At 39.5% G+C, this 72,089-nt stretch overlaps 3 protein-coding genes and 1 long non-coding RNA gene across 6 annotated transcripts; all 4 read right to left on the reverse strand.

Annotated features, from left to right (window-relative positions):
• Window positions 1-19,547: 19,547 nt before the first annotated feature.
• On the reverse strand, window positions 19,548-21,350 carry LOC137106435 (cyclin-dependent kinase inhibitor 1B-like). Its single transcript, XM_067489663.1, has 3 exons — window positions 20,668-21,350; window positions 20,047-20,210; window positions 19,548-19,687 (listed from the first exon to the last, which is right to left on the reverse strand). The coding sequence occupies exons 1-2, from the start codon at window positions 21,203-21,205 to the stop codon at window positions 20,059-20,061; spliced, it is 690 nt and encodes a 229-aa protein (XP_067345764.1). The 5' UTR covers window positions 21,206-21,350; the 3' UTR covers window positions 19,548-19,687; window positions 20,047-20,058.
• A 1,306-nt stretch (window positions 21,351-22,656) lies between these two features.
• On the reverse strand, window positions 22,657-24,679 carry cdpf1 (cysteine rich DPF motif domain containing 1). Its single transcript, XM_067489664.1, has 3 exons — window positions 24,539-24,679; window positions 24,195-24,306; window positions 22,657-23,637 (listed from the first exon to the last, which is right to left on the reverse strand). The coding sequence occupies exons 1-3, from the start codon at window positions 24,649-24,651 to the stop codon at window positions 23,509-23,511; spliced, it is 354 nt and encodes a 117-aa protein (XP_067345765.1). The 5' UTR covers window positions 24,652-24,679; the 3' UTR covers window positions 22,657-23,508.
• Window positions 24,680-25,227: 548 nt separating this feature from the next.
• Window positions 25,228-37,893, reverse strand: pparaa (peroxisome proliferator-activated receptor alpha a). Of its 3 annotated transcripts, none has more exons than XM_067489662.1 (9): window positions 37,736-37,893; window positions 34,048-34,150; window positions 33,669-33,899; window positions 32,364-32,518; window positions 28,302-28,440; window positions 27,537-27,736; window positions 27,172-27,441; window positions 26,838-27,066; window positions 25,228-26,744 (listed from the first exon to the last, which is right to left on the reverse strand). In XM_067489662.1, exons 3-9 carry the CDS (start codon window positions 33,850-33,852, stop codon window positions 26,500-26,502), a joined length of 1,422 nt encoding a protein of 473 aa, XP_067345763.1. In that variant the 5' UTR covers window positions 33,853-33,899; window positions 34,048-34,150; window positions 37,736-37,893; the 3' UTR covers window positions 25,228-26,499. The 3 variants fall into 3 exon arrangements, with proteins under 3 accessions (XP_067345763.1, XP_067345762.1, XP_067345761.1); XM_067489661.1 differs by having other exon boundaries at window positions 26,838-27,081; window positions 27,172-27,438; window positions 37,736-37,892; XM_067489660.1 differs by having other exon boundaries at window positions 26,838-27,081; window positions 37,736-37,892.
• A 1,991-nt stretch (window positions 37,894-39,884) lies between these two features.
• On the reverse strand, window positions 39,885-70,588 carry LOC137106437 (uncharacterized). Its single transcript, XR_010911935.1, has 4 exons — window positions 68,523-70,588; window positions 63,748-63,804; window positions 43,859-43,909; window positions 39,885-41,543 (listed from the first exon to the last, which is right to left on the reverse strand). It is a non-coding gene; the product is annotated as an uncharacterized lncRNA (long non-coding RNA).
• Window positions 70,589-72,089: the final 1,501 nt, after the last annotated feature.

The raw sequence follows: 72,089 nt of genomic DNA on the forward strand, positions 1-72,089 counted from the left end.
ATTTCTTATTGCCTAACACTAACCAAACCATTGTTGTCACACAGTTGTAATCCAATACTTTTAACTGTTCAGGACAGAAAATACTAATGGCCCTTTGGAAAGCATTGCAAGAGGTCAACAGACACCTGCTTTACTATGTGTGTGTGTGTGTGTTGGGGGGGGTACTTTTTCAACAAATGGTTCTTGGTTCTGTGGGTTGTATGAGAGGGTAGAGCCAAACAACTTGTTTGAGGACGTATTACTGTATGTTGCTAAAAAGGCTAAAAATTGCCGTTGCCGCCATAACCTATTATAGGCTGAGCTCCTTTGTGCTGTGAGTGGGGGTAGATATGAGTTTCACTATTATATGTATGTGTGTATATATTAATGTGTATGTCTAAGGGTATTAATATGTATGAACATATGTATATATCAATATTGGTATAATTTGGGGTTTGTATAGAGCAGGTACAAAAGGTTTTTATGAGCATTTTGTCTGACACTGACCCACTGTGTCTGAAAATTATGCTGGTTAGTAAACCAAATAAATATGCTGAATAATGCTAAACTGTAGTCACTTGAGTGGCACCTTTTTATTTTACAGCAAGTTATCCATTTAATATATTAAAATATTAATATATACAGTTTTTACTATTACCTCACACTTGATTGTCTTGGATCAAGGAATGACAGGGCAAAAATTAGCTATGATTAAAGTAATGCTCTGCGAATGTGTTCAACATTTCAGACTGAGTTATTAGTTAAGTGTGGTGCTGCATGGCAATAAAGTAACACAGTGATTGCACAATATAATTTTATAATTGTGATTGTTTTGATTATTATAACTACAACAGACAAGCAGTGATAAACGATGTGGATCCATTCATAATAATCTACACAGGAAGGAAGTTAACACCAGATGGGAAGTCATAGCACTCAGGTCAAAGGTAATAGTGAAGCAATAGTCTGCTTTTCTCTGCTAACAACAGGGTTTAATTGTCAATGCAAATCAATCTCAGATCACTAAACTCATTAATATCCTAAATACAGAGTCAGGTAATGTGTGTGTGTTATATCTCAGAGGAACAATTCTGCTCAGGTCAGTGCATATCCCATTTATTTCATGTAATGCAGATTAAATTGTCACCTCTGGACCTTTTCACAAGCTTTGTGAAACAAATGCATTTATACAGTTGCAGTAAACAAACCCAATTAACAATAAATAAGCGTTAGACAATCTCCGACACACACCTGACACCTAGACGCATCTCTCTCACTTATTTCTATGCATCCATTCAATATTACTTGCATAATGTCAAACTCTGAAGCAGTGTTTTTCATTACTGCCTCCCTGCTACAACCTGAAATTCTACAATACATCTTCTAGAAAAATGTGAGGAAAAACAATGGCATGGATTCCAGTCAGGGTTTAAGGCTGGAAAAGCAACAATATCTGCTTGGAAATGTTCCTTGCCGGCAGAGTAGAAAAGGCAACATGCCAACTGTGCTGCACCTGTGTCTCCACCCAGCAGATTTGGAGGGAAATTTTTTGGCTTCAGTTGAGCTGCTGGTCGGACTAGTTTAGTTGTTTGGACTTGTAGTAAAGTCAATACCTGTTATGTTTTTAGGGGATTTTGCTATCACTTTAAGTCTAAAAATTCCAGATTCTTTAATCACAAATTCAACTCAGAGCTAAAAAAATAGCAGAGAAAACAATGCAAAAAAATACTGTCTGAAATCAAAAATGCAAAAACCAAAGTGACAGTGTTCAGTGTTGGCAAAACCCCATTAAGACATTTATATAACATTTGCACATTGAGCTACACTTGTGCAACAACATAGGGTTTTACAAGAAACCATTTCCGTCTGTTTATTCCACAGAGGTTATGTATCATTTCACAATAAATGTGAAATTCAATTTTATAGCCTCCATTTCACCAGCAGCTACACAGTGCAAAGTAGATGTGTGATGGTGAATTCCACACTTTCATGACTAGACTGGCCCTTTAAAGTGCCAGTGCACAGTGTTTGTGTGTGCACGTGTATGTTCATATGTGGTAAAGTTAAGCCCGGCCCCACCCTTGTTATAGTAAAATCACACACATGATTTTACCGCACCCTAAACAAACCCAACTGCTGCAGCAAAACTGCAGCGTCAAAGATGACAATGTGTACTTCATTATCAGCTTTAACATCTTGCTGCACATTTAATCAAGAGCAAGATGACTACCGTTATATTTAAAAACCACTTTGGTAAACCACTTTGCCTTTTTACAGAGTAATGTAATGGCAGATGCCACAATGACTTGGCACGTCATGGATTCACCGAAGGGCTTTTTAAATTGGAAATTAATTTAGGGAGAAGTGAAAAAGACAGAGTGAGTGATAAAGAAAATGGATGGTGCTGTACACAGGGCACATGTGTGGAGTGTATGTCAGAGACAGAGGTGTCTCCATTGTTAATCAGTCATATGTGGCTGCTCAGTATGGAAAATATTCTAGGGTTTGTATATTTTTGGTAAGAAATCAAATACCCTCCCATCTGTAAAACCCACTCTGTAGCGGGTTCTATGAAGAGTGGGATGAATTTGTTAACCATTTCATTTAATTTCCACTTGTAGTTTACAACAATCAGCCACAATATTAATGGAATGTGGTAGTTTTAAAGCTTATACAAGTAATGCAGGTTGTGATTATCAGTTGCATATGGGGCTGTATAGCTGCCACACCACCAGGTGGTATTAATGTTGTGGCTGTTTGTTGTAAAAATCTCTTAGAGTGGTTATGAATCATTGCGAGCACCTTAAATGCCTTTTGTGATGCCATAACCCTCTGTTTCACACAGCTATCTGAGGTTAACTCTTATTCTCAGAAGTGTGAGCCTCAGACATTCATCGTGTGAGAGAAACTGTCAAACAGCAAAAGCAAAGAGGTAAGAAGTGAAGCAGTGACAGAGTAAAAGAGCTCTGCTTCACCCTTGACACTGGAGACTTTCCAAACCACAGTCAAACAAAACAAAACCCTTATTTTCAAGCTCTCCCTCCACATGAGGCTCCACTTGGTCTCTTTAGGCGAACCCTAATTAGATTAGTGCACTTTATTGGCTGCCCAGAAACAGAGAGGACAGCCAGAGAAGTATTGGGAGGAAAAAGAGCGGTAAAGACAGAAGACCATGTCATCACCCTTTGATCTGTGTCACCTGTGCTCCTTGTCCCCTCCAAATGCTTCTCATCCCAAAACATTCACTCGCTTATCCGCTCTCACTTTTGTCCTCAGGGTTCAGTGCGGTGAAAGCCTTGAGCATGCAAACCAGTGCCTGTCTTTCATTTCGCTTTTCCAACAGCAAACGACAGAGGTGGAGGCCAAGACAGACACAGAGAGAAATTACGAGATACGCTGCCGACATTCCTTCTAATTTAATGGCTGCTGTAGTATGTCCTGTTTTGACAAGGAATGAATTTGGGCCCCAAAACTATTCACAATTTCCTATGAGTTATGGCACGTTGGTTGAAACATGTGAACAGTTCAGCTCCAGAATGTTAGGGTGTAAGTTTTGGGGTTGAAACATCATCTAAAGCTCATCGCTCATTAGTTGATTTTCTGACACATGAAATCTCAATTTGTAAAATTATCAGTTTGTCAAACAATCATCAACATCTGGCAAATTACACTCTACCAATGACTAACACATCACAAGCTGATACAAAACAGCCCGGTTTGGGTTTTGGTTATATTGTTAAAGGTGAAAATAAAGTGAATCCATGTTTATTCACTCTTTGTTCATGTGTCGGATGGCAGGTTCCATCTGTTGTTTTTCATTTTTCCTTGTTTGACCCTGAATGAATATTATTGACGGCTCAGCATAAATGCATTGCCTGTGTTCCCATGCCTGTTTTTTGAATTTAACTCAGCTTGAATGCATCCCTATTGTAATCCTGAATAATACAAAGGTCCTGAATAAAAGGTATATTTGGTACATAACAAACAAATTAAAGAACCAATTGATTTAAGGTTCAAGATTAATGCTTTATGAAGTAACCCATGAATCTCTGTAACTGGTAACAACTTTATGAAAACAATGGATCAAATAGCTATGTCTAATGTGAAAGTGGTGGTTGTAGTGACAACCCTAAACAGCTTCCTAAAGCTCCATGTGAAGTTTTAGCATCTTTCAGCTCATTGTTTTGGTTTTTCGAGTCAACACCTTCCCTCATAAATTCATAGTTGAGCATGTTCACCTTAAATAAGCAGCCGTTTTTACTTATAATTGTCCAAAACTCAATGTTTCTGCCAAATTAGATGAAAAAAAAAAACATATTGAAGTATTTAGCAGCTAGATAGAATTGGTGGAGACCAAATACAGAGCTGGAAAACTGGCTGTTGGACTGAAGAGTTGGACTGTTCAAAGTGTGGCCTGAAGTGTAACTATACATGCTAATAGATGCTTAATCAACTTAATACATTGTGTCACTGTTTACACATTGTTTGTGCTTTGGACAGTGGCTACAAAATCAGATTATACATTTATTTTCAGATTTTAAATATTTATTTGTTTGGTTTTCCTGTAGAAATTTCTCATCTTTCTTCTTCCTAAAATTAACTCAACAACAATTATGCCTGTTTCAGACATGAACTCTAGAGAATGTCAGGAGGATCAGGTCCTGACATTGTCTCGAGTTTCCCTCTCAGACATGTAGCCATGTAATTGGTGGTGCTTGGACACTTCGGGCAGGGGGCAGGACATGACGCAAAAACAAAGCTGCGGAAGTGACAGTGTTACTTCCGCTGCTTGGTAATGTGGTCGTATACCACAGAATCTCGTGCTGTTCCTTGTATCTGTTTGTCAATTTCCAGGTCTGCATTTACACACAGAAGTTCACAAATTTCGACGTCCTTCTAGTTCAACATTGTTGTTGGGTTGAATAAACAAGTTCTTCCCACACAGTGTTTTCATTTGCCCGTTTTTGTGGCAGTGCAGGAAACGGACGTCATCAACGCGGCCACTCACTCATGGTTAATTCTTTGGAGTATTACGTCTTCTATTCACAAATGAGCTCGGTTAGAGATAATCCGGACTTAGCACTAGCGAGCTGGCTGGGGTGGGTGTATGTGTGAACACAAACGCCCAAGTATCATCAGGGCGTTTGTGTTCACACATACACCCACCCCAGGGAAAGTCTGGAAAATGTTTGAATTGAAATGAATTACAGTGCATGTCTGAAAGAGGCTTTAGATTCCCTTTTATATCATGTAATACACAACAACCCTCTGACAACAAAAACATTTCAGTTTTACTAATTTGTCTTGCATGATCAAATAAAAAATGTCTCTTTCACTAAACGTACATTCAAGATAACACCTCCAACTATCTCTGCCTTCATCTACATTCTCTACAGCCCAGTGACTGCACCCCTGCTGGGAGGGGGACAAAGAGTTGGACCGCTGACCTCGCACTACTCCGGTTTCTTTGAAGTGCACCAGCAATCCGCCCAGAGGTGGATAGGTTTCTTAACAACACTGGGCATTAGAGAGAGCAGTGATTAAACCACTCCTTTATAGGTTGACCTACATGAGAAAATGGTCTCCCTCTGGGCTAACAGCATAATAAAAAAGGTGCTTTAATGAGAAATGTCCCAAATGACTGAGCATCAGTCACCTACAGGCATTAGTGGTCATGCTGAGTGGACATCTTAAAACAAGAATCTTCCGTTTTTAAGTTGCTAGTTTCCGTAAAATGTTTACGATTACGTATTTAAAAAGTTAAATGATTTCCTGAAAAAATGGAAGCTGTTTTGAAACATTCAAAACAGCTGAATGTGAAACATTCAAAACATGATTTTTTTTTACGTATTATATCTACTTATAGTTCTGACAGGATCCCCACATATATATAGCAAACAGACACCTTTAAAACAACATTTCAAACATGGTCTACCTCCATTCACAGGCACATAGTTAGATTTCTTGATGTGTTATAGCCACCAAGTGTCAATCAAGGGAATAGTGTGAAATCAAGGTTTTTTTTTTTTTGTCCTTTCATCTTATCCCGTGAGTTCAGGGTCACCACAGCGGATCATTGTCCGCATGTTGATTTGGCACTGGATGCCCTTCCTGACACAACCCTCCACAATTTCTACCGGGCTTGGCCTGGAGCCTGGCCTGGTAGAGCTAACACTGCACAGGTGGGGATGGGAATGGGCTGTTGGAGGTTCAGTGTCCTACCCAGAGACACTTTGACATATAGCCGCGACCAGGGGTTGAACCACTGACCCTGTGGTCTGTGGACCACTGCCTTACCAACTGAGCTTCAGCCACCACCACTACATACCCCCTTAAACCTCCCATAAAAGCCATACACTGATGCTACACCCCAAAAAAATCTTAAGTGGAGCAACTACACAAGGGATATTTGCAACCAATTTGGTGTTTCCTTCAGGCAAGTTGTTTTAAGTCACTTAAAAAACACATGCAGCAAGCTTTGGAGCATACATCTACTAAATCCAAGTTACCTACTGCAGCTTTAAGAGCAGCTTAAATTTTGTTGTTTTGCAACAGTAATAAGATTAAGGTTACAAACAAAAACAAAAATGAAAGAATGCAGTGTCCTTTGCAGTGCCAACATGTTAGTGTGAAGAGGAAATGCAGGAAAACATAAAAACAGGAAGAGAAAGCTAAAATATACACAGTTTGGAGACAAACAAACTATGATTGGCTACTAAGTAAATCTCTGCGTGAGCTCTAGTGGTGAAAGTGATCACGGTGGCCGTGTTTTATCAGACTCCATAAGAGTGTGCAAATGCTAGATTGCAGCACAAGGCGCAGAAACTTCAGCACTGGAATACAAGATAGGAGAACTGACACAGATAATGTTAAAATCAAACTCATGGTTTCCTTGCAGTGGTTTCCTTTTGCTTTAACTCTCGTGTTAGGTTTAGAGGCTGCTGCTGCCAAACACACCAGTCCTCCCTCTCTTTCTCTGCTAATGGCAGAATTGTGCGTGAAAGCCAAGACATTCCTGCAGTTATGTGTGCTTCTGCTTGTGTAACTCCTTCTCTCCATTTATCTCCCCCAGTGAAAAGTTGTGGTTTCAGCTTTCTGCTCTCTGTTAGTTTTCCTTCTCTTCCTTCCTTTCCATGCATTTGCAGGCCAGGGAGAGTGCCAGCACTTCGTGCGTACATGTGTGCATGTGTGTGTTTATGGAGCAGCGTGGAGCCCTTGGGATGTGACTCAGTGTGCAATCTAAGACAGCCCCTATCATAATGACCGCTCATTACCTACTATGCACTCCTATAAAGATATATTTATACACCCGAGGACATAACCTCATCGCTCATCTACATAACAATTATGGCTCGGTTTATAGGCCTCTTTGGAGCCATACAGGAAGCGCAAAATTCACTCAGTTGCAGAAATGGCCTGGGTGACAGACAGGTTGGGAAATTAACAACAGCCACCAGTCAAATTGTTGGTTAAATTGCTGCTGTGGCCCGTAAGTTTTTCTACCAATCTCTTTGGCAGATATATAAATCGATCACTCAGTGGTCTTTTTCTGCTCTGTGTAGTTTGCCGGTAAAATAGTGGAAGATTCACCAACACTGTGGCCTGTAGACAAAACAGACTGTAGTCATTTGTACTGTGTTTGTGACAGGTACTGCAGAATGTCGTATACCCTAAGGATTAGGAGTCTGATGCCTAAAACAGTCAGAGTTTCTCCATTAAGAACCACAGTGCTGTCAAAATGTCCCCTAGCACTGAACCCCTGCAACACAATAAACTAGTTAGTCGTTTTTCAAAGTTATAATGTCTCCAGTTAAGATAAAAACGTATCTTTATATTCAGCACAAAAAAAAGAATATTTGAAACAACTTAAGTTCATAATCTAAACTCCTAAACACTTTAAATGCCAGGATTAAATGAACAAGCAGAGATTATGGTCAAAATGTAACCTTAGTTAATATTTTGTCGATGGAACGATCAGTGAGGGACAGTGGTCTGGCAACATATAGTGAGAAAAAGCCTGCAGCTGTCATCACATTTTAAATCAAATGATGGTAATTGATGCAATAAAGCGTGTGCTGACTTTGATACACTAAACAGAGATAAGCCAGACTGGAGTCAGTATGACTTGGACATGACCAATTCCCTCCCCAACCTTAAATGATGAACCACATTCTGTTTTATACCAACTGTTGGACAGACTACAGGCATAAATATACTTAAAGAATTAAATAAATTATTTTTAACAATGTATTACTTTATGTAACTATTGTTGCAGGCGCTGCTAGCAAAACAAATATTACAAAATGATTTTCATTGCATTGATCATGGAATGGGTCGCCAGTTCGAATCCCTGGTCAGCTGCGGCCTTTCTGTGTGGAGTTTGCTCACACAGCCACGCTCAGTGACAAGCATGTGAGGTTAATTGGTGACTCTAAAAGTGTGAAAATGTGTGATGTGTCTGTGTATACCTCTCTGTGTTGGCCCAGAGACAGACCAGGGTGTACCCCACCTCTTGCCCAATGACAGCTGGGATGGGCTTCAGCCCCCTACTGACCTGAAGAGGATAAGCAGATAAAGATAATGGATGGATGATCATGCAATGATAAGCCAGATCATTAAAAAATAATTAACAGCTACACATGGTCGTCTGAGGGATCTGATGGAAGCCAATGTGCAGGATTTTATACAATTAGTTTTCTCTGATTAAAACACTGGACAAAGTTTAACCAAAAAAAGGTAGAATTCAGCAGAATTCTGAAACATCCACCTTTTTCTTTATAGTTGTGGATAAAATTGACTTAAGTTACACTGGCACTGCCATTGCTACTGGTAAGTACCCAACTTAGCTTCTGCAGAAGACACTGTTTAAACCTTGGCAGCTGGAAGTTGAAAGATAAGCAAAGATGTAATAAATTGCAGGATAAGTCAACAGTGTACAGATGTGATACTGTGCTGCAAAATGAATAGTTCAAGGGCACTGAGGAAATCAAGAACACATGGAGAGGTTTGCTAAAATAAAAACTATCAAAAATTTTTTTCAAAATGAGAAATGTTTTATGTACTGTACAAACCCAAGGAAGATTAAGTCACTTATGACACATTTCATATTATTTAAGGGAAATAAAAGTATCGGAGACAAATGTTTACACCTGGACCTTAAACTCTGCATTTGTCCATCTTTCAGCTGATTGCATACAACAGACTAACCTTTGTGCCAGTGCACTCAAAGCAAACCCAGCATAGATTTGCACACATGCCATTCTGAGGTTTAATTACAGTTAATAATCGACCAATATGGGCACATTACAGCTTATCACAGGCTAAATGCATCATCATCAATAAAAAAGGGAAGCCACACTTTTGGATGAGGCCCAAGTCCAAACAGGTGTGTTATTGATTTCACTGTGGATTCGAGTGCGTGTGTGTGTGCATTTTGTGAGCAGGTGGTTAATCTCCAGAGAAGAGATAAGCGCTGCTGCTGAGTGATTTGTCTTCCTGACTAGTGATATAATGTCATGCAATTCTTTAAAAAAGCACTGGTAACTGCAAACTGGGGGAATATATTTGTTGATTATTGGTGAGAAAAAAAAGATAAGTGGCTTTTTTGTACTGAATGTGACATTTGGCTTGTGGTTTAGCAGGAGACAGACATGTTGTTTTCTCTTAGAACTTGCTGTTTCCTCCCCCCCAACCCCCCCTTGCCAAGCGTGGGTGCAGGTTTACCCTTGTTTGATCTGATCGATGCCAAAAGTCTTCGGATGTCCTCTTTGCATGTCTTGCTTGGTTCAAAATGTTATTGTCAAACTACAAACCAGATAAATGATCTGCTTCAAGAGTGAAAGTGTGTGGGAAGTGGTAGCTTTAGGCTTTGTATTTGCCTGTGTCTAAGTGTGTGTGTGTGCATGTGTGTGTGTGTGAAAGCCTATGTCTCTGGTAGATGTGTGGGCTGCTGGTGACCCTGAGACCACAGAAATTTAAAAAAAAAAGAAAAGGGCCTGCAGACATCAGTCTTGCTTTTTCCTTTTACATTTTTTTCTCACACCCCCCTAAAACCATATCTTTAAGTCTGTATCCAGTTTTGGAGTAATACAGCTCTCACCAAATTCATACAACAAACCAATTACCTACATGCATTATAGCATACCCATGGCTGTGCTGGAACTAATATTTTGCAACTTTAATCTATGCCACAACCAAAGTATTGAGCCTCTTTATGTGACACTTGCTCATTATGTGACACATAAAATAAAACCATCAGATGTAGGTGTAGAAAAACACACTTCTTACTCCTACACCTCTTCGTCTGCTGTGGTTAATCACACATTGCATTGAGAAATAAGTCTAAAATACCTATTTTATATTTAGCAAGCCAGTCAGTGAGTAATGCTCATTGCCTCTCACAGCAAAATGGTAATCCAAGTTAGCAGCAGCATGGAGCTGAAGCTGCAAATGTGGATTTTTAACATCTGTAAATCATCTCAATCGGTAAACGGAGACAGCCAGGATAAATGTGGGCAATGGAAGTGAAAGGGATGCGCTTGCCTCTCACTGGACTGGACTGTGCAACTGTGGTTGTGGTTGCACTAGGCAGCTCCAAGGCCTGAGTGTGGGTTGATGTGTAACGTCTCCTCTGAGCTGAAGTTGATGATGAGTATGCTTAGTCCAAAGGTGTACCAAAAATTTCCAAGTGAAGTGGGTCCACTAAGAGTGTTTATTAGCTTTATCATCAATATATCATTTGTAATATGGTTTGGTTTAAAGATAGAGGGTATTTTACCTACTCCTGTGGATAACTGGCCTTATATAGAATATAAGATTCTGAGATATTAACAAAGCAGCTACAATGGAAATATAACAGAAATCTACATAAAAAAGCACTAAACCTCAGGTTTTTATGTCATTTCCTGAGAACAAAGGAGCAGTAGCTTATCTCTGCAGGCCATAAAAGTAGTTTCTCCATGAACCGAATTCTCAAACTATCTAAAACTTTCTCTTCAGCATTCTTTCACTATTACTATCCAATATTCCTCCTACATATAAAGACTAGCAACCCAGTGCAACAAATTCTGAGTCTCACTATTTTTGACTGTCTCTATGTTTTTTTTATAACTATGAGAGCAGTGTGCAAAAACAAAAGTAATACTGTAGTTTCATGAAAGTAAAGTATGTGAATACATCAAACATCCATGTGGATAAGTCCCTGTTTCTGCAGGGGATTAAACCCTACAAACTGCCCAGTTCATGGACAATATGCAGAATAGTTCCAGGTGGTGGCTTGGTTTAGGTCTCAATACTTGCAAAGCTAATGAGATTTTTATCAGTCTCAGATGTACTTTTTATATCTGATGTTAAATTTGTCAGTCAGCCTAGGGTCATGCATTTTTCTCCCCAGTCAAAACACACATGCACGCAAGCACGCACGCACAGACACACACACACTTGTATTAGATACAGAGCAAGTTGGTTTGCCGTCATAAAGAAAACCCATAAAGGGAAAGAGTTATCTGAAAATATGTAAAGTTCCTTAATCTACTAAACAGAGAGAACAACACATGGAGGAAGAAAGAGAGTAAAAAACTAGTGTACTAAGTGGTGTTGCAGGCCCTGAGTGGGTATTTCTTTCAGCCTTGTTTTGCTAATTCATGCTTTTTCAGTCACATGAGTTTTGACATTCAGCCCAGGCAGTGTAATATCCAGCTTCTGCTATCACACTTATACCATCTCAGCAGAAGCTGTGATGACAGTCACATGCTAACTCTGTGCTATACATTTGGTCCAGCAAGACAGAGTAGTAATTATGAAAAATGCTCCAGTCTGCAAAGTCTTTATTTTGTTGACAGAAGCATGTTCCAAAAAAGTGCTAAAGGTTAGACTAGACACAAGCCCATGGCTTTGGTTATGATCTGCTAAAGCTAGCAAAGCACTTTAAAAAATGTTCAGTAGTTAATGGAAATGTTCTTTATTTATTACATTACAAATGAATCAACATATTTTTAATTACTTTTCAAAGTATACTATTGTTTGTACAATACAGTTTCAAACAGAAGGTATTATGATTCATATTATTCATTGGTGAGTTTACTGTCCTCAAACATCAGCCTTTTTATGCCTCTGGCAGAAGTGTTTACTTGCCCTTAAGGATGAACTGATCAAAGGTCATGGTCACTGTGACATCATATTTGCCCCTTTTTGTTAGTTGCATTCTTGTGAACATAATGTCTTGAGCACATTTCAAGTTTGGCACAAGCATCCACCTGGACTAGAGACTTTGGTGGTCAATGGTCAACGTCACTTTGACTTCACGTCCACCCCTGTTTTTGTCAGTGCTACATCTCAGGAATGCCTGGAGCGAATTTCATTACATCTGGCACAAACATCCACCTGCACTCACGGTTGGTCCACCTTTGGTCCAGGCTGAAATAATAGCTCCGAGTTGAATATCTCCACAACAAATACATGGTTTGCCATGAAATTCAGTACAGATGCTCATGTCCCCTTCTGGGTAAGTATAAGCTTACACGCTTGTAAATCCATACTCAGAGAATCAAAGAACAATATTACTCACATGCACAGTGACTGGGGGGGAGGGGGGGTTCTTTCGGTCCAAGATCAAAAAACTAAAGCTTACATTTCTAAACTGATATGTGAACCTCTCTCAAACCACTTGACCTGCAGCACAGGACAGGAATCTCTCTGCCGCTGTCATTTAGAGATTTAGCCCATAACAATTTCGCCATTGAGGAGGGTCGTGACTCCAACTGACTCAATCACAGCTCCAATCACACACGTCAGAAGAGTGAGTGAGCCGCCCTCACCCTGACCTGTGAGTGCTGATACTTCCTGTAGCCACACGTCCGTCCTTAGGTCAGACATTACTCACTGCCAAAATCCCTTGCACGGGGGTCAGCTGTTCACAATTCATCCAGAGCCCGTCCTCATTTGACGGTTGTTTGCTTTTTGCAAACACTCCAGTTAATATGCTTTCGAGATAATACGCTGACACGATCACAGAAGTTATCTTGGCAGCATGATGCAACCCATCAATTGCATCATTAATATTATATCCCAGTGAAATAGATACTGAACTGTATCAGTAACTAGCTATTTCTCACTACGTTGAAAAATAGACTTCAAGTATGGAGGTCAGCGAATGTCATGCTCATGATTGCATAAAATGTTTGCACACACAGTGCAAACACACACGTAGTTTCTAGGATTGACACACACGTGGGAGTAAGATTGTAGCTGGCTGAGCCTCGCGTGCCATCCTTCAGGTGCCTGAACAGTGATGTATATGGAACTAGAGCACAAGTTACCTCAGCACTTGATTGCTGCCTTATTTCTTTACTCCTTAAAGACACACATGTCAACAAACCCTCAGAGCCAGATGAAACAAATCAAAGCCATGTGACCTGAAAAGGGACTGGCAAGGGTCAGACAGTGTAAGTCAGTGTGTTCATTTGTGTGTGTGGGTGTGTAGGGCTTAAAACTCAAGAGAACATTCCCAGTCCTCAGCACGCAAAATAGTTTGCTCCAGTAATATTAATGTATTTATTGTGGAGTAATATGATCTGTCTTGTACTAACTCTAAAATACTGCATTGTTACCAAGCCCCTTTTCTGATATTGTTCAGCAATGAGGATTTTCTCTGATTAATGTGCAGATTATTTTCAAAACCTTTTGAAAAATGTATGTATATTTAACAATATAAATGTGTTTTTTTTTTTTTTATTTGTGGTTGATAAACTACAGGATAAATCTACAAATTGTTTCTGCTTTTACTTCAGTTCACTTGCATCCTCAGGGACTGGAAATAGAGAAATTTCATGTTTTTCACCTTCAACTAGCAAAACACAGGGTGACTGTTGCTATGATTTGTCAGAAGGTTTTGCAATAATCATACATCAATAAGTCTAAAATTGTCATTTTCATAATTAGTATCTGCTGCATTGTTAACAGACACACCTGCTCATAGCTGCTCAAAGACAGTTTGCCGTCGTATAAAGCCATACTTGCACAGATGTCGCCCAATCAACAAACACTGAAATATTTAGGATTACGAGTTCACAGGACCTGGCTGTGGTGTTTTGTGCCACTTAACTGAACGTTAAACCCTATCAGTCTGCACAGAAACCTAGTTTTCTGTTTCTGTGTGTTATTGGAGAACAGGGCAAACTAAACACTCCGGTTCTGTAGCCAGCAGACCTGCCAGCATCTGAGGTCACACTGTCAGGCCGCATGACTCACAAAGCCCAGAGCAAAACCAAAATGTGTAAAAACTTCACATTGGCAGATTAGTTTGTTTACATCCTGCACTGGACGTGATTTGGCTAAGCTGTATTATGACACAGCCAGAGAGCCTTTTCTGCCTTCACTCTTTTCAGCTCTTTTCTTTACTGCCTCTTTCCTTTTTTTTCAATCTTTCCTCCATTCTAACTATATCCACTCTATCTCTCCAACTCTCACCACTGCCAAGGGCACATGACTGTGAGGCAGAGTAAAGAAGACCAAATAGTGCAGTCCAGCACTTGTTAAAAAAAAAGTGAGAGAAAATCAGACAATTAATAACAACACAGAACAGATGGGGGAGTTGTAGTTTCAGAATAAAACAAGACGTATGTTAGGAAAAAACACTCCTTTTCCCCTGTGTGGACTTTGCCAAGTTATGAGCTCATACTTTGCAGGCCTTCTGCTGAATTTCTATTCATAGCATCAGCTCCAAGATGTCAGACTTTTATGACCCATTTCTCCTGTTGTTATCTGCAGCAATAATTACAGGCCTTCTAATTTAATGCTGGGAATATGGAAGTGCTTTCCTGGCTTAGAAAAAGAAGTCACAGTGAACTGGTGCATACAGGAATGGATTAAAGTCTGCACACGTATTGAGAGGCAGAAGACACTGGTAAAAATCATGAGACAGCAGCTTTGTGTGTGTGTGTGTGTGCTTGGGGTTCTCACCAAGCTACAGAATACTGATAAACAAGGTCAGTGTGGGGTAACACACAACATACAGAGAGATGCCCACAGCCTCTATCATCCGTGGGTTTGAGGTCATGCCTGGCACAGCGGTCTGAAATCCTTTAAAGTGGTCATATGTGTTCGGCGTCACAGTCTACTATAAGAGCTACTACTTCACTTCTTGCACCAACTCGAGTTGGTATATTTACCTCTTTACCTCATGTTGAGTGCCCTCTCAGAAGTGTCAATCCATCATCAAATCAGGTTAAATCACTAAATGAACAAATGACCTTAAAAGCAGAGCTAAGGGACACTGCACCATGCTTTCAAAGAGCCACCAAACAAAGCAAGTAATGGCTGCTTTGAAACTACACAAACCCACACAGGTGATTTGAGTTGTAGCTAGTTAGACTGCTCCTCAGGTTGAAGCTGAATTCATCAGATAAGTTTTTCCGCCTCAGTAGGTGCAACGAAGGTTATCTGGAGACAATCCTAAATGATGTTATCAGGCAAAACAAGTAGACGCACCTGTGAGAGGGAACACTGGATCTACAAGGCTTTTAAATACTGAACATCTCTTAAATCCTGGATTAAGATTCTGTAAAGACTCACACTATATCAGATAGTGAGTGCTACGTTTAGCTTACCATTTTTGTGTCTTCATCTCATCACTTGGCTGCATGCTCTGTTGACTGTCAATCAGTTTAACATCTGTTGGCCCAAGTTATTTGCCTTCTCGTCGACCCCAAGCACCAATTGTTACCACCTGAAAGTCCTGGGCCCAATCGGAGCCAAGCTGAACCTTGTGGTCATGTTATGATCTGCTGTAGTTTACATTTAAAACCATGATGTATCACAAACATATTTAGTTCCCTGCATTAATTTAACATCTTCTAGGGAAGATGATGACAACCTTGAACACTCAGCTTTTTGTCGTTGTAAAATCTGCTTTTGCTTTATATGTTACTTTCATTACACTGTAGCTGGAAACCTGAGATGATGGTGAGGAAACTCTGCCCCCCCTCTTCTTGCTTTATAATGCTCTGCCACACTTTAACACGCTCTGCACAGGTAATAGAGGAGGCCAAACACTGTCCATCACATCCTGACTCTAAGGGTGTCTGCATGTATATATGAGATGCCACATAGGTTGTCATGGCATCAGTGTCCGACACCCTGGGTGGATTGATTCTACAGCTAGTGTATTTCATAAACATTGCATATTGTTAGCTTAGTGGTCAAGCCTATTTTCAATAAGTGAAATATTGTAGATTTTATTTAACTAAGCAAGAGAGGGTCATAATTTGTTCATCGCAAGTACACTACATGGCCATATTTTATGCAGACAGCACAGTGTGATGTGCTTTATGACAGCCTTGTGCAAATATTAGAGTTTCATCTGCATACATCTGCACACACTGTCCTTTATTCCAATTGCGTATAGTTTGTGATACAGTAAAGTTGCACTTTGTGTATTACTGTAAAAGGTGTATATAAATATATGGAGATTATACTTTTCATATTTTAAACCCACAATATTTAACTTTTGGTAATGATGTTAGCTGAGCAGGAGACTCAAAATCAGACCAAACAGGGCGTCAAAGCCTGTGACATCTCGTAAATAAATGCAAGCTAGTCTTTTGTGTGTGCGTGACCTCTCCTTCTCTCATTGGTTGGAAGGGTCATCCTTGCTAGAACAGACAGAGAAGAGCACATCTCCATATTGTTGAGTCTGTGTCACAGGTGGGATCAACAGTCCTTCTCAACTTTATGATAAATTATGGATCACTAAAAAACTTTACCATTTAAACTGAAGGCCTATTTTATTAGTACAATCCAAATATTATGTACTTGTACAAAAGCTATTTCAGCTTGTTACAGTCTCTGTAGGAATTGTAGTTCTTAACTTTATTTTCCAAATTTCGGCCATGAATATGATGAGTTAAATATTATTGTGACTGATAGTCATTCAGCCTCAGCATTCAGTAACAGACGAAGAATGCTGACAATGTTGCCTTGTAAAATTATCAGTTGACTGTTGATATCAGGATGAATAACCTGACCATTGCATCAATTGTGAATAATTATTTATCACCAAATTGTAGCATTTATTTGGACAGTTTTTTGTTGAACCAAGAGTTTGTTGTAAAAGAAACTGTCTCCAGATCAGTGGAAACCCAGGTGCTTAATAAAAAGTGACACGGCATCAGTCTTTTAATCAGATCAGTTTAAAAAACTATGATGATTTGTTTCCACTAATTTGATTTGATAAACAAAAATGGGTAAAAATGTTCTCAAGGTGCAAGTTGTAAAATGCAAATATGATGGTTTGCCTTTGTGACGACACATATTTGCTCTACTTAACTTCACCTTGACTTTAGTCTAACAGATATTTGGTTTAAAATTCAGTATTGGCCAAAAAGTAAAGAAGTGAAATGCACACGCTCACAGACATTACGAGGTATTATGGAAAGAAAATAGAATCTCTTTTTCTGTCTCTCTCTCTCTCTCTCTCTCTCTCTCTCTCTCACACACACACACACACACACACACACACACACACACACGCACGCACACAAGCTGTATTTGACTCCAAGCTGGTATCAACGGGAAAGAGTCAGCCAATGACACTAATTGGGTGGTGTGTGTTTTATGAAAAGAACAGCCTGTACTGTCCTGGGCTCCCTCCCACAGCTCTCTGACTGGCTGGCTACTAAGTGGTCTGCTTTTCTTCTCTCCCCTGTGATTGGAGGCAGGGAAAGCCAGTAACTAAAAACTGTTTTTCCCTCTTTTCCTCAGGACATACCCTTGTTGTTTTCAACTTTAGAGACAGAGCTGGACCGAGACGATCCAGCATAGTCACAGAGCCACACTCTGGCGTTGGATTTAGGATGTACTTGTTGGGCTGGATCTTACTCCTACAGAACACATACACATAATCTCATAATATCTAAAATTACTGGTACATTAGCAGCACGAGAGAAGATAGTGTATGCGCTGACAGTTTATGGAAATATTATTAAATTGCTTTGTTGATAAGTAAGCACAGAAACAAGGTCAAAGTTGAATCATGATTTTCAAGCATATAACAATATAATGGCACGACAACCTCACTGTGAAACATGGAGATTCTCCCTCAAGTGATTTATTAGTGTTACCAGTTATGGTAAAGTGAATATGGTCATTCCCCAACCTCTCATTAACCTTCTTTATTGATGTGCCTGTATCTACATAACGTCTTTGTGTGCATTTTTTAATCACTATGATCAACTTGTCAGTTTACATGGGCGGATCATTTTAAATTCAAAGTGTGTATTAAGGGTGGAGCACTTGTGTGCTGTGCAATCAAAATAGTGAGCTCAAGCATTCACTACACCAGCAATGCTTCTTAATCGAATTGATGGCAGATTTAAGAAAAAAAACAAAAAAAAAAACAAAAACACAAGGTACAAAATCAATTATTAGGCTCAGTTTTGCAAAAGTTTATTTATCTTAAAAACAATAATGAAGATAGATATTTACAAAATGCACAAAAAATGTTGCTTTGGAAAGCTATACATACACCCACAAAAAAAAAAAAGCTCAACATAAATAAGTTAGTATAATTTTTTCAGTGTTTAAAAAAAAAAGGCACACAGGTACACTTCAAAGTTTTACACCAAATGAGGCAGTGTAACTTTGTTTTCTGCCTTCACAAAAATGAGAAATTAATTATAGTGCAATTACATGTTCCACATGAATTCCACACACCAACAAATCTTTGATTCACATATTTGCATAATAAGTAGCCCAGTGATTTTAACATATTTTGTCTTTGTTAACCTGCACTACAGCATTTATTACAAGGGTTGGGCTATGTGACCAATAAGCCACCAAAATATTAACTAATTTAAAAATAAAACCTAATTCTTAGGATTATTAGCAAATACTGTTAAAATGTGGTTGGTTATTGCTGTGTTGTTGAACCAGCCTCCCACCTACCCACCCCTCACCCACAGGAAAGAAAGGCACAAACTTTGGCAAAAAAAAAAAAAAGTTAAATAATGAAATAAAAAGGGGGGAAAAGGGGGACGTTATTTGTGTGTAAACTTTATCTGTCATGGCTGTTCCCAGACAGATGGACCCACAACTTACAGTGTGGCCATCTGGGCCTTCAAAAACTATATATATATATATATATATATATATATATATATATATATATATATATATATATATATATATATATATATATATATATATATATATATATATATATATATATAAAAAACACTGGGACAAATAAAGCCATAGAAAATGTGAAATCATTTTCTCCCCACATAACCCTGACTTTTTAAATCTGCATTTACATCAATTACCTGAATAATGACACAATATGACTACTTTACCAAAATAATATTTCTCTCCTGGAAATTGCACTGCAACTTCCAGAGTCAAATTCACACACTTATTTAAAAACATAAAAAAAGGTTTGAAAAGCATATCATGCTTTTTTATGTGCTACATCTTAAACATAGGTAGTAGATTTTTTTTTTAAATGAGCAAAATCCATTTGCACACTGCTACATTGTCTGCTGCTTCTGAGGCAATTTAATTAAAACGAGTGCCAAAACTTGATAGTGTACATATTCAGTGCTTTGTGCAGCCTCTTCTCCTCCTCCCCATTGAAAAAGGCTGCTTCTTATCAATTCGACGTCTGTCAGATGGTGAGAAAAGCTACAGTATTCCACCAGCAACAGGTCTGTGCGCTCTGCGGGACATAAAAGAGGAAACAGGGTGGTGAATGGTGCAACTGGAAAAGCAGTTGTTCATGCCTGATATCCCTCGTGCGCGCGCGCACACACACACACACAGACACACACACGGTGAACAGTCATAGCGTGAAGGATTGCGGAAGATAAAAACAAATACATTCTACGCGAAACACAGAAATGTCTTGACAACTGTTCTGTATTGACGCGTACGTCATCCCCGCGGCCCAAACATACCTGCACTGGCAGCGATATTCAGAGAGATAATTAATACTTTAGCCTCTGGGAACTTGTGTTGTTATGCACTCATTTCTTTAATGCCACTCGTATTACGGGGGTATGTTTTAAGGGTTCTAACCTGGCGCTGTTTTTACTGCACCTCCACGCCGTCCTCTGCACTGCTGGCTCTCTCCTCTTCGACTTGTAGCGCCTGACTTCCTGAACCGTCTGACTTGTTTTCATCGTCGTCGTCGTCGCCATCCGATGGCGACCTTTTGCTCTGACACTCGCTGGAGCAGGAACCTGGCAAACCAAAAAAATAAATAAAATAAAATAAAAAATCACTGAGCATGAAAGGTTGCTGTGAGGAGCCGCGCATCCACCTTTAAACGACACCTGACATAGTGACAGGCTGCTGATGGCGAAAAGGAAGAAAAGTTGGCTTGAAAACCCCACGATACACCGACAGTAATCCGAGGCACGAGAGGAAGGATATGTGTAAAAAGTACAATGTACTAAGAAGAGCAACACGGTCACATTCAACAACTACTCCCGTTAACGCGGCTCTAACGTGCATAGACAAATTGTCATATCGCTCTTGCGCATTTCTGATTGTTTGCAAAGACGTGCTGATCAACCGATCGTAGCCTGCGGCTGAGCCCAGGACTCAGCCTGCGTCTCTGCATTGCGGCACACTGCAGAAACGCACCGCGCAGGGAAAGAAAACGGGGGGCAGCTTTGCTGAGAAAAGGTAACTCACCTAAAACTTCTGAACGTCTTTTCCGTGATCCGCCTTTGTCTGGTTGGCGATCCGACTGTCTTTCATGCCTCTCCGCGGCATCCTGTCGGCTACTTTCGTCGGACAAGTCCACATCTCGCTCTGGCCGCTGGTTCCCGTGCGGCGGTCTGCGATAAAACTCCGGTGCGTCGCCGTCCTCCTGCCATTCGTAGTTGCGCGGAGTGAGCGGTCGTTCGTCCACCGGATCGAAGTTATATCTCTCCGTAAAAGCCTGCACGTCTTCCTGTAACGAAGTCGTGACATATCTCCGTATCTCCTCTCGGTCAGGTGTGCCGAAAAGGTTTCTGCAGACAGGAGGTCGGACGTTGTCTGGCTGCCGCGCATCCACCCTCTCCAATGTCGGACTCGCATTAGAAAGGCGAACATCTGACATTTTGTTGCACACAAGGACAGTAAAATAACACAAATATTCAACCCTTCTCAAACTGCTATTCCGAAGTAGTATTCCGTTCAAATGCAAAGTCACGGGAATGATGCATGCATATTCCGCGCGTAACATCCAAAACGCGTGCGCGCACGAAAAAAATGGAATAAAGTGTCTCCAAAGGCGCAGGGGGATTTAACAGAGCCACTCCTGTCAAGTTCGTAGTAAGGCTGATGAAAACAACAAGTCAAGTTATAACAGCCAACATGGCGTTAGAGGGAGCTATGAGTGAAGAAGAAAAGTTGACATCAATGACTATTTAAACAGGGAAGGCGATTCATTGGTCTGGGCGAGGACCGCCCCTAGAGCTCTCCTAAAAACTCGACAAGTGGCGACGACATAGCACTGCACTGGATTAATGCGTAAATATATCCTAAATAATCCAAATAATTTGTTAGATCCACGTGAAAAGGAAAAGGGAAGGGAGCATGCAGTTAATAAGTAAGTGCACTACTGTGTTTATTTTTAAACCAGCACCGTTTTATCAAGCAGGCATCAGGTTAGACATTAAACCAACACTTAAAAGGTCACAGATTTCATTTGATCTCATTAACTGACATTTGTACCTTTGTGCTCATGCACTGTTAAGATGCTGTAGATTAAAAAAAAAAAATCTGCTAATTGACTTCAGCGTAAAACCTGATAAGAAAATAATGCTGATAGGACTCTCATTGCAGTAGCATTGGCTGAGGTCTCCCTCCAGGCTGGTAATACTATCTCAATAAATCACTCATCAATTCCCTGTATGAGCGCTGACACATATCACTGCTTGATCTGATTTGGTGTCACACAAACATCTTAGGAACACTTGATTCAATCACTGTAAATCTATTTTGTCACAGCTCCAAGCCTATAGGTGGACAATGGCATGCTGGCATGAGGTTTTGTGCAACAAATCTGTCTGCTGGCATCCAGTGACGAAAGCTCTAGAGCAGAAAGCCTTGCGTCATTGTTGGCACGATTCCTATCACTGTCAGATAAGGTGTATGCGTGTGCTTTGAATTTAGAAACAGAGGACACAGAAAGTGGCTCCGCAAAACTCTGCAATACTCCTGCAGTAATTGACTGAAAACACCACTGACAGTAAGCACTTTTTGTGCCCAGAAGATCCTGATGTCCCAGCATAAACTCTGCAGTGTCACTCTGCATTCCTGTGCAGCATGTGCCAGTAAAACGCAGTGGGCCCGCCTTTAAGGCCATGCTGTTTCAATTAACCCTCAAACAGAGGCACACATGTTGAGATGGATAGAGTGAGGCCATGTGTTATATTGATGTTACCGCTGGAATCACACTTAATCCATAATGTGTTTATGCTGCTGCAAAGTGTGCACATTGTACAGAGCGACTCCAGAGCTGAAAACATCAGCTTGATCAAACTGAGAAGACAGCTGGCAAATGAGAAATATTTTACTTAGAAATATTTGCTCTCATTTGTGAAGAAGAGTTGGATGCGGCAACTATAGCAGATTCTATCACTACAACTAAATTTAAATACACATTTATTATGATTAAAAACTAAAAAGGAACATATTAAAGGTCAACGTATATAACTTTTTACAGTTTTTATATTTAAGTCACACACAAAAATGGACTGTTACCGTAAAGAATCATATGTGGTTACAATGGACTTGTCCTTGTCAACAACACATACACATGTCTACAATTAAAGAATATGCTGTATAAATATGACTGCTACCATATGGTACTGAGATGTAGTATGTGCACTCATAAAAAGGTACTTTAAAAAATTGCACAGCAGGAATAATGCATTAAGTACCAAGTGAAATTGTAGGGAAATAGATTTTGTTTAATTGCAAGGACAGTGAAAACAAAAGTCTAGCAACTGGTCTTCGGGAAATAATAAATTAAACATAGCTCTTTTGAGTCTCAGTTATAAAAATGATAGATCTGCAGGAATCTCGGAGTAGTTACTGATTTCAGGTGAACAGGTCAAATGACCACAATGGAGAGGACAGGTCGATATTAGCAATAATTCTAATTCTGTTGATCCATATTTTATTATAGAAAAAGGATGCAACAATACAAAAGGTGCTGTAATTGCCCCAAGCAACACTAGTCACATCTGTTGTTGCTTATATAAAATTCCAAAAACCACATAAACCTAGTTGGCCAATCCTGCTGGCTAACATATTAGCTACAGGCAAGGACTTGTGTTTTTCTGGCAGAATGGTGATTATTTTCCATCAAAATAGCATTGCCCCTGAGTGATACTAATAAAGTACAGAATGCTTTGTTATTTGGCATGCTGTTTTTATAGCCGAGTCCAGTATGGGTTTAATCAAAAGCGCTGATAAGTAAAGTACTTTTTACACATTTGTTTTAGAATGCTGAGCAGGTTACGGTCCTCTTGCCTGGTGTCATGAGACTGCAGCCTTGGAGCTGTGCTTCCTCTTGGCCAGCTCAGCCTGAATCTGATGGGGGAACTGGTCCAAGTGCTTGTTCACACACTGCATGCAGAACCTCTTGGTGTAGAAAAGACTGCAATCCTAACAGTAGGAGAAAAAGGAAAGGAAGACAAGTTCTGCATCAGTTCTACACTTCCGTGATAAGTACCAGACATGACTAGTCAGATTTATTTCAATCTAGGGAAAGGGTTTATTTTCTTACTATCAATTTTTTGAAGGGCATCACAGCTATGAAACAGTGTGTGTGTGTGTTACACGACTACAGATTAATCTGAGGACAACATCAAAATGACAGGTGCAATTTTTTTCCACTTGTGATCTGCAAGATCAGCTCATGCAAAGTTTAAACATGTCACATGAGTACAGCATTATTTACATAAGTAAAATGTTTTCCCCTTTGTTTAACCTTTTTTAAATTGTGTATTTTAGATGCACACAGGACTGTACAAATGAGGGTCTTTATCTGCTGCATGTTGTTCTCTTTACAGTCTTATCATCTCTGGTGTCAGTGCTCCCTGGAGGTGCAGGCCAACATTTGTGCATCCAGCTGGTAATTATGTGATGAATTAAAGCACGCGATTGCATATTTAGTGCGTAGCAGAAACAGTCCGTAGCCATTCAATTGTAATACATCTTACCGATCCAACACAAACACAGGCGCTGCACAGGCTGCACGTAGACCCCAAAACAAGAAACTTTTCCTTGTCGGGGCTGAAAGGATCCTTAGTCACGAAACACTCCTCGAGCAACCTGATGGACCACGGACACACAGACTTAAGTCGAATTGCAACTTCATTCAATCCAAATGGCTCTGGAAACTAGCCAGCTGATTTTCATACAACAAGCCCAACTCATCGGAGGGGCTTTTCTGTCCATGTCGCGAACATAACATGCAGTCACGTAGCAGCTAATATAGTTAGCTTTAGCATACCTGCGCTAGCACCAGATCGCTACATCATCATTTATCTCCATTTCCACTTACACAATAGCTCTGGTGTTTGGTGGTTTCTGACCGTAGTAAATAAAAGGACTACTTAAATCACACAACTGGCAAGTAAAAGTATTTCGTGGGGATTCATTAGTAGTTGGCTCCATCGTTCAGGTCAATGGAGCAGAAAAGGTTTGTTCCTGGTTTTTATATCGTCTGCAGTCACGTCGTATCACGAATCTTTACCGCCACCTACCGGGCCGGGGGAGCAACGACATGCGCGGTGTGTGCTACAATATTTGATTAAAACAATACCGATTTAAAAAACATTATTTCAATTTTTTTTAATTAAAAATGGTAAGACATCTGTGAACATTAAAACAATATTATCATGTGAACGCAGTTACAGTCACATATTTAAATATTATATTAATATAATAAATGTTTTAAATATGAACCTTAGGTGAAACAGGCATATTCCTTGTCAACTAAACCCAAGATAATACATTACGACAGCAGATCTTTTGACATGTCATAAAAGGAAAAGCACAAATGTACCTAATAACATTAATAGGTATCAAAAATATTGGCCCACTTAGGCACATCTGTGTTGTCCCTGCTAGTTTAAAGTTTAAAATGTCTGCAGTGAAAAGGCTTATTGAATAATTAATTTGACAACTCTAAATTAGATGAACGAAGAACACTGACACCTAACAGGTAAATAATTTAGGGCATTGCAAATAGAAGATGTAAATATATTAGTTTATTTGGAATAGCACATAATTATTACAATTTTATTCTACAAATACATTTTTATTCAACATTTTACTGTACAGTTTGACATTTGTTCAAAACTAGGAGATAAAGTCTGAGTACAAAAAAAAGGCAATCAGCTCCTTTTTTGAGGTTTGTGTTAGTGTTACTTTCTGCAGATATGCAAATTCCTTTCACCAGCTTCACCACATTCTTGTATTTTCAAAATAAAACTTAAACCAGCTTAAAACATTGTTTGTGATTAAAACATTCAATGCTAACCTTTACTGTTTTTTAACTGGAAAAACTGTATCTTTATTGCTTTGTATTGGCTTTAACAGTGGGATAGAAAGAATTAAATAAATACATAATAGACAAAATTACAATACTTTCAAATGATGGCTGATTTAATACTATATGAGAACATTCTCTGGTCCGACATTAAGAAGATATATATCCTAATCATCGTTTTAACACACGCTATTATGTATGTTATATGGTGAATGTGTAAGGTGTAAAAAAAAAGAAGAAAAAGAAATACTGTAAGTGGTACAGAAACATTATGGCACTGATGCAGGTGTTTCTTCAACCACTATCCTCAAAATGGTAAAGAGACATTTGGCTGGTATCAGCAACGGCACAAGTGTACAATAAAAAGGACGTGGCGGTGATATTAACCACATTCAAATCATTATTACATTATTCAACACATTATTCTGAATAGCTAAAGTAGTGGGTAGGAGACTTTTAGCCAATGCTGCAAAGCCCCTCTCCAAGTCAAAAGTAAGAAGGTTCAGATTATTCACAGGGATGATTAGCATTAGTGCATGCATGCCTTTGAAAGCCAGGTCCAAATTACTTTAATAAGTGTACTCTCTGTACTCTATTTGCATAGCATACTCCATATTTAGCCTTTGTTCAGTGTATTGTTAAAGCACCAAGAACTCAATCTGACAATAGCAACTCGGTGCTTGTTGTTCAAATTGCTGCGTTAAAAATGTTCTTACACATCTATGATACGAGCTCACAAAATTCCCCATTGTGGCCCCTTCAATGGAAGATCTCGCATCCACTTCAACAGCTCCATTCCCTCTAAAATAAAATTATTTTCATTTTATTCCATTAAAAAGTGTCACCAGGTCACAGCAGTGTGCACCCTAAAAGCTGCACAAGTTACAGTACATTATTATGCATTATAGTTAATGTGTATACTGTAGGAATACCCAGCTTTTTGTATTAACATTTAACCTGTTTATACATCCTCAGTACATGTCCCTGTAGATTTCTTGCAGGAGAGGGTGCAGCGACGTGTCTTCTGTTGTCTTGATTTCCTGGACCAACTGAGCATGCTTGGTGACCAGCTCCCGGAGGTCGGCCAGTTTTTGCAGCAGCCTGGGGAAGAGGAAGGTGTCGTCGGGGTGGTTGGCCAGCAGGTGGAGCCGTAGTGCCTGGATGATGCTTTCCTGCAGCTGCTCTACTAGAGGAGCATCTACCAGGCCTGGACGGTCTGTGTGAGATATGAATCCCTTATATTAAAAAGGTACAACCTTTGAACACTTGCTCAATTACTATCACGTTATCCCTCCATATAATGATATACCTCCACAGCAGATGATGGCAGCAACAAAAAGGGCCAGATCGCTGTCATCCAGCTCCAGAGAGTTGAAGCGAGTGGCAAACTGGAACTTAGGCTCCATCATGTCACTGAACGGCCGCCGGAGGCTTTTGAGGAATTCACGAGTGATGAAGCCTCCACCACGGGCCACCAGAAGGCCGTCTTTGTTCATGCAGGAGGCAAGTAGGGTGAAGAGCGCCTCATAAACGCCGTACTTTAATAGAGTAACCTAAATGTGAGCAAATCAAACGGTGGAAATCACATGACAAACAAAACGTTTTGTTTCTTTACATTCAGGAATCTACAGTCTCAAACCCACCTGATCATTCAGGTCTAGGCTCTGGAAACCTGGCACTGCCTTAGCGAACTCTGTCAGCTCCGTGACTGTCTCCACTGAGGTACTCTGGCAGCAGTGGAACAGTCTGGCTTCAGCCTCCCTCTGCTGAAGCTCCCCACAACCCACAGCCAGAACAACCTCCCCAGTCTGATGGCTGCTCTTGGGCTCCGGAGAGTCCCCGTTTACCATATGGACCGCTAATGTCCTCTCTGCCAGCTGGAATGTCTCCATGTCGTGTATGATGAAAGGCTGCTGGGAAAGATTTGTCGATATTTAAAACAAAGAACAGAAATATGAAGAGAAGATTTCTCAGACTTTTGTCCTTGGCTTTATTTTGTATTGTTTACCGGCTTGCTAGTTTTTCCTGTGAGTATAAGTCGCGCTTTTGCCTTGTTCATGTTGAAGTTCCTCATGTAGGCTTCATGTATCTGCCTGACCAGAACCTTGTTATCGGCCAGCATGGGGCTTTTCAATTCTTTCTCCACCATTTTGCTTTCTGCCTTGAGCTTCAGCTTCTCTGCCTGTGGCATCCGACCAAAACGGATAGCTGGTGTAGAGAGACATTAATCATCAGCAACAGCTTGATGACTTTAGCTATTTTACAATGCCACTACATACAAAGACATCCAACAAACTCCTAACCACACCAGTTTGGTTCTCTTTGCTCTGAGGACAACACGCGGTTTTCCGCTCAGGTTTCTGACACTGTTCTGCCTGCAGTGGGAGGCCATCAAAACAAACCCAGTGACCCTTCAGGAGTCAGTGCAGATGACAGGCTCAATGTGGAGCAATACGGACATTCTATAAAACCCTACAACAGTGTAGAGTATGCAGTACTGGAGCCTGTACTGGAGGTCAATGGACGTGATGATCACAATATATTTGATCATTTTGATCACAGCACCTGCTAAAAATTTCATATACACTTCTATGTGATTAATGTTACTGAGCCATTTTTGTGCTACTATTCCACAATGTTTTACTATTATTCTGTAGTCTGCAGACTGTTAGTCTGTCTTTCTTCTAATTACTCTCTAATTGTCACTGCAGTGGTTATTATTGAAAAGTTACATAGTTTAGCTTTAAACTAATTTGAAGGTTTCAGGACTTACCACTGTGGGACATGCCCGCGGAGAGACATTTGTGGAATCTGCAGTACTGGCACTTGTTGCGGTTCTTCTTTTGGATTTTGCAGTTGCGTTCACACCTATCATATTCCAGCTTCAACCTGATGGTCCTCCTGAAAAATCCCTATTTTAAACAGAATAACACACGCAGACATTAAAATACCATGATTTGAATACACAAACCTAAAAATATAATATTTCATTTATATTAACTTCACAGTCCACAAATACAAACTGAATTGTGTGGGCTGTCTGGACCCTGTTCTACTTGTTGCAAATGTACTTATTATTACTACATTTATGGGCGCTGGGACTTTTAATTACCTTCTTGGAAAGTATTTTTTCTTTACTTAATTCTACGCATTAACTACACGTCACTTTTCAAATGCTACAGTCACGATCAGTCATTTAGAATCTTTTGATAGCACGTGGGTTAGGAGTGAGTGGTCACCATCATTCAGTAAAGCTTTATGTCAAATGGGAACGTTAGAGACAGCTCCTCATAACACTTTACATTTATTCTGAACATTTTAAGCCCTGGCAGGAGTGAGTGTGGTAAACCTGACTTTTCCTAAGGAGAACACTGATTGCATAAGACATCCTGACATGCCTCCAATACACACTGAGATACATGGCATCAGGCCAACACATGCTAACAGATGTCAAGTGTGCCAAAACATATGATTCTTTGACACGAACTCACACACACCTGCATTCATCACTGAAATATCAGTCAAGACATTCCTCAGCCCTCAGTGTCTAGAAGGGAATATTGATTCTCTGGCAAAATATCTGGAGCCACATGTTCATGCAGTACATCAGCCTTGATCTTACATTAGGGTTTGGCTGCAGACATGGTGTCATTAAGGGTTATTATGAGTCACACTTTTTTTGTGACAAGTTTTGTAATATTTTTTTTTTTAACCTAAAAACATTCTTGTTGTCGGGCAGAACTGGGTGTAAACTTCATGAAAACACTGCAGCATATTTTAACATATGTTAGTTATCAAAAAGAAAAAAAAATAGGGCCACACAAGCATGAAAAAAACAGATGTGCAAGTTTACCACATGTATGTGTTTGCATGTCTGTGCAGAAGTGTGCAATGGCTTCAAGACAAACCAGAGGCCCATTCTTTGTTGTGATATATGTACAGTTCTATGCAAAATTTTAGGCACCCCTGACAATGTCCATGATTTTCACTTATAAATATTTGATTCAGCAATTTCATTTTGATCTATCAAATAACTGAAGGACACAGTAATATTTCAGTAGTGAAATGAGGCTTAATGGATTAACAGAAAATGCGCAATATGCATCAAAACGAAATTAGACAGATGCATAAATTTGGGCAGCCTAAGAGAAAAAAACACATCAATATTTAGTAGAGCTTCCTTTAGCAGAAATAACAGCCTCTAGATGCTTCTGTAGTGAGCCTGTAATGAGTGTCTGGATTCTGGATGAATGTATTTTGGACCATTCCTCCTTACAAAACATCTCCAGTTCAGTTAGGTTTGATGGTTGCCGAGCATAGACAGCCCGCTTCAAATCACCCCTCGGATGTGAAATGACATTCAGGTCTGGGGACTGGGATGGACATTCCAGAACATTGTACTTGTTCCTCTGCATAAATGCCCGAGTAGATTTTGAGCAGTGTTTTGGGTCGTTGTCTTGTTGTTGTGCAACTTTGTGACTGATTCCTCAACTTTAACCGGATTCCCAGTACCAGCACTGGCCACACAGCCCCACAGCATGATGGAACCTCGCCCAAATTTTACTGCGGGTAGCAAGTGTTTTTCTTGGATTGCTGTGTTCTTTTGCAGCCATGCATAACGCCCCTTGTTATGACCAAATAACTCAATCTTTGTTTCATCAGTCAACACCACCTTCTTCCAAAATGAAGCTGGCTTGTCCAAATGTGCGTTTGCATACCTCAAGCGACTCCGTTTATGGCGTGTGTGCAGAAAAGGCTTCTTTCACATCACTCTCCCATACAGCTTCTCCTTGTGCAAAGTGCGTTGAATTTTTGAACGATGCACAGTGAAACCATCTGCAGCAAGTTGATGTTGTAGCTCTTTGGAGGCGGTCTGTGGGCTTAATGAGCTCACAGAACCAATTGTGTGCTTCAATAAACCAGTGCTAAGTAGTTACAGATATTCAAATCAACAAAATGACAAGGGTGCCCAAATTTATGCACCTGTCTAATTTTGTTTTGATGCATATTGCGTATTTTCTGTTGATCTAACAAACCTCATTTTACTACTGAAATACTACTGTGTCCTTCAGTTATTTGATAGATCAAAATGAAATTGAGGATCCAAACACCCAAACATTATTAAATGAAAATCATGGACAATGTCACTTTTGCATACAATTGTATATATAACCGTGAGAGGTGAGCAAAGATATGTGTACTCCTCATCCAAGCGTCTTTTAATGATACAAAAAGTTTCAAATTAGGCACCTTTATGGCACATTTTTTCAAACAAACCTAATGTGCAAGTAGAATTACTTCTGCGTTTTAACCTTCTGTTATTAAACGCTTTCTCTCACCGTGCTGACTGTCCTGCTGCTCTGACGCCTCTACATATTTCATAACATCCCAACCAGACCTAAGCCATCACACCACAGGATCACAGCACATTCCATTTGCATTCCCACTGAGGAGCACTCCTCTCTTTAAAGCGAGGTGTTGAAAGTGATATGAACGGTGTGTGTCCGGCTTGGAGACTGTGAGTTGTGACTGCTACACATCACAAGGCAGACTTTTCCATGATGGCTCAATAACGTCAGTCAGAGAATTTAGGAACAGAGGGCTGTCAAACAACAAGTCTCACATGTGCGCTGCCAGTTCAGTGTCATTTGTGTCCTTATTTTAGTAAAGTAGTGGTATTGGGTTGCTGGGTTTGCAAGATGAGCATTATTTGTAGTGATTATGATGAATGAGATGTTGGTCATAAACCAGACTCCCTGCAATGAGCTGGCCAGTTTTTGCAGTGTTCAGCACACACAGATGCGCATTGTGAAACTGACAGGACATTCTGCAAAACTTGGACAGAGAAATGGAAATTGTGAAATGTTAGCCTCCTGCCTCTTGTTGTCCTATACATCCAAATAAAACTGAAGGCACAACGCCAGTTCAGAGGAGTGAAAAACAGTCTCCAAGATTGTCCCCAACCAAAGAAACCACTGCTTCATAGTTGTTGTGGTGCACAACAGTAATTCAAGGCGAAGCTGCTGGTGGAACACTAACGTATGGGAGATCACAGGTTTAAAGTCTGGTTAGTAGCAAAACTGCAGTCAGCTTAGAGGCACGTGAGGCTACAACAAGCTCACATGATTTCAGCAATGTAGAGAGGACCCTTAATGGCTTCAACACAAAAAGACATGCAGCATTCTCAGCTACAATATGTTCACTTTCAACAGTATGTTTTTCTTCGCCGTAAAACCTTAAGAATTTCTGAAATCCAAGCTGTTAACCTTCATTGAGAAAAAAAAACGATATTACAAATACAGTATAGCCAAAATTCTTTTATGATGATTTCACAATGTAGCTGTGTCTAAAGAATCATTTAGTATAAGCATTACAGTGCTCTGTGCCAGCAGAGCCAGCATGTGTAGCTATTTACGTCATTCGGATGGGCTCCGTGCCAAGCAGGCGAGAGGTGACAAGTCAGCCAAGGTCATTATGTCCCCCACCTCACATGACCTGCCTGCGTGTTTCAGAAACTTTCCACTGGCCTCTAAGTCAGGCGCCTCCACATGCTGAACTTTGTATGTGTTTGCGTGCGGCATGTATGTGTATGTGTACACAGTGTATGCTGTGTTTTTCACCCCTTTGATAGCTGCACAGCTACATGCAGGGACCCGACCACAACATTTGTATTTCCAGCACAAATGGCTGTTTGAATGGGCCTGTATCTGTCTTTATGTCTATATCTATGTCTCTGTGTGGCTTTATTTCCTTTCTCATTTTGATATTTGCTGTAGGTTGACACATGTATACAATACATACTCTACAATGGCTGAATGGTGCACACACTTCTCACCTTGCAGCCCTCACATGCATGGACCCCATAGTGAAAGCCCGAAGCCTTGTCGGAGCACACCCGGCACTCCAAGTGGAGTGGGCTGAAGTTCTCCTGAGGGCCCGGTGCTGCTCCACACACCCCTGATGATGGACTCGAGGCCGGGGTCAAGGTGTCTTCACCAGACAACACAGCAAAGGGAAGACAACGATGCGCTATTGCATTAGGCTACTTTTTTGAACATAGGTCTGTTCGAATTTGAGACTTCCAGTTCCACATGATGCATTTAGGACATGACAATAATTTAATAAAATGTTTAATAAAATGTTTGACATTTCAGGAAAGACACTTCAGATAAGCATAATGCTTTCAGCCCTATGTTTCATGTCTTATGAAGCTACAGGTATTGCCAGTGATTGGTTAGCTCAGCTTAGGCGTATTTTATGTAACCAACAGGATGTTGTGTACAGAGTTATGCACTGCAATTACTAAAGTGGTAAATGACCATCTGTATAATATAGATTTGAATTTACTTAATTTATCAAATTTTACAAGCAGAGTATAGTCCATGTAGTTATACTGCTAAGGTGATTTTAATTTTCTGTAAACAACTGCATCTCTCTAACCCTGTTTGTCTCCCGAGCACATGAGCGTCCAAGATGTCTCTCTTTCTGATCAACTCTCCTGGGACATCTCTCCCCACTCTGGCTGTTTGTGCCTAATTTCAGTTGAGATGGATCTGGATCTTTGCCCTGCAGGAATCTTGGCTTCTTCCTGTCTCCCCGCCTCTGTCTTTCTCTCCCTTCTCCAGATGTTTAAAGGATTTGCTTTGGTTCTGCATCTTGTGTGTATCACCTGGACATTGCTCAACATGCTCCCTGATTTGTTTGTGTTTGTATTCTTTGATGTTACCATTTTGATTATCCATACTAATATGGATCCATACTATGTTGCTCTGTTTTATACACACAATGTGTATTGCACACCTGTCTGGATCCCTTCTCTGTTGCTTCCTGAGGTTTCTTCCATTATTTTCCATTAAGCCATTTTGTTGATGTGTCTCAGTATAATTACAAAGGACATGGGTCACGTTTTCCAAATGCTGCTTGGGAATATGGGATAAGATCACAGGATGCACTTTACCGGAGTCTTTGTAGTGCATTCATACCGTAAGTGGTGCACTTAGAACCAAAAGGTCAATGTTGACCAACATTACCTGTCAGGACTTCTATTTGTAGCTTACCCAAATATACATTTATTTAGCTGTCATGATAATATGATATTACACGTGATGGTTCCTTCTCTTTCTACAATTTAAATACTCACCTAGTGCAATGGAGCTCTCTGAGCCTGAACCCGTGCTCTGGTACTCTGGGAAATCAAATCCCAGCGTGTCATCGTCTATGGACTGGGAAATGTCACAAAGATCCTCCATCAGGTCTCCACACAGAGGGCTGTCCATTAGAGAGTCTCCCAGTGGTGATGGAGGACAGTACAGATCCCCTGCCATCGTGGAGATCAGGCCAAAGCTGGCGGTGCAATCCCTCACTCGCCAGACTGAAACAGGAGAATTAGGAAAGAGAGTTAGAATGAGGACAAACTGTGGAAATCCTATGGCAACTATTAAAGTCTGTGTCTGTGAACAGCTCTGGATTTTCTGCTTAGTTTTCTTTTTGGGTGCAAACAGGATGCAAAGAGCAATTACCTGACCACAATCTGAAGCACCACAGCAAAGCATCTGAATGAAAGGTTTCGCTTAGATTTAGTAGATTGATCGGCAGGAATGGCAACTGAATTCATTTAAAGCTCTGCAAGACAATAAGATGTGCATAAAGTGAAGGTTTCTAAAATACTTTCTGAAGCCAGTGTATGTTCTACATTGACAGAGGTCTGTCAGTCACAAAAGACCCGCAACAAGTATTTAATAGGGCTTTAAACTAACAAAAAAAAACAGACAAAAGGCATCTGACACTGACTGCCAAGTTGTTGTTGTTGTTGTCCTTTTGGCTTATCCCGCGAGTTCAGTGTCGCCACAGCGGATCATTGTCCGCATGTTGATTTGGCACAGTTTTTACACCGGATGCCTTTCCTGACGCGACCTCCCCAATATCTACCGGGCTTGGACCGGCACTGCACAGAGACGCTTCGACATACAGCCAGGGACGGGAATCGAACGGGGATCGAACCTGACCCTGTAGTCTGTGGACCACCTTTACCAACGGAGCTACAGCCGCCCTGACACTGACTGCCAAGTATAGGACTATATTGGCTCATTAGCTACTGGAAGTGAGATTTTCCTTTTCTCTTTGGGTTATGTTTTTTTACTTGACGTTTCAGTTTGTGACTTTTGAAAATTGTCCCTGATTATCTCTTGTCCCAGTCACCCAATCAGGACACCCCAACAATGATTCATGAACATTTGTGTTCTTTCTTTTTTTTTTTAACCAAAACTCCACATACTCCTGAACTTCCACAAACCTGAAAGCACAAAGCTTATACTGCTACTGTAACTCCACTAACACCAGAGATAATGTTATTAAATTCCTATTGTGAAGGTGATTGTTTAATAAGTGAACCATCCCCGTATAGTCAACAGTGTGTTCTTTTGACTGCATTATTGACAGGCTAAGTCTCATGTCCAGCCAAAGTACATACACACAAAGCTCTGACTCTGATTTATTGATGCATGCTGACACTCCAGAGATTTTACAAAGTGCACTCATAATACGCTGCGTTTACATTGTATGGAATGTATGGATCTGTTTGCTTACTCTGAACTCTATCTGTTCTGCTGCCACAGTTCCTCTGCCTGTACATCCCGTTTCTGTCTATTTTCAGAGGATCTTTATGCGTCTGTTTGTGTGTGTTCGTGTGTGTGTTGGTGGGGGGGGGGGGGGCGGAGACCCCAGCTGCTCATAGTGGGGTAAAGGACATCTGTTTAAACTATCACACATCACGGCACCGTGGCTAATGCTCGTGTTCTATAATGCGCTCTCCAACTTCCAGTAATTCAGCACAGCAGATGTTATTGTTCCATAGACCGAAGCCTGATTTGTTGGCAGATAAGAACTTCCCGCTACAAAGCAGATTTTGTCAATGACACCTGCCTGTACTAGCAAAAATATTATCTTAGAAACAACAACATAGAATAGAAGCACAAAAGCATGCACATTTACATACTGACTGAATGCCTCTTAGAGGATAGTTAAACACAACCCAATTCCTTGTTAATTTCTTCAGTTAAATAAGTTACTTTGTTTTGACTTTAACATGAGGTTTTCATTTTGTGAATTTCTATCAAAAGGCTAAATAAAATTTTAAAAAAACTTCCAAAGGGGGTGAATACTTTTTAACCTTCCCTCTTCCACCTACACTCATATTATCTACATTAGATGTAATGACATTATTTTACCATCAAGGCAAGAATCTCTACCATATCTCTGATCTAATATACAGAGAGAATTGGCCGTGGGGCCCTTACAGAACTCATGTGAAATCTCAGTTTACACAGCTGTCTACATCTGTAAGCCGAGCATGGAAGAAACATCGACTAATATGTGATTGTGCAACTTAAACTTTCACTGTTGAGAATTCTTTAAAGTGTGCTAATGGTTCAACCTGACAGTTGGGTGAAGTGCTGCCTTTATCAGTCAGCGCAGAAAAAACATGGACCCTGTCAACTCTTAAAAACCATTCAGTGAGGACGTGATTGATCTAAGCATGCTTGTTCTTGTTTATCTAGTCTTTGTGTTGCAGCATTTCAGGGGACAGGTCCTGACAGAATGCCAAAGTTGTTTAAAGGGGAAATATAGTATGTGTGCATTTGTAGCTGCATGGTATTTATCATACATTGCAAATTTTGAAGTTGCTTTCAACTCTCTAGGCATCTTTACAAGCTGCTAACTGATGGTTTGAGTTGCTTAAATTTATATATATATATATATATATATATATATATATATATATATATATATATATATATATATATATATATATATATATATATATATATATGACAAACTGATAGTTCAGACTGTCAGCAGAGATTTTTGAATCTGCTCTGGAGTTGAGTTGTGTGCAAAATTTGTAGGATCCATTAACACAAGTACAACCTTTTCCACTTGGAGTTGTGTTTTACAGTAGAGACCTAAACTTCCTATGTCCAGATCTCCACTCTGGCTTGAGTAGATGCAGAGCTGCAAAAAAAACAGTTGAATTATTAATTAAGTGCTTTGACAGAAAAGTAATCGGCTAACTATTTTGATACCCCTTTTAAAGCAGAAATGCCAAACATTTCACGTTTGCCGGTTCTGAAATTTAAAATTAGAATGTTTTCTTGGTCTTATGTTACAATGAATCGAACTGTATTTTTCACAGTTTTCCTGTGTTAAAAAAACTGCTGCGAGACAACTTCTCTTATACATATATCAAGGTGAACTGACTACAGTATGAAGCTTTCTGGTGAGCTCACCTGAATCTATTAATCCCCATCATATTTTAGTTCAACTGGATCAGTATTGACATACATTAAAAATAGGGTGAGAACTAAGAGTTGACTGAGTTGTTATGACTTCCATTTCCCCTCACGCAGATGAGCCGGGTCCATGTTTCCCCATTACCTCAAAGGACATTGTGTTTTAATTCCCTGAGGAACTATAATCCCAGACAGTAGGCGATATTTTTAGGTCAAAGGAGAAGGAGAAACAGGAGCTGCACTAAACAGCATGTATGAGTATGACAGCGAGGATACAGATAAGCCAGAAACAGGAGGAAAATCAAAAAGGAAAGTGTGTTACTCGAGGGAAGTGGACAGCTGCACATGCTCTTACTATGTTTTTTCCAAGACTTGTGTAGTGGGTAGTGAGGACTGGTGCCCTGTTCTGAATCAGGATAAGCTGTTTTGACCTTTAAACTCTCCACAACAGCACATCCATGTGTAGCACTGTTCAAAAATCTGAAGGGTACAAAATCCCCAAAACCAGCTTCCACATTGAGCTTGGAAGTAGCTCTGCCATTGCATAATGAAAGCCTTATTTAGTAATCTGACACCGGCGAAGAAATGGAAACATACAGGGGACTGGGAGTATTTTCCCCTCATCAGTATCAAGCCTTATATGTCGCCACGTGGTTTGTGTGGTTTATTACGAAATCAGGTGAAGGCTTGACAAGTCAGGAAGTTCATAAAGATGCAGAGGACAACAACAACAGTAGTCAGACCTCAGCAGCGTCAGCATGTACAGACAGCGTTATTATCCTATAGGCAAGCTCACTGGTGTTTGTACTTGTAAACGGTGCAAGTTTGTTGAACCCGGTTTAGAACCCGGTTTACAAGTCAAGGTTTATATCTACAGTTACATAACAACATAAAATTTGTCATAAAGGTGATCACTTACCTCAGAGACAAATATATCATGCATTTCCGTATGACGCTGCCCGTTCAGGGACGGTGTTTTGATCCCGTGATCCTCACAGAAACACAGACCTTTTTCGACTCGGCTCAAAGTTGAACCGACGACTTCTTCGGCGCTGTCAAAACTCCGCTCAACCTCTACAGGAAATGACGTAGCTTACGCACGGCGACACGGCGCGCACACCTCCTGACACACCTATGCTTTTGACCAATGGACGTGCAGGGATCTGAAACAGGACCGTCACAATCACTTCCTGGTGTGTGCGGATCTTACGGGTTCGTCTGTGTGGATGTGGACGGTGAATGTCGCGTCCTTTATCTCCTCACAATAAAAGGCAGATAAAACAAAAGACTCTATCAAAGACTGTGTTTTGATGTGAAAAACACACAGATCAGCCCATTATTAAATATCAGTGTCAAACTTAAATGTAGACAAGTGCATTCACCAAAGACAAAACAAAAAAAAAAATAGAGACCTTATCTCGAAATTGCAAGATACAGATCTGGAAATTACGAGATCCGGAAAATGAACAGTTAATGGGCAATTTGGCATAATAAATGTTGCCAAATGCAAACATATAGTTAATGTTTAATAATTTAGACGATTTAAAGACTCACTGAATACAATCCTAAATATAATTTTGCGTGTTTCATTTAAACGTTAAATAATCCACTCGTGTGACCAACTTCTACAGGAACCAGGACTTATAGTGTTGCCATGGATACGGATAGTCGAACTGTCGGCTTTGAATTGAACCTGGCTATATAGCCTAAAGCGAGGCTCGGTTTACAGCACATTTGTTGACATTTCGGGAAACTAAACTTACCGAATTATCTATCGACAGTTCTGTTTTACTACAGAGTTGTGGAAATATGGAAAACTGTCACTGAACTACAGTGATACTGAGCACATCTTAAAAACCTGATTATTTTAAGACAGCTTTTGAAAAGCTGTCATATTTATCAGATCTTAGTCATAAATACGAGATCCGGATCTCATAATTACCAGAAACATATGTCGTAAAGAAGAGATCCGTGGTTCTGTTACTCGTAATTCTCGAAAAGGTCTCTAAATGTATTTTCTTTGGTAAATGCAATGCGCCGCTGTACCATTCAAGCCCAACATCAGTAATCTAAAGTGTCAGCAGTTGGAGGCAGAGTTATTGCTGTGTTCTTGGCTTGTTTTGAAGGACACATACCAAACGCACTGTACCAGTAAAATTAAAACTGACAGCGTGGAACCTGAAAACACCTGATATAGAAACCGGTGTCTGACATGAGTCCAATCAGTTACTGTAGCTGTACAGTGTATTGTGTCACTGCATGCACTAATATATTGATAAAGGGGTTGTCATCTGGAGGCAGTGAACTGTCAATGTATGCATGTAGGTGTCTAATGCCACTTTTATTTGTATAATGCATCCACCCTTTCAGACTGTCACCCACGTCTCTAGAGACCAGCAAACAGTAGTAGTTTGGACAAACCTCTTCTGTGCCAAGTCCTGATAACAACAACAATAAAAAAATACAGCAGCTGATGGCCACTGAAGGACTGCAGACAGCACATGTAATATCTGGCGCCATCTACTGTGTATCCGTGCATCATAAAATGTTAGTGTAACACTATACTGAAGTGACAGACTGTCTGGGGATAATTGGCCACCATCATTTCATTGACTTCCACAGAAAAGTGGTTCTTTCGTTCTTTTCTCTTCCATTCACAGAAACACGTGTCAAGGTAATAATGTTTTTGCTGCTACCTTTGCACCTGGTCACTTGTTCCATAAATGAAGGGGACACACACACTCATGTTTTCTAGATTAGAAACCACCATGCTCAGTTGTTTACTCCAGATTCACTACCATCCCGCTATCTTTTTAGGATTTTCTTTTGCTTTGATCCAACACATTATTATCATATTACATAAATATTCCCAAATACCTTTGTTTTGAAATAATGCACACACACTGGACAATTCTTCAGAAAGATAAACACATATTGCTAAACCCCAGAGGCTTTTATAGGTCACAGAATAAGCCTTCATTTCTAAGAAAACTCAATAAACAACTGAGACTTACTGTTGCACATCTGTACTTGTGAGCACACTGTAATAATCACACTCTAGTCATGAGTTGTTTGAAATCATTTCTTATTCAGTCTTTATTTAACTATCAATATAAAAGTACAAAGTTATAAATGAATGATATAAAATAAAAGTTTCAAGGTCAACAGAATTTTCCTTGTTAATTTACAAATAAGTACAAATCTGTGGAGGGATTTTTCATCTTGCTATTAAAAACGTAATGTAATTCATTACCACTCACCGAGTTAATGAAACCTTTAAAATCGCTTGCCAGTCTTGTCATGCTCAGTAAATGAGAGCCTGTCGATATTTTTCTTAACACAGTGCTGACAAGAATGTGTGTGCTCCTGTGATGTATTGCTGCCCTCCAGGGAAGGCAGTAGGTTGTATAGTTAGCTCCTGATGGGGCAAAATCACAACCCTGAAACCACACAACCTACTACCTCACCCTGTACGAACACCATTAGTCATCCAGGTGGGTAGGAGGATGATCTGAGGGTTTGTGCAGAGATGTAATCTGATCACACTGTGCATCATGACAGAGCTACTGTGCTATTATTAAAGATACATTGTAAAATGGGAGTTAAACTACCACATTCCTGCACAAGTAAAATATTTATTTAAATATTAGTTATTTAGGACATGTTGTTAAAGCATTTGCAATTATAATAACCAAAAATACCTATGAGAAACTGCAAAATGAATCCCTCAGTAGTGAAAACAAGTTACATTCTTAATGACAATCTTCCACAAACCACACTACAGCAGCTGATTTAGGTCATCTTCATTGTCTATACAAATTCCTCTCTAACTCATCTGCTTTCTTTCTGCAATTCCTTCTTTCTCCTCCTTTAATCAGATATGTTATTCGTCTGCCCAATATTATATAAGATTAGCCTTAATTACTTGTGCATAAGTAAAAAAAAAAAAAATAACAAAAGTAAAAACTCAGAAAAATTACGTTTCCACACTGGCCAACCTTCTGATGATGATGCCAGCCCAATCGCTTCAGGAAAGACAGTAAGTTGTATAGTCATCTGACAGCTTGGGAATGACCCTAAAACTATACAACCTACTACCTCACCCCAAAGGACAGTTTGTCTCCTGTAGGTGTCTCTCGTGTCCCACAGACGATGGTCGACCTGCTTGGAGGAATAAAAACTCAAAACGATAAACAGCCTTTGGAAACCAGACAAAGACAGCAGAATGGCAACATATGCATGTACACACATTTTATGGTGTGTGGGTTAAGTATTACTGACATGTACTTTCTTTTGAGCACAGGAACATAAATATTTATTGAGCTATATCTTGAGATAAAGATTAGAACATAAAAACCAGTGGGCAAACATACTGAATCAAATATATATATAGTATGTTTTTTTTCTCATTTTAAACAAAAAATTTCAAACTTTTATTGACTTATTTTGCGAGTGATTTTTAACTGCTTGCTTCATCGTATTTATGCAATGTATTGATTTTTAATTTCATATTTTATGCTTATTTGCATTACAATTTCAACATTTATAGATAAGTGAGAGTAAAGGTGAGTGAACTGTATCTCAAATTGATAAATGCTGCAGATCAAAGAATGCTGTCAGAATACTTCCTGCATGTCACCCGCGCTCGACACATGACCTCATCTCTGCAGTGTTGACCTCAGGTGTGTGCAGTGTTGTCAGTTCACCTTCTCTCAGGTTTCCTCATCCTGATGGGAGACAAATGAAAGGAGAGTGTGAGCTGCTGTTGGGCCTCAAAAGGTCAGACTTCACATTTTGTCTTCCACATGAGCATCGTGTAACAGCAGAGCTCCACTAAGCATGTGAACCTGAGCACTCAGATATAATACATGCCAGACACAGAAAGCACTTTCCGTACGTGTTGGGGTTTTGGTGTGTAAACACCTGCACACAAAAGCCGGTGCTCTGAAGTTTGCACATGACCTTTTCATCTGTATTATTTATGAGGATCCTGTTTCTAGATCTACATAGTGGCTTAGTTAACACCTATTAGGTAAACAAACAAACTTAACAGTTGACTGAGCAAAAAACTTTCACCATAAACTTAAAACGATTTAGATGAGCAGCCTGAAGCGACCTGTCATGCTTCATCTGTAGCCCATATGGGTATGTCACAGGAAATTGTGGTTTAAATGAGCATAAATTTGTATGTCTGTGTGTGTTCAGCTGAAAGGTCAAGCAGACAGGTTGTGGTTGTTTCAGGGAGTTTCCTGAGTGAGACAGGAGAGGCTGCGGCTCTGCTGTGGTTTCCCCACAAGCAGGGGCACAACAGGGGAGACCTGAGGAAGTGAGATGGGGTTCGAACTTATAAAAGTGAGTCACTGCCTTAACTCCTCACACGCACGCACACGCACACACCTGTTTGCGGCCTGTTTTTATTGCCGGCTGGTTATCCCATAAATGCCACACAAATCTCTTCGGGAGCTATTTAATGTCCAAGCCCGTGAAGTCTATAGTAGACCTGACTGTATCTCACTGCTAATGTGTGTACAGTGAGGTATCCGGTTTACAGGAGGAGATCTTTTACTTAAAGCGTCAATTCAGGCAAATTGCAAAAAAACATTTTATGACAGGTGGTGGCATCTAACTGCAGTTTAATGTGCTCAAGGTTTCAAAAACAGATACATGGCAAAAAGTTCTGATATATGTAAGTCCTGCATTTCTTTTTTATATAACTTGAAACTGAAAAAGTAATGATTTGTAGGGTCTGCCTACCCTCCAATACGATGGAGGTAAAGGTAAAGGAATTTTCATTGTGTTGTTCACGGAAAAACGTCACTCTTCCACTGAATAGTTCACAGTCAAGTGAAACAATTTTTCTAATGAAAAATAAGTGCCCACAATCAGTGTTTCAGGTACTGACTTTTCTGTTGAGGACAAAAAAGTCTTCTGTACTGCTCTAACTTTTTAAATTGTTAGTGTTCTGAGGTGTAACTGACAAGCAGCCTGTAGCCAGGTGCTCTCCTATAGTTTCTCCAAAAAACATTCACCCAACATTTTGGGAACACGATGCCATAAACTGTAAACCTGACTTAAACTGTCAAAAAGGATTCTTACAATTACTTGGGATCAACCCATGCACTCTTTGAAGTGAGCAGATCTTGAGTAAAGATCTTGAGTTTTGTCTAAGCGAAGGATTTTGAATAAAATTGTAAAATAAGCAAATATAAATCAAAAGTATAAATGTTTTTCCCCACTGTGTTCTTAGATTTTACTTGTTATTCTGAGTTTTACGTAACGGTGCACAAGGTCTCGATTCCACAGGAAAGACTGAGAGATAAGAAGAATATCCATAACATAAAAACCCGTGACCCTAAAATTAAACCTGTGTCCATATTTCTGTGTGAGTCTGCTGCTCTAGGACTCCATCCAAAATATTCATCACAATCAGGTGCCTTGAAATGACAAACACTCAAAAAACCAAACCTTAACCTGCAGTGGACCAAATCCACCAACAGGTGTCATGTCTCCCCAAGTGCACAAGTAGAGTGTGTAAAGAGCTAAAGGCTACCGTGACAATAAGGCCTTTGTGCTGTTCCGGGTGCCAGCCCGTGTGCCCTCGTGTACTGTTTCCCACTAATCTTCATTTGACCTTTAGGCTGATGGCTTTTCTTTCCCCCCTAATTTCCTTTGAGAAGATTATCTTTGAGCTGAGGTAGAGCCTTACTGATTCAGAGGACATGACATACACATCGTTCCGCAGACTGTTTTTGATGGGACATGTCACTCGCTGCCACGGTGGCTGCTGTGCGCTGGGAACAATGTGAGCCGGATTGTGTTCAATAAACTAATGAAACTGTGTTAATTGTGTTGTGTGCCTGCCAGCTGCTGAAAGAGAAGACCAAGTCATGTGCATTTCCAGCTGGAGACAAGGCAGAAGTCATTTTTTGACTTTAAGAATTTGGCTGTGTGGTGGCATCCGTGCACACACACACGCGCACACACACGTGGTTGAATAAATATAAATGAAACATATACAAAACTAATAGAATGTTAAACCAACCTTCACACTGACGTCTGACCAGGAAATACAGATTAATTCCAAATAATGAATCTGCAAACAAAAGAGAAAAACAGATGTAAATATAGTTATGTTTATACACATTTCTGTCTACACACACCCCAAAGTGTCCATGTAGCCACTGGGTCATAAAATTACCAAGCAGCTACTTGAGTGTATCATTAAGGGTGATGTAACATATGTTACAGTGATCATCATTTAGAGTGAATAACCATATTACCATATACTGGCCAGTGGTGAAAAAGCTGGGATTCATCTCTCAGAAAAGCATTATTGTGCTATTAGAATTATTAATTAAGTTCTGTCTTTTTGTTCAGTTGTGAACAGTTATTATAATTTTCTGCCATTTGCATTTTTTTATTATTATGGTTGAATTTTAGTTTTTAAAAATTAAATGCTGAAATTATAAAGCATATTGAATTTATAAAAACATCAAAATAAACAATTTGGCATAATAAATGAACATATTTCAAATGAATCTATAGACAAAAAACATATGTTCTTGTTTTTAGTAATATATTTTTTTAAATTAAAGGTGTCTTCCTTTCATTTATACTCTCTTTCACTTTCTCTCTCTCACACATGCACACACACATACACACACACACACACACACACAAAGTGAAGGCAATTTTGAAAAAAAAAGTCTCTTATTATATTTAATAATGAAATAAATTAAATAAATAATTACAAATATTTTTACAATTAATTACAAAAATATTTTCCCCAGGGAAAAAATATCCAATTATCTAATAGGATTTTTTAAAAACACCAGAATGGAAAAATGATACTAAATAAATATTTTTATTTCCTTTTTTACAGGTTGAAATCAAGCCACATGCACGTATATACATGTGTATGTTGATGGGCGTGTGTGTGAGTGTGTTTGCAGAATATGTGTACTTCAGACTTTGTATGCAAATAAAATTTAAGATATAGCCACAAATCGATGTTTCTGATATATTCAAATTCACCTTGTAAAACAAACCCCTTTGACTTCACACACACACACACACACACACACACACACACACACACACACACAATTGAAACAAAAAGAGCTGTACAGTAACTGAAATAAAATGCATCTAAATACCTTTAATACCTCAGTTCCTCTCCGGTTTGCTGCTTGGCAAATTAAAACTCCCTTTTTGAGCCAAACTTCAAAAGCACCAGTAATACACACATAGCTCTGACTTCATTTTTAAAACTGACATCCTCATCATGGCTGTAAGTGCTCTGAACAACACACAAATGTCTGTGTGTGCTTTTTAAAATGCGCCCTTGTACCTTTTCATTACGTACATGTTTCTCTGCATTATACTCAAATGCACCTGTGTATGTTTGAGTAAGACTGTGTGGCCATCTGTAGTATATGCATTGTTTGTGAATGCTCAGAGGGGGCGGCTGTGCCCTGCACTCCTTAGGAGAGGCGTGGGAACCCCATTCATCTTAGGACTCAGGGTTCATTATGGGGTACATAGCATCAAATGTGTCTGGGTGTGTGCCTGCATGTGTTTGAGTGAGTGTGTGTGTATGTGGATTTCTGTAATGCATATGTCCAGTTTCCACAATTCCATTCAGTTTATAGGTTTATCAGATACATGTACAATTTTATAAACCAGATATGCAGATTTGAGGTTATGGAATAATACATTATTATTATATTATATTATAATTATTACTTTTTTTTAAGAATTCCTCAGTGGTCTATCATTCACAGTGTAAAGGTCAAGCTTTTTTTTCTTTAAGTACAGAAATTCACGGTCTCCTGCATAAAAACGTAGAAATAAATTGACACGTAGTTTTAATTTTGCATGAGAATGTTAATTTTTATAAATTCCAACATCTACCTAGGCTTCTCAGGTTAAAAAATCAACATTTTGAAAAAATAAAATGTATGGTTTTCATACATTTTACTCTTACTCTTATTAATGACACACATACCTTAAAAATAAGAGCGAATTTAAGTATGTAGAGGACAGTTTGAAACATGTCAAAGATGTCAGGTAAAAATGCTACAAAATATTTTCAGTGTTTTTTAAAACTTCATTTACAAACCCAGCATTTCCAAATTACAAAAATGTATTAAAGCATGTTTCTCCGTATTTCCCCGATTGCCGTTTGACTGTGCTGCAACGGGGAGGCGGCAAAAAACTTCTAACTTTTGTTTCTACATTAGGTTTTCTGAACAGAATCTCATGGAATAAAGCAGAAAGAGAAATAATTTAAAAAATAGAGAGCGGATGAAAGTCAAAACCAGTCACATCTCTTATTTGGCTCTGTTGCACTTTGTGAAATGGCCGGTGTAGAACAACAACGTGTCCCTTCTCTAAATACTTTATCAAAACATAATTTCCTTTAGCCATGGTCTTGAAAACAGAGGTTCGAACAGGCGAGTGCGGAAAGCGAATACAGGGTTTCCTGCCGGGGGTGACGGTGATGGCGGAGCTCACGCCAGGCCCTGTAGTGTGAGCGTGGTGGATGAATAGGCCTGTCAAATGTAGGATGTAGGTGGGATGACTAGAGCTATCTGTGATGACTCACACTGCCTCCACTCCTACCTAGTGGTCAGGAAAACTCTGATGTGCTGAGGTGTTCAACATGAGCCATATCGACAGGCAATGTGGGAAAAAATATACATTTTAAACTAGGACCCTTTTGAAACACTGTTTCATTGGCGATAATTAAATGACGCCATGCTGGGTGGCACTGATAAGGGGTGTGGCACACAGTTTTTTTCATTATGTGGAAAATAAGATATAATACTGAAAAAACAGAGTTGGAATTTGTCCTCAGAGATGAAGCAGGTGTGACACAAATGTTAATGAGTACATAACTTTTAAAAAGAAAACTGCTGTATGTGGTTTGAAATACACAACTCAAATACTGTGTCGATAGCTCACAGTGCTTTGAATTTCATTGCGTCTTAAAACCATTCAATCGTGCTAAAGCTCGAAATGACCATAGCATAATGCCTTGAAGCATTTATTTTGTTTACACATAGAGGGAAAAATTATAACACATTATAGTTCAGCCGTATTAGTAAAGTATGATAAACGGTATGTCCAAAAAGCCTGTTCAAGGCTATTTTAAAGTTGTGTGTGGCCACGTGTCAGCACTGACCCATTTTAAATGTTTAACCTTCTACTGCAAACCTTGCAAATATTCACTAAGAGGAGGTTTGAATGAGAAAACTCAGTGTGGGGGGCACAGTTAATAGTTTTCTGATATCTGACCAATAGAGAAAAGAAGAGTGAGAGACACAGAGACTGAGAAAGAGAGAGAGGAAGAGCGAGTGGTGGTGTGGCTCGGCCTTGCGTAGCAGGCCTTGTCTGGCCCTTAGCCCAACATTACAGCACTGGTCCCTCTCTGCTCCCTCCAAAACCTTCTCTCTTTCACACACAGACACACACACACACACACAGACATAGACACACACACACACACACACACACACACACATGAAAGGCCAACCCAGTGTGCAAAACTGCAGGTAGGAACTCACCGGAGGAGAGATTAATTTGGTTTTGTTTAAAATTCAAAGTCCATGCCACATTTCGTCCCTGGTACCTATATTTAGTTAAGTCTCCTCTTTCTGGATAGTCAGGTAGCCTGAAGCAAAACAACACCCAGACATAATGTTTGAACACACAAACATGGAGATCGGGTCAAACGAAGATGCTCTCCAGCATTGGTTTTGTCTTGTGTGTTTCATCGTTTTGGGAAAAGAAAACCTATGTGTGCATGCTTCTAGCACATAAACATAAAAGGCACACGCACACAGCCTTGCACGCACACCGCAAACACTCACCTCTACACCCACACACAATCTTTGACTTACCCATTGAGCCGGCACACACACAACAGCCATCAGCTATCCAGGCTAAAGCTCAGAAATCTCTGCTGTTCATTGTGTTGGATCCCTCGGCAGCTGCACACAGTATGTCCATATATGCTCTCTGTAGACAAGGGCTGGGAAGGAGCTTGTATTCAGTCACAGAGCTCTGCACTCCCTGCAAGGAGTAGGCGGGCACGCCAATGAGAGACCCATTCAGAGTCCCAGAAAGTGCCAGTCTTCCTGTCTGCTTCAGAAAACCTTGTCTATATGTGTCCCTATCTGTCTGGGTTTTACTCTGTCAATCTGGCCACCTCACCCTAAACCCGTCTTTAAGCCTCGGGTAACCTGCCTAACCTCAGCTAACTGCTTTCTTATATTTACAAACCAGCTTTCCTCGCTCTCCTGTCTGCGACCTCCTAGTCTGAGACTGTCAGGGCCTGCCACAATAGGGAGGCCATGTGGATATCCCATGGAGTCGCGTGTTCCTCCCGTCTGGCAGTTAACAAGGCTTTGAATGAGGAATGTTAGCAAACAGAGCCCCTGAATGTCGGGTGAATGCTAAGCCAGGCAGCCAGTCAGATCGCAGTACTGGCCCGGGCATATGAATAATGCAGAAGACTAACAGGGAGGAGAGGAGGCAAGTCTCCACCTCCTACAGCCCCTTCCATAGTCCACCTGCCCCTCCTTCTTTCCCCGCTCGAAACTCAAATGCCTTCACGGGCGCAAGAGAGCAGAGGGGGGGAAAGAGAGACTTAAGATCTCTTCTGCTGCTACTCACTCATGCAAAACAAAAAAGTCTGCAAGAAGAGAATAGTTACACATGCACACACATGTAATTGCTACAAATCAGTTCTTGAAACATGCCACTTTTTTCCTGTCACTGGGAACTATCTCACTCTTTTTTAGGTTTTTGTGTCTTTTGTTTGAAATTGGCACCTGTCCCAGAAAAAGCCCCATTGCTGCTCCGCCCTCCTGCTCTCTTTTCACTGGAGACTGCCCATAAGAGAGAGAGAGAGAGAGAGAGAGAGAGAGAGAGCGTGAGGAAGAGAGGGTGGGGCAGAAAACCCATAAGAGGGAGAGGTTTAGCGATGGAAAGGGTGAGGAAGGTGGAGGGCAAATGAGATAAGAGCAGAGGAAAATACACGAGTAACCATTTGTTGAAATCAAGATCCATGCACAAGTAATGTGAAATCAAGAACCTGGTCGAACAACATGCTAAACATGCTTCGTCCTCGCCTTTAGGAAGACTTGTGATGAAAAAAAGCATGGCGAGCAATCAAGTAACGTGCTAGAAAAGCTTTCGCATCATGGTTGGGCACAAACCAAAACCCATGATTCTCCCCAGTCCAGTTTAACTCTTATGGCAACAACCCTGAAGAAACAAAAACTGACCAAAAGCATATGATCAATGCCCGTGAAATAAAAAAAAATTGGGTCCCAAAAAAAAATTTCTTCGCAAATGGCGCAGCAACATTGAAGCAGGAGTAAGGCAAAGCCACTTGTTGCATGATATTGAGGAGCAGATCTTGCAGAGAGAAGTGAGAGTAGGCAGAGGGTTAAAATCCTGGTACTGGGAGTAGTAAAAAAAATCCCTCCCTCTTTTGGCACAGACTAGCTAAAGGGGAGGGCCCGCCTGTAGAAATAGCAGCAGAGCGTTTTTCCCCTCTTTTTTTTTCAGAGCAGCAGCGTCCTAGTCTACACCCTCTCGCATGTGGCCGGGACCCAGGGATAGAGGAGAGCGATGGATAGAAAAAGAAGCAAAAGCAGAGAGGGGAGGGGGTCAGAGAGGGAGGGGAGAAGAGCTGTGAGTGGAGGAAAAAGGGCTCAGCTGATGATGAAACAGGGACGTGTGGGAGTGCGTGCACACTACGTGTTTTCATCACCAACCTGGCGCGACGTGTGTGTGCACGAGCCGTGTGGGGGAGGGAACTGGGGGGTAGGAAAGGCAGAGCAAAGAGACGCACACACAAATGATTAAAGGAGTCTGGGACTACACCTAACTTTGAGATTCATGTGACAGATTAACGATTCATCTCTTTCTTGCGGTAATACTACTTTATCACACATTTGTCTTTGACCTAAATGCCCCTCACCAGCAACTGGAAGCAACAGCAGGCACCTAATAAAGGCCCAAAACAATATTTTGGCACAGTCACTGATAAATATAGTCTTAAGTACTGATGACCTTAGATATGTTAATGAGTTAAAAAGCTACAGTGACTGTTTTGGCAGCTTATCAAATCCAGATAAGCACCTGGGTGCGACTGCTCGCCATGATTGCAACAGTGAACCATGCTGTAAAATCCTGTAATATTTACCGCAGTGCGCCCGCCATGTGCCCTTACTAGGCCACCCTCGCTTTGCTGCAAACTGCAGCAGTATCAGCGGACCTGCGTGCGAATAAGGAGAAGAGAAATGTCGGGCAGTAACCGAACAATAAAATGGACTCTGCTGATGACTCCGCTTGTGTCCTGTACCCTCCTTCCCCTCCACCTCCCCTTTAGTGTCCAGCCTATTCTGTCTCCCACCCTTTCTTGTCCTTTCAGTAGCACTGTTATAGCCTACAGTAATAAACAGCACTGCTCTGAACAGCTAGTGTTAATTTAAGCTTGCATTAGGAGGATCTGTTTTCATGTGTTTTGTGCCAGATGCCACCCCTGCTGCCTTCCTCTCTCTTTCCTTGTCTCATGCACACCTACCAACCTTTGCATCAGCCTGCTGCTGAAGGTTATTCGCACCCGTTCAGTTTCCATCTAACTTCTCTCCTCAAAAACTTCTCTCTGTGGCCAAAACGCTGTAATGCCCCTTCGTTCTTTGCAACGGATTCCCCTATAGCAGAAAAACAACTTCCTCTCTTTTGGACGCCATTCCCCTCCCTCCAGTCTTCTCTTTCCCAAAGAAACCCAAACTCTGCACAGGCAAATTTTTTCCCTCCTCTCTCCCCAAAGTAGCAGCCGCACAAAAGAGAGGGGAAAAAAGGAAGACTGTCCAAAAAACACGAAGGACCTCGCATCATGGAGCATGGCTAGCTAGTCTTAATTTCAACCTGTCTTATTGATCCTGACGAGTTCAGAGCGGAGCTGCGTACTTTGAATCAAATAAAGGTGGTAGAACCGCTTGAAAAAGATTTTGTTCATAAATATGTTTTTGACCGTGGAGGGGATGACGAAGAGCAGAGCGAATGTCAGCAATCGAGCAGCAAACTAATATGGCCGCTTAGTTAGTAGCTGTCTCTTATGTCTCCACACTGAGTCTTGGAGGCAGAAAGAAAAGGCGTTATGTTGCTGTGTGCAATTCTCAAAGAGAGCGAGAGAGAAAGACAGAGTGAGTGCACTTGTCTTTCCTAACTCTGCTCAGCGTGTCAAATATAAATCAAACAATAGTGTAAACAAATGCACGTTTTACCAGCAATTCAAAGAGTCCCTTCCTCATCTATCTAAAACACTGTTTCTGCTTGTCAGTTGTTTACCATCTAGCATGTGGCAGGAATTCAAAAAACTTGGCAGAGCCTGTTGCACCGTACATCGTGGAGAGTTCACTTGAGGATAAGGCTCTGGTTTTGGCGCAGCTGCCAACTTCTGACACTGTAGCCCTCTGCACGGCCTCGCCCCTGCAGGAGTCGCCTGCGTAATACTGCCATTGATGAAACTCCAATATTAACAGTTTCATTTGTGACACCTCCAAGAGTCCACAACCACATTTTTTTCATAAACCCCTATTCATCTCGAGGGTGCAACCAAGCTGTGCTCCGCTTTATATATTAATTGTAGTGTATCATGGCATATTGCACTGGTAATATTTAATATGCACGCAAGCCAAATTACACTGCTCTGTATATTTTTGCTGAAACACAGTAACAAGAAGAGATGATGCAGATAAACCAGCAAAATGTAAAAGGATGCATAAGGGTGAGAAATCAAATGCAAAACACTATCAAATGAACCTACTGCAGTAAATAGGTTAATGATACACAGTGGCTGTCTGAAAATGAGGTATAGTTCACTTAGGAGCTAAAACAATGGAGCTGTTGATTCAGAGGTCTTATCAGACCCCCAGCACCTTCACATCCTTATGACTCATCCCACAAATCCTGCTTTAAACAAAACCAATCAACATTCACAGATTACATTTATATCACTCACACACACACACACACACACACTGCTGGGTGCTGTACTGCCCTGGGGCAAGCCACACATGCATTACTTTACAATGATATGCGCCACATTAGTTTCGATATTCAGTAGCAAAACAATATGTAGTGTAAATACAGACAAACCACAACATGAACTGTAGTTAATTAAATTAATAGGTATTTACAGGAACTAGAACCATGCAGCAAACAACATTTACTTTATTGGAAATCTGTCACAAGCTTTTTTGTCAAAAAACAAAAAAAATATTTTTCAGCTTTTAGTAACCAATGAATAAAATGCTGTTAAATAAGATAGTAAAGACAGAGTGGTGATCCTCTTTAAATGATCTACTTTCGTGAATATATGATTTACTACAAAATACCAAAGTCTGTCTATTATACACAAGCCTAAGACTTCATCCTGAAATGTAATATCTTATACATACTGTATAAATCCTGCTGTGTCTAAAGCCTATACGAGTCACACTCCGGTGAACACTCTTTGCGGCGACCTGTGCAGCGGGCCGCCCTTCTCTTCAAGGTGGTCTTCAGAGGGGCCCCTGGCAGCACGTGCCTCAACAACTCTATTACAACCGTGACCCCTAAGGTCAGTTTCTGAAGGCTTCTGAACAAAGGCCATGACCCTGGGGTCAGAAGTGTAACACCGGGGGCAAGCCGGGGCCCCACAGCAAAGGGAGCGTGCTGTTTGCTTTGAAAGGTAAGGATCACTAACACAGAGGCCTAATAAGGATTAAGGGGCCATCCCCTTTGGGATGTCATTCTGAGGCCTCATACATCAGTCTCTATTAACCTCCATGACCCAGGGCGGCCATTATCGGGCTATGGGTCACAGTCACTTACACTGCAGTGCTGTAAAAACTAACACTGCGTGCAGTCTCTACCAAGAGTGCCGCTGATTAGAAGGACAAATTGTTTTACGAGGTTAACGTCTTGTCAAATAGGACACAATTCTCCTTTTAAGGAGTTCTGCCTGTCCAGGCAGCTTTCAACTTGTTGCAGTAATTAGCAGATTTGAGTCTTTAAGGAAGGTACTATAAGATAAAAAACATCAAGTTAGCTGTTTTAGTAATAAAACAAAAGCCTGGCAAGTCGTCTGAAAATACATGTACACCTGAAGATCATATGAAAACTATAGAATGTATTTTTTCAATTTGATAAAGAGTTAGAGAGTGTTTGTTAAGACTTAAATAAAAGCAGGTGAGCAAGCACCAAGAGACAGAATCACAAAATGGAGGACAGGAGGAGACAACATGGTGGCCTGAGTAATGCACTCACTCACACACATTCCCGACATTTTGCCAAAACGTGACAACGTTGTACAGTGTACAACATCTCTTCATGAAACAACTTTTTTTTTTCAACAAACAACAAAAAGGACATAATTTAACTGTTGAAGATAAAGACACGAATTACTTTAGACACTGTGGGACTAACCAGATACACAGATTAACCCTCAGCGCTCTGTAAGGAACGTGGAACGAAGAAGCAGCATACACTGCACGCTTTTTGTCAGTTTGATTTTCTTCATTCTATATTTAATGATTTCTTTCTTCACGCTCAAAATATGACGATAAAAATGTATTTCCCTTTTGTTCAAAGTTTATGAGTTTATAAGTGAAAATAATTATTTCATGCCAGACTGATAAATAAGAGTTCGAACTATAAAAGCTTTTCTTTCTCACTTAATATAAATAATAAACAATGAAAATAAGTAAACTCTTTATGTGAAAAACAAGAAACGATAAACCAATTCTATACATCATATGTTCATTAATATTAACACTCACATATAAAACCTTATTATTAACAAAAGAGTGTAAATTAAATCCAAATTATGAATGAAGGTAATAAAATGTAAGTATTACCAGGAGTGAGCAGTGGTCAGTTGGAGGCAAATTCACTAGGGCATAAAATTATTTTTATGTTTGGGATACATTTTTAAATGAATATGTTTATAAATTAATTTACAATTAATTTAAGTGGCTTGAGAGGATACAAGTCTTTGCTTAAAAGAAAAAGGTTGAAATTTAAATTCGTCATTTTAACTTGACCTAACAACATAAAACAAAATGCAAGTGTTTCTAAAGGATCTCTGCAAACTTTTATTCTGAAAAAAACAAACAAATTAATTATCATTAGTTTTCTATAAATTCTGTTAGACAGAATCTCAGAACAGATTCAAATCTGATCTTTTTTCATAAACTAATCTATATGTCAAAGTTGAAACTTGAAGCACCTCAAACCTCGGAGGAGTAATTCATATCAAAATATACGTTAATATTAAAAACACTGATATGGCTATTTTATAAAGTACTCAGGCTTCACTTTAAGTTAAAAATAATTAAAAGAAATTAAATTCTCAGTTTGTGCAATAATTAGTGTTTCAGAAGGCTGTTACAACACATTCTTTAGAAACTTTTAATCACTTCCTAAAAAAATCACTTCCTAAAAAACCCCCAATAAAAATATATTGCAATAGTCAAGATTGAAAGTAGTCATCTTTGTATACAAAATCATTTAGGTTTCAGATCTTTCAGACATTTTGAATGTGTAATTTGATTTTTTTCCAAATCCATCTGCTTACTTAAATGCATGACCCATCACTGCAAATTCCTTTCATTTCACGAGATGTGATTTTCATTATTTCACAACAAACACTAAGTATTAAACACATTTACATTTTCTTTACTCTATAAAAAGTGATTTTTAATACTTTTATTTTCTAAATTTAGAGGAGGGTAATGAATCTGGCTTAAAGTCTAAATAAACAACATGGTAGAAGTCTGCAAGGTCAAAAAAACATTCTTGAGTATTTCTGAATACAGTTCACACTTATCAAGGGCACTAACTGAGCACTTTGATTTAAATATATTTTTTTGATAATCATTAAGCTACTCACCTCTGAAAACCGAGTTTCTCTGTGTGAAGGGAGCGCATTCGGCAGTAGAGCAGAGCAAAGGTTGAAAAGGAGGAGGACGAAAAGGATCTGTGCTCGCTAGAGACAAGTGTCCAAAACAGCTTTTAAAACAGCCAGACAATAAATCCCAGACAAGCAGCATTTTGACAGCTTCACAGCTCGTCTCTTTGTCAGCTCTTCTCTCATTAAAGTAAGGGTAGTGCTTTAGGAAAATCATTGTCCTCATTTCTGTTAACCATGAGAATCCCCTCTTTAGGTCATCTTGCAATTGTTAGGCTTATTTGGACAGTTTATTTTTCAATTTAGCAAACAGAATAAACTGGCCATTACATTAAAAATGTAATCACAGGGATATTTATCCAGAAATGCCACTTTGATCCTTGAAAATAAGTTGTTTTATTTTCTGTAATTTGTAATTACTGTCTGGACCATGGCTAAATTAAATTTCCAACAAAACAAATGCAGCAGTCCTTGCTTCCTTGCTCTTATTAAAGCTTACATTTTCAACAAACTCTCATTGTGAGGCATTGAAATATTCTGCAGTGCTACAAGATACAGGAAAAATTCTATGTATGCAAAGTCAAGTGTTCTCAAGGCTGCAACAGTTCAGCACAAACATTCGTGTTATTTTTGTTCACAGCAACACTAAGGATCATCTAAATATTATTAATGCAAAAAAGGTAATTACAACCTGTAGACATCTCAAAACAGTCAACATTAAAAATATATTTTTAGGCAAATTTTTTACATTTGCAACATAGCCCTCTTCTCCCCTCCTACCAACACACACGCACCTCTCCTGACTCTTAACAACTTACTGATCACATTTTGCCGTCCGTTCCAAATTAATAAATTATTGTTTTTCAGCTCTTATCAAACACCAGCTTAGATGCAGGTCTCTCTTCCCAGAGGATGGTAGCGCCTCTTAAAGAGTTCGGACCTGTTGTTGGTTCTAGTTTAATGCCACGTCACAGACACATTGCAGCCTGGATGGGCCTGCGTGACCTAGCTCGGCCCAGATAGGAGCCCTTCGCACCCCAGCCCCCATGTGGGACTGTACACCCACATTTTCATTTAAGGAAGGCGGTGATAGTAGTGGAAAAGAGGATTGATTTGAAGCCCTACTTTATTTTAGGGGTGAAATCTCTGCCTGTGCTGTGAGTTCACCTTTCTTCTGATTTCTAAAAAACAGGCAAGTGTCTGACTGACTGACATGTTTGTTTCAGTAGCTAGCCAGTTCAGCTTTTTAAGGCTCCAATAGACTGTTTGATTTCATATCCAGCATGAGTCTGTGTGTCTGTGTGTATGTGTGTGTGTGTGTGTGTGTACACGTACACGTACACGTCTGGAGTTGTCTGGGTGAGACAAAGTAATGTGAGGCACATAAGTAGGTAAAAGTAAAACAAACAAAAAAAATGTATGTGAACATGGAATTCAAAAGGAAGGTTTGTGCAATTTAAAAGATATTCTATCTTACTTTTCCCTTTTTGGTTTTTAAGAAAAGCATTCCCAGACAGTGTGTGTGTGTGTGTGTGTGTGAGAGAGAGAGAGAGAGAGAGAGCGAGAGAGAGAGAGGGAGACTTAATGATCTACTCAAGGACATCCACGTGGCACTCTAAAATTGAAAAATGAAGAGTGCTAATAGGTCAGAGCATCTCATAACTGCAGCAGACATCAAGTCTTGATGCTAGTGATTTATCTTTAACTGGATTTTTCAGAGGGGTCTCCCAGCGGGAGTCTGCAGTCTCATTTCTGAACTGCCCCCAAAACTTAATGCAAAATGTACAGACAAATAAGCAAAGTTGGCTGAGAAGTAAACAGAAAATGCCATTAGAACTGAAACGCGAAAGACACACTAAATCTGACCTGCACAATTATTTCATAAATCAATACAAAAAATATAAATTTATTTACATATGTTTTATGCGAAAGCAATAAAGACTCTCTGGTTTGTTCACTGGCTTCCCCTATTCTGGCCTGACCTCAATATTAACTCCAAATGATTGTTAAAAAATGAACAACTGATCCAGTTATTCAACAATGTCAAGCATTCATTTTACTGCCTGGCCATTAACAAATTTTTAAGAGAATGTAATGTGTCAGTTTACAAACATTATACTAAAACTGTGATTAAATATTTTCTAGCAAGTTTTTACTGTTCACAAAATATATCAAACATAAATCACCTGCAAAGTACAGGCTCTTACTTTAAATCAAGTGGTGTTTCTTCCCTGAAACTATTAACTCACTTTGGTGTCTACTGCAGGGTGCAGTGTAGTGAGAGGGGAAAAGAGACGCTGTCTCTCAGGGGTTAAGATGCTAGCAGTCATGTGCCTGTCGGCTGCAACAAAAGCCTGCCTATGTAGGGTGCATACAGATGGAGCAGGCTCCTTTGTGTGCAGTGTTTCACACGTCACAGCCTCGGTGCTGCCAGGTCTGGATCTCTAGGCCTGGCTACAGGCCTAGCTAGCAGATTGTAGCACCTGATGTTGGGCTCTCACTTTGCTTTTCTTTCTTTGGGATGCCAGTGAAGCAAGTTTTGAAAGATAATGGAAAAGAGGTCCAAACAGTGAGTCACACGGCTAACCACAAACAATTGCGACAAAATACAGCACAGGAGTACATAGCGCTGCAGCCAGGCGGGCTCAAATCAGCATAACAGGACCAACTGTAAGCATTGTTCTGGCTCAGGTCTGCCATAAAATATTTGCTATATCCCCTCCTCTGCTTGCGAAACAACAATCTAAAATTCTCTGCAGATTACTTGTAATGTAGTAATATAAATATCACCAATTCATGTTTTAATCACATGTTGTGCATGATGTGTACATAGTTTTGCATCCTACTATATACACTGTGTCTGTATATTCTACTATATTTATACTACATGCGCCAAGTCACTAAGGAAGGTTCCTTATGATATACATGCTGGTGTATACAGTGATTAAATAAGCTAATGCCTGGAGCAAGCTTTAACTCAGGAGTATATACATTCATCTAGTGGGTTTGAAAATGTTTTTTTTCCTCTCAACAGAAACTTTTTGACTGCCCTCATACACTATGAAATTCCTGCCTGTGGTCAGGCATAATATGCACATTGTTATATACAGTGAAACTGTCACTTTTCTTTCTTAAGCTTTACATGGTCAATGTATTATTTTTAATTACAAATAATACAAACGTTTATTTCACTGTCAAGGATTACACAAACTAAGATTGTACTATTGATGCAGACAAATCCTGTCGTATACAGCTCAAATGGCATGTTGCAAAAGAAAATCCATACTCCTGCGCCTGTGTTTAAACTACACAAAGACCTGAGCTTGAATAGCGAATTAAGTTTCATTGTGATCCAAAGAGTATATATTGTGTCTTAGTGGATGTCACACTGGTAAATCCTATTCTAAATCTGATGCTGTATTCCTAACAATTAGGAAAGCAGACATATACAACAGGCAGCTGTCAATAATGTGTAAAGTCTGACCCTGCAGTTTCACAGAATATTCACTATCGAGTCACTCAGGTGGATCCTCTTAGGCAGAATAAGTGAGCAGGTGGGGGGGTTCACTATCCTGCCTGAGGACCCTTCAGTGGCACACCTGGCAGTTACAAGCATAGAGTCTTTAACATTTTAAATGCTGGACAATCCCTGATGCCACGGCTCCACTTAAAACCCACATTAAGTGGATGGAAATGCTTGGGTGGACTAGATTTATTCCATTATTTCAAGTACACTGCCCACTGCTTGCACAAAATTAACTTTTTAAAAATATCATTACATATATTAGCATATAGACACAAAAATAACTTTTCACTGTGTTGTTGGTTTTGGATGGAGAAAGCGAGACGTGAGCTACGAAGGTTACACTCAGAAGAAAATAAAACCATAAAAAGCCAATTCTACTATCCTTCCAAAAATCATAATAAATCTTTAATGAGACATCGCTCAGTTCTCTTTAGATATTCTCCTCAAATAGGGTTACTGGCACAAAAACAACTATTTTACAACGTTAAGACCAGTACTGGGTGCAATGGATTTCCGCAAAGCACTTCCTTCCAAAATAGCAAGGCAGTATTTGATTTAGACACATGAAACTATTTTAATCTGACTCATTAAAAGCTTTTATATGCTAATAACATGTATTAGAAACAGAATTAGTATCTGCTCTAAAGGCGTTTCTGTGTTGGCAGTCACTGAAGTAAAAAATTACATGTTAGCAAAGTTAGCACTCCTTTTAAAGGACATGAACACTGCTAGGCCTGCTTGATATATTTAAGCAAACAGCATCTATTAGATTTCATTAGAAATGCAAAGTTTTTGGTTTGTTTCAAAGTACAAACAGGAGACAATAATGTGTCAGGTTCCCACAGAAGACTAAAAGCCCTTTAAACAAAGTGTTACTTTTATCTCTTTATAAATGGCACAATGGTCATTTATCCTGCCATCACACTTGTGGTGAAGATGGTGAGGTGCAATTAGCTCCCACATATCATCACGTGTTGTTCCTTACCGTGTTACAAATTTTATTAAGAGTGTAAATACTCTGGGATCAGGAAATGAAACTCTGCAGCCCTGCAGATTCAAATGTGCTGTGTGTATGTGTAGGAAAAAGTCCCTGCGCTCTTTCTTTTAAAGACACAAACACACACCAAACATCCTTCATCACTCAATCTATCTGCTGCTACAAGTTGTACTTTAATTACAATTTTGTCTGTACAGCCTTAAAAATTTTAACTGCTATTTTCTGACCCTGACACCAAGCATTTACCAATAATGTCATAAAACACACACTTTGTACACACATGTATACACACCACATGCATGAGTTACATACTGTACTATCAGGGCAAGCCGGCCGGGTGCCTGACAACCACAGCGATGGAGGAGACGTTAGGGAAGGAGGAAAAAAAAGAACCCTAGCGTGTTAGTTTTCTGCCAGGGAGTCCCTATTGACCTGTTAAACCTTTGTGACTGGAACAAATGCAAATGGCGCTGACTTGTTCACACAAAATACTAAAGGCCCATTCAAATGAGGCCCTGGGCCACAATGCAGAGTGGCCGAGTGCTCTGTGGAGGCTGGGCAGCCCCCAGTCTGAGAGAAACGGCGAAAGACAGAGAGAGAGACAGATTCTTTTAGCCATTGCTCAGGGATTCTGGTCAACTGGTGCACAGTAACCATCCACTATTATTACGTCTACTTCATGAACACATACACAGACAGATAAGATAAAGTTACCTTACACCTCTGCTGTACTTACTAAATCACAAACACAGTTACTCTGCCTTGAACCTTAATTCATAATTACCTTGTATGTAATACTTTGTAACTGGATGTCAGTGGACCTATACTTGCTGTTATCAAGCACAATACCAGTTGTGATTGATATTTAGACACTGCTTAATCCACCTTGGCTGAGTGTGTCCCTTTGGCTGACATCATATCCTAATTTTTAAGTCTGCCCCATGGGGTATTGAATAAGAAATGAGCAGAGAGACCTCGTGGCAAAGAGAGAAGAGAAGAGAGAAACACATACCGTAGATGTGATCACCAATTGAGACTGAAAGGTTGGCATATGTACACTTACAGATGAAAATGACTTATTATTCATTTCATTCATTCATTAAATTATTATCAATTTACATTACAACCAGATTCCTCTCTCTACACACACACACACACACACACACACACACATATATATATATATGTGTGTGTGTGTGTGTGTATGTATATATTCACATATATACATGTATATAGATATGTGCATATCTATATACATATACATCTATCTATCTATCTATCTATCTATCTATCTATATATATATATATATATATATACACACACACACACACACACACACACATACATACATATATATATACACACACATATATATATACACACATATATACACACACACACACACACACACACTCTCACTCACCACCGCTATATTAAGTACTAATGTTATGGGCCCTTCATTCATTTAAAATTAATGGGCCACAACAAAAATACGGCTCCAGCACCTACTATGATCTCAAAAATAACCAAAATAGCCATGGTTCTCAGCTTGTCCGTTCAGGGGTCTCCACAGCGGAATATGTTCGCATGTTGATTTAGTTTTTATGGTGGATGACCTTCCTGCCGCAACCCACCCATTTTATCCGTGTTCAGGATTGGCACCAAGGTGGCCCTTGGTGGCTGGTCAGGGCCACACCTGGCAGGGTGGAATTTGAGCCCGCGGCCTTCTGCATTTCAAACCAATACTCCACCACTGAGTCACCAGGCCCCCTACCTCAATAATAAACATAAAGTAGAATTATCATCTTTCTGACCGTTTTGACTTAATAACTGAGAAATTAAATCTTGTAAAAGTAGAATTCATGGCAAAGCATCTGTTTTGGATGGACTGCATTAGATTAAATCAAATTGTACAGGTGGACCTAATGAAGTAGCTAGTGTGGTAATATACTTTTATGCATCTAAACCTAGTCAGACACCCCCACTGAGGTTTTTCAAAACCAGAGAATGAGTTATTTAAACTGAGATAGGAGATGTGAATGATTCAACCCACAACTGGGTTAACTGGATTACAATAACAAAATTTTTATACATGGAAATGCAGCTGCTGATGCTAAAAATTAATGCAGTAAAGGCACTGGGAGACACTTTCAAATCAAAATAACTAATAATAAAATCAAAATAAAAAACAAACCATGTTTCATTACGACAGGGGTGCAGTTCTACTGTACCTCATTTTAATGTGTGACATAAGCATACATGCTGACACTGAAATAATATGCTTTTTAAAAATAGTTTGTAGGATATTAGATTGGGCTTCCTTTTTCTACCCCTTGTCTTCAAGTAAGGGATTAGTAGGAGCCTGAGGATGGCTCTAACCAGCATATACAGACAGCACCTGATCTGAGGTACTATATGCTCTATATACTCTAAATGATAGTAAAGCATTAACATCCATGGACACAGTTATATGGCAATTACTAATAATATAAATTTTGAGTAAATTCTACCTAAATACTGTTGTTTTTAATAGATGTATAATGTTTGAGTATGAAACTGCTTCATATTAATGAGACTCTCTCTATATATATTCTTTTGCTATTTGTAGGTTTTGCAAGAAAGCACTAATCCTGCAGTGGGTCTGTCAACCATGCTGTATGTGGACTGACACCTGCAGAGGTCACACATGAGCTAAAACTCTGCAGGAAGGAAAGCAGAGAAAGTGGAGAGGGACTAGAAACACCAGTGAGAGGCTCGGTGAAAAAGCCGGCCAGACTTTATTACTTACATAGCATAGTTTTTGATACTCATTTATATCAATCATATGACTGCTTTATTTGATATTAACTATTATTTGCTAATTCAGAAAAAAACACTTATACATCTTTTAATTTGGCCATTTTGAAAAGTTTCATGAAAAGTGCCACAAGGGCTCCAAGTCGACATTGGCTCAGCTACCACAACAAAATTAAAGTTTTAAAAACTGTTCTGTCCCGTTCCATCAGTTGGAGGCATATCCTACAGCCAATGATTCAAACCCACAGAACTTTACATCGTATTCTAGTCAAGCTTATGTTTCCAAACATACTAAATATGTCATGCTGAATTATGGAGAAATTGTATAAACTGATGCGAGAGACATGTAGAATTTTTCCATCTGACGTAATAGTGGGGCCGTGAAAAAACAGCATCTTGAGGTTGAATATTTTACTGGCTTTAGTGAAGCCTTACATACAAAATTCTGTGAGTATGTGACAGTGTCATACTGTATGTGTGGAGGAGGGTTTTGTTCATACTTCATTTAAGATGAAGAGGAAAGTCAGGCTTTGAGCAGCTTCAATAAACTCAGTGAACTTTCATGAGCCTGAAATTGATCTTACACTACTGGAATAATACTGTAAACTCCACCCATCCAGCAGCCCATGCAAGTTGAAACAAACATGCATATATACTTGCAACCAGGATTTGACCAAGGACACGGACAGGTATGTCAGTTTCAAATATTAGTTTTGGTGAGAGTACTATTTTATTACCTATTCATACATGTTAATAATACACCATTATAATAATTAATAATACACCATTGTCACACATTTGGCTCTAAACAATTAATAAATCTTCCCTTCTATTTCAGCATTTAAAGCCCATTAACCCACTATTAACCTAAAACCAAATTTTCGAACAGCATAAGCCTTTTGACTACACGTAATATTTTGATTTATGAAGAGTCAAAGATGTTGTATTGTTAGGATCAACTTAGTCTAAACAAAAAAAAGTCATAAATTATCATGTGACAAGTGTATTTTATATCTTCTTACATAAAAATTCACAACGATCAAATTCCCTGTACCCTACTACATAATTGCAGTGGTCCAAAGCTACGGTCAGGCGTGTTTCTCTTTCACCGAGAGAGTCAGGGTGCTGATGGTGTTGCTGGATAAACTGCTACTCATTGCTTAAATCTCATTCTTCCTATTATGGTCTGTTAAAAATATGCTCGCCTGTACTGAAACATTAGACAGAGATGGCTAGTTTGAGCATTAATCATCTTCTTTTCTCTTGTGCTACCACTTACAATTTCACAAGAGATGAGGAATGACACCAACTTTTTATTGGTTTCTATTTAAAAACTCTATACGACAATATTCAGAAATGCTGATATTTTTAGAAACTGGATTTCAATTTCCTTTTAATTATTGAAACTTTTTATAAAATGGTTAGTCCCTTAAATGAGTGCATCATGCATAACACATGATTTGTTTTAAAACAGACAAATCAAACAAGCAAGCTATTTGGAATGCATAAAGCTGGATAACACAGTAAGTCAAATCATTTTTCCCTTCCTAAAATCTGCTTAGTAAAAACAAAGTTGAAATTGTACTGTAGAATATTTTTTGTTTTTTGTGGTCTTGTGTGTGTGTTAGTGTGCTCACCTCTTCAGCATTGCCTGAAGCGCCATAGTTCCAGGTCCACTTGTGCCCTGTGTTGCTCTGCACCGAAAACAACAACAACAATAACAAAAAAAGAGACTCAAATCACAAATCAAAAGTGTGGAATATCACAGCTTCACTGTTACAACCTGCACTGTGAAAAATGATCCATGATTGATCAGATTGTGTGGTGCGTGGTTTTGTTGCACGTTGTTCTCCCACAGTGTGCCAGTACAAGCTGAGAACAGGACATTCTTAGTGGAACATGTCGCTTTTGCGTTACATGTCAGTGCTGTTCGGCGAAGAACTAGCTGAAATTTATTCTTTCTTTTGTCATATTTAAAGCTTCCTTTAATTTCTGTGTTACAGTAAATGTTTATTTTTAGTATTATTTTAAATGATTTACGAATTGAACTGAGGTACTACAGTGTAGCATATACACACACATAAAAAACTTTCTTTGCTTTGAGGCAAGTGAAATGCAGCAGCAGTTAACCATAAAGAATTGTGTCGATTTATATTGTACAATAATAAAACACCTCACTGATTCACTTTCTGCCCTTTAACAAGGTCAAAGAACAAAGTTGGTTACAGCTACAGCTCTACCTCTGCTTGGGGTCTGCATCAGGCTCAAGGGCACCTGGGTAACACTGAGGGTTAAATGGATATATTATCTAAACGAATTAGCTGTCTTGCTTTATTCATTCAAAGGTCTGTAAACACACAACAAATACAAGTAAGGAAATGCTCCTGTGTTTTTGTGAACATTACAGCTCAATAAAAACCAGTGTAACTACACTGTAGCTCGATGAACACAGCAGCAGCAGTAGCACTATGTTCTGATAAGTTTTAGTATAATCTTGCAGACATATTTTATATTTCAAACAGTCTAATACTTTGTAAACATATGAGAGAAGGTGAAACTAGGTGGTCACAGTTAGAACATTAGGTTTTATTTAATTCCTTGCGATGCCTTTTAACTGTAATAAGTACACAAAACCATAAGAGTGATATTATTTACAACTGTAGTTTAGGCTATGTTGTTTCAACATTTCTAACATTTGCTTTAGTCTGTATTACTTTCTTGGAACAAGTGTCATCCAATATGAAATGTGTCTAAGAACATACTAATATAGTGAGACCAATAAATTCATGTTAACAAGCATAATTTATTATAGTTCTGTCATATCAGTAAGATGATGTGTAAAACCGGGTTCAATCATCCTTGTTCTTTGGTGTAGTGGCTGTGACAGGAAAATTCTTTTAGTGTTTTAGTAATTTATTCTTCCCCAGAAGGGTTTATCCGCTATTTTTAACTTTTGTCCTTTTTATACTATCACAGTTTTAATTCAGATCCCTTCACTGCACCTCAACACTGGCTTTAATAAAACCAGTCTGCGTAGGTGTTTTATGTTTTTTTGCCTGCTAAGTACATAATGCGGGCAGCCTCTTTTTGCTGTGGGTATGTTAAAACTGAACCGGAAGACCCTGCACTGCTCCCCACAGAGCCCAGCTTCATTTGCTTTTCGTCTCTCCTTTCCTCTCCCCCTCCTCCCCATCTTCTCACAGGACTCGTGAACTCTCCTTAAACCCGCCATTTCCCTCCAGAATGCTACTGTCTATCCGACATCAAAAGAACTGGAATTAAAACAAAAGCTTGAGGGTGAAAAAAGCTGAATTAAAGCATAAGGTATAGAGAGAATCAAGAGAGGAAGAGGGAGCGAAAAGAGAAAGAGAGAGAAGCAGTCCAGATTGCGCAGGGTTGAATCAATGCAGAGGCCTGGTCTCTTTTTTTTTTTCTCCCCTCTTCTTTTAAATTTTTTCTCTCTCTCCAATGATTCACAGTGGAAAGAAAAGGCCTTTTCCCTGTCCTCAGTTGAACTCCACATCAGCTTCCTGTTAGAAAGGCAAGGAGGAAACACCCAAAGCAACATGCGCGTGCGCACATACACACATTCTCACACTCACACACATACACACAAACACACACACACAAACACACAGAGGAAGGCCTTCACCAGTGGATTCTTCACTGCCAGAGAAATTAGGTCAAGCACTTAAATGCCCTGCACGGAGACTGAGATGGATGTGCAGAGATTTAAACTTGAAGTGTTTGGAGGGGACAGCAAAGGCATACCAGCGCAACAAACACACACGTACACAAGCTCATGTTGCTCTTCAAAATACACACTAGCTACTACACTGTCAGCTCATGGCTTGCCACATTATTAATACCAAAAAACTGAAATAATCAGTGACAGACGCCTACTGCTCCTACTGTTCATACACCATCCATCTGTGCAGATTTGAACATGACAAGGTGGCTTGGACATATACAAGATATTATATGTATGCTTAAAAAAGGCTAGGAAAGACACCTTTTAAGGCCTCGTCACAGGCAGAAACTAAAGCACTACGTGCACACATTCTTAAAATGCCAGATGACCTGATTAGGGAGTGACAGGAGTCTTTGTGCACCTCTACAACACAGCTCAGAAAACGACAGGACAGCACAACATGCCACATTGCAGTATCAGGCTTGCACGTAAAACCCTCCCCACCCCATCCCACTAACCTCACTTCCCCCCACCCTCTGACCTGATATGCCCTTAAAGAAACAACACACCAAATTGCCATCACTTCCAATCAACTATTCATAGAAAGCCTGGATTGCGCTCAGACTGATCTTGCCGTTTAGGGTTTCAATCAATTGCGTGAGATATTAGAGGGAGGGGGAGTGGGAAGGAGGATGAAGCTGTTCTGAAAGCAAATGAGAGAACATTTCGGGTGAATCCAAGCCTCTTCTCTTCTCCATATTGGCTACTGCCAATATAGCCCACAACAGGGCTCTGAGCTACAGGGTAGCTGGGTAAATCAGACAATAATCTTGCCAATTTTCACTCTACTGCAATGTGCTTTCTTCTGTCCCACTGACTCACAGTGGAGAAATGAGCCCCAGTCCATTGTCTGACGGCCACCTGTGTTTCTGCTCCATTTTCTCGAAGGCACAATGGCATTTTCCTGTTTATAGTGGTGACTGCCCTTTGTAAACATGCGATATCAGGGCATTAATACATCACTTAAAAGCGCTTGTTTTTGACCGGGAGCTGCGGCCAAAAGGTCATTCCGACCCTGTTCATATTCCAGCTTCTGACAGTTCTATTCCTCTTTCCAGGAAAATGGTGAGAAAAAAAGAGACGCGTAGCGAGGGAGAATAGCACAACACCATGTCTCTGTCAGCCAACACAGATCTTCTCTTGGGAAACACTGCTGCATGGCGATTTTGACTGACACTCCAGTATGAACAGAATCTTACCCAGCCACCCAGCCAGCTAGCAGATGACACTTTGCAAGCGCATACACGTGCACACATAGAGCAGAAATACATGGCCAGATGTGCAGGGTTCCAGAGATGATCCGAAAGTACAAACAACCACTTAGGATAAACTGATAAAAGTGGTGTGTGTGTGTATGTCTTCTGCTTTTAAACTTTTGACTTGTCCTGAAAATAGGGTGTAGATGTGCTGTGGGTAGAAGTTATCTGGGGTATAAACGAAATTTGTAGCAGAGAAAACTAAACTAATATGATACTATGTCTGAATATCACAAAGGTCAAACTGACGTTCTAAAATATGGCGTAAAACAGGATACTTACAGTTGACATTCAACAACAAGCAGCATACAAAAAAGGGATTCTACTGCAAAGCAACAATCGAATTTAGTTAGCTTTATCACTTCCTAGCCTATAGCCATAATCGGAAAGGATTTATGCTACAAAAAGAACTCTACATGGACTTAAAAACAATTATTTCTGTGGACTCTTTCTTGCCATAATCTGCAAGTGCTACCTGATTAATATGGAGCTTCAGTTCTGACTTAACAAGTGCAAAGCCACAACTAACATCCAACAAATTTTTTTCACACACATTTTAATTTCTCAAATATATAAATATGTGTATGTATGTATGTATGTATGTATATATATACATACATAAATAAATATGTGTATATATATATATGATCATTTTAAAGAAGCTGAGAAAAGCCAGGAGGCATCATACAGTATTTTTAACCATGAAAAATACATTCAGCTACTGCTGAGTTAGCTCCTCTCAGATTTCAATGAATTAATTTCATCAAAAACTTCTCTGAGGGAAACCACAGTGACACATCAGGGGAAACCGCACAGCTCTACCATATGTTTTCATGTCTAACATACACTGATTATCTTAGGGCGAACAGCTCAGGAAACGCCGTTTTTCTAATTAAATGCACATTTTACTGATAACGTACAAATTGCTCACTTGGTAAGCGGTGATGTTCTCCGCTGGACTGATCTGATCTGTCCCGGCTGTCTATCTGTTTGCATCGGGGACAACAAAGGGAAAGATTATGCCTCTCTGCGAAGGGAAACTAGGGCACGAAAAGGCGACCTCCTTTCTTGTGCTGCGAGGGAGAATTTACAGCCTAGCGACCATTACATGTTTACGTAAATACTTGTAGATGTTTAGGACTTGTTGTCAAATTTAGAGACGATTATATTAAGCTGATATTGCGGATGCGCTTGTTTTTAACAAGCTGGAAACTTCCCCCCAGGGACAGTGGATCGCTTCAGCCATAGCAGCGTCAATATCCACTGACCCAGTCTTGGTGAAATATACCGCTACACGCTGACGCTTAAACGGAGCCCGGTCTCGCTGTCATTTTACGCACTTTGCCCAAATTTAAGCCTGAAAATTGCCTTACAAAGGGAAAAGGGCAGAGTGAAGAATACGCACCGATTGATTTCAAGTTCAAGTTGAATGGTCTCTTCCTTTGGCGTGTACAACTCCAGGTCCGCCTGCTTTACATTTCCTAGACGGTGTCTGGTCTTCTATCGTGCGTCTGGACCCAAAAATGCAGGAAACCATAATAACAACAACCAAAAAAAAAAAAAAAAAAAAAAAGAACAACAAGCAAAAAAAACAAAACAAACAAAAGACGTCAACTTCGTAGGCTGAGACGCAGGAAACATCGTCATTTTGAATATGGTGGGAGACGGTGTAGAGCTGCCACCAGGGCCATGAAAGAGTTGTGTTTCCCCCTTCTGTCTCTCTCTGTGTGTGTTTGTGTGTGTGTGTGTGTGTGTGTGTGCGCGCGCGCGCGTCTCTCGCCGGCCATCCAGCTCGGTTCAATGGGGACACTCAGGCTGCTGCCGTGAGCCCTGCGCAGCCGATGAACCAGATGCGTCAAGTTCAGCTGAGGTGAAGTCCCGTTATACAACGAGCCTGGGTGTGCAGCAACCCGCACTGTCGCGCTGCTTATTTAATGGTTCCTAAAGAGAAAAAAGAAAAAGGCACAGCACAAATATCAGCTAAACTAGACTGTGTTGGGATGATTATTAAGAGCTACCCCCCCACCCCACCCCCCTTCTCTCTCTTCTGCCCCCTCCGCGGATTTCTGGGCTGAAAATAGCCTCAAGTACCGCCGCGAAATTATAAACTGCTTTACATGATAATGTGGGAATATTAAAGGAATAATATGCTGCAGTTTTAAAAGGTTTTGTAAATGCAACAGCAAAGACAGAGTCATTAAAACCCCAACATTTTAGCATTGTGCACACTCACTTTAGAAATGCCATTTTTTCATGTGTCATTCCCCAATTACTTATTTACACCATTAATAGCATATTAATGGCCCCATATTTAAGCTAACAAGTCTATGTCACAGGCTATTACAATATTTATTTGAAACAACCAGTAAGCATTTAAGAAAATCCATTATTATATCACTTTCTGACAATACTACAGGAGCCCAGATAAAAACATATTTACACACAGCTAAGCTAACTTCTTAGGCTAGCTACAGGTTTAGCCTAACAGCTAATTATTTTTGCCCCTGTGCTAGCTAATAAAAAAGTCATATATTGATTTAAGAGCTGCGTTTCTCACACCTGTTTGCCTGCGTTAATGAGCCCGAATCCCCTTTCTCCCTTCTGGAAGTTAATGAAGCTCTAGTTATTCAGTTAAGAGCATCCACTGTTGACTTGAAGACAAGCCCAGACTTGTGGAGTTCACCCGGTTTGCCTCGCAGACATTTTATTGATTAATCAGCAGTGGAGATGAAAGCGAGGCAGAGGCGTTAAAGGACCAGGGCGACAGTCAGAAACTTATTATATAATTATCCCCAACATTAAAACCCAGCAATAAGGCGTCATTTAAAGCTACATGTAATAATTGTATGCTGGTTTTCCAGGACTTAATTTAATGTGATAACAATTCACAACCATTTATGTAACAATGTTGACTTGTGCTTTTTGTGCTACTAAGGTCGAGCTTGCTTGTGAGTGAATAAGAACATTCAGAGTGTTTTTTTCCCCCTGTGCATTAATGCTACTATTTATGTTTTTTCTCTATTTTAAATTTAGTGCTCATAAAAATATATAGACAACACATGAAACAATATCTGACACACCCAGAGGGGAAAGGGGAAATAACATGTTAGACTCATTTATGCTGTGAGGACAGACCCCTGCAGGGTCAGCATTTAGAAAAACACGTCAAATAAAGTTCACCAGGTTATAGATAACAATCTGTAAAGGCAAAAATAATTATTAACTTTTAATATGGAGTCACTGGAATTTTAATGAACACACTCCCTCACCAAGAAATGTGGGGATGAAAATTAGTGAACAAGTTGTAAAAAGTTAATTATTAAATTAACTTGTTATTTAAAATCTGCTTATCATGAAAACCAGTTCAGTTCATTTGCAGACTTTATTGGCCTTTAAAATAAATTTTCTTTCCAGGCGTGGTTTTACAATAAAAAACAACCATAAAAACATATGATGGGATTATGATGTGAAAGAAACACACACTACCTACCTTAAATGTAACAATAAATCCTTCTTTGTTCAGTAGAACACAGGTGTTTTTTGTTATTGTTCATGTGCAAATGTGTTGTGTGTGTGTGTGAGATTTTTTTTTTTTTTGAGCCCTGCACATGACTCATAGCACCAGTCCCTATGTAAACCTGTACAACAGAAGGGTGTGTACTGAGTGGTGGAAAATCTGTATTGACAGGCGATATTACAGTTGTCCTCATTGACTGTGCTCTGTGTACAGTACACCTATATCTGTCAGCACAGAAAGAAACTATAGGATTAAGTGTGTATGTCTGAGTGTGTGTGTGTGTGTGTGTGTGTGTGTGTGTGTGTGTGTGTGCTCCTACAGCTCAGACTGAGCATGTAGGTTAGGATTACAAGGTGACACAAACACAGACACTATATTTATTTATAAGAAAAATAAAGCAGAGCATCATGTATAAAACCATATGGTCAATTGTTAGACTGCGTTATAAGTGAAAGCTGTGTGTACACTTTTATTATAAGTCATTTTCACTTTAGCCAATTTTACAAAATAAAAGCCTTCAAAATAGAAGTAATATTATTTTATATATATATAATGAATTGTAGTTTCACAGTTTGGAAATATTTTGTACAGAATATATATATATATATATATATATATATATATATATATATATACAAATATTTTAAGCATTGAACAATCTATTATATATTTTTCACAAACACATACAGAAGCTAATGCATTTATTTAAGTAAACAGAGTTAATATTCTTCATCTGTTTGCATTTGTTTTATGTGTAAACATAATAATAATTTCCAGCCTGTTATTAGTGTGTATTACATATATTATATGTTATATATATTTTAAATATTACACTTTATGGTTCCTAAAGATATAACCTCGTAAGAGTGATAATTAACCAAAAATGTAATTATTTCCTTTTTTTAAATTTGATCAAAAACCATTATATGTGCTTTTTCTTATTTAATCTTTTTCATCTTTTAGATCTTCTGTAGTAATGTTTCTCACTGTAATAAAGTAAAAACATAAATGTAATTACAATGGTGTTATAGTAAATAATATTACAATGGTGTTATAGTAAATAGTATTACAATGGTGAAATGTAACTTTTTCCTGTTCTTTGTTTCTTTTGTTTTCTTTTTTGGTTAAAGTGGACATTATAAAGATCAGAACCTCATCAAGAGAGTCCCAATGATGGATTCAGATATAGTAGTGAGCACTTATCATCCCAAACCTTACACCTAAATGGACTTCAGCACTTACTACTCATTAATCTTTCATTTTATATGATTTGTACATACACTCCATCACTCACTCACATCAATTAAGAGAAAAGTACTGCCAAGAGAAAAGTACTACCACTGTTAACCTTCTTTAACAAGTGTTGTTCTACAATTTGAAGCAGCAACATGTCTGAGGAGGTGAGATATAGTAAGGAGAAGAGCAGACAGAAGAAAGAAGGGCCAAATCTTGGGG

This window comes from Channa argus, chromosome 21, assembly GCF_033026475.1.
Source record: "Channa argus isolate prfri chromosome 21, Channa argus male v1.0, whole genome shotgun sequence".
Lineage (NCBI taxonomy): Eukaryota > Metazoa > Chordata > Actinopteri > Anabantiformes > Channidae > Channa > Channa argus.

Excerpts from the sequence above, each read along its gene's own strand:
- cdpf1 (XM_067489664.1), bottom strand. The coding sequence starts at position 24,651 with ATGGAGCCAACTACTAATGAATCCCCACGAAATACTTTTACTTGCCAG. Across the intron at positions 24,307-24,538 it reads CCAAACACCAGAGCTATTGT|GTTGCTCGAGGAGTGTTTCG; the intron begins GTAAGTGGAAAT and ends GTGGTCCATCAG. Across the intron at positions 23,638-24,194 it reads CCTGTGTTTGTGTTGGATCG|GATTGCAGTCTTTTCTACAC; the intron begins GTAAGATGTATT and ends TCCTACTGTTAG.
- pparaa (XM_067489660.1), bottom strand. The coding sequence starts at position 33,852 with ATGGCAGGGGATCTGTACTGTCCTCCATCACCACTGGGAGACTCTCTA. Across the intron at positions 32,519-33,668 it reads AGAGAGCTCCATTGCACTAG|ACACCTTGACCCCGGCCTCG; the intron begins GTGAGTATTTAA and ends TGTCTGGTGAAG. Across the intron at positions 27,442-27,536 it reads CAGGAAAAACTAGCAAGCCG|CAGCCTTTCATCATACACGA; the intron begins GTAAACAATACA and ends AATCTTTCCCAG.
- LOC137106435 (XM_067489663.1), bottom strand. The coding sequence starts at position 21,205 with ATGTTACGCGCGGAATATGCATGCATCATTCCCGTGACTTTGCATTTG. Across the intron at positions 20,211-20,667 it reads AAGACGTTCAGAAGTTTTAG|GTTCCTGCTCCAGCGAGTGT; the intron begins GTGAGTTACCTT and ends TTGGTTTGCCAG.